Here is a 64,137-nt window from a genome sequence, read left to right on the forward strand (position 1 = left end):
TTAATAGAAGGTCTCACTTTGATATAGAAAAATTAAGAAATAAATTAATTTAACTTAGTGGCAATTATGTATTTTCTGTGCCTTCTAATAAGTGTTTTGGATTTTGTTACAGGGACATTCAAGATACAGCAGTGGGACATAGGTAGACAAGACTTCCTTGAATCTGCTCCTGGCTTAGGAATGTTTGTGACTGTTACAACATACAATGATGAGGTAAAATACCCTTCTACATTGTCTCTATTTCTAGTTGTAAAAGCTCAATCAGAAGTTTCAGTCTTTTAAGTAGAAATGGACAAAATGCAGAAAATGGGCCTATGAGATAGCTCAGTGGGTAAAGCATATTGGCTGCCAAGCCAATTGTCCTCTAACCTTCACACATCTGCCATAAAAAATAGATAGATGTTAATAGATAGATGATAGATAGGTAGATGATAGATAGATAGATAGATAGATAGATGATAGATGATTGGTAGATGGTAGATAGATATCATTTTTGACTGTTTATTGGACAAACATTCCCTTTTAATGGTATATTAAGAGAAATACAGCACATGGCAAGATTCTTTAATGTTTCAATCAAATCAAAACTTGAAGACATTTAAAAACAGAATTGTATACATATGTGTATGGTGAGGTTTGTGTGGTATGTATAATGAACTGAGCAGTCCTACATAAACTAGTGATCAAGAAAATCCCTCATGGGTTATGGACACTACAAGAAAACTCACAGAATCAACTAACCAAGGATTATAGGGTTCAGACACTCAACTGACAATCAGGGAGGCTGTATGGGTCTGACCTAGGCCCTCTGCATGTATGATAAGGTTGAGCAGTTTGGTTTCCTTGTAGGACTCCTAACAATGGTAACAGTGGCTGTCTCTGACTCCTGTGCCTGCTTTCAGAAACTGTTTTCTCCTACTGGGTTGCCTCATCCAGCCTTAGTCTTATTGTGACTTGATCTGCCATGTGTGGTTGCTGTCCCTGAGAAGCCTGCCCCTCTCTGAAGGGAAGAGGAGGAAGAATAGATCTAAGAAAGGTGGTGGGGAAGGCGCTGGAAGGAGAGGAGGAAGGGGAAATTTTGACAGGATGTAATATATGAGAATAGAATAAATGAAGACAAAATATATTTTTGAAAAAAAAAGAAAATCGCTCATAAACATATCCACAGTCCAACCATAAAAACACAATTGCTCAGTTGAGACTCCTTTCTAAGGTGATTCTAGGCTGTGTCAAATTGACAATGCTAAGGAGAACACGAGGCCAGCTGCATTTTAGCTTGACTCTTCTGAGTTCTAAAGCTTCACATTTTACATTTAGATACAGGATTCATTGAGTTACAATCATTATAAAATGTATAACCCTTGTCTTGAAAACCCTTGTCTTTCAGTCCCTCTTCTCTGTTTAGCTCAGACCTCATTTTCCCTACCCCTGTCTCTTCCTTATCCAGGTGTTTCCACCTTCTACTATAACCTCTCCAGCTTACAACCCCTCGCCCCCACCCCCACTCTAGGAAGTAGTTCTTGGATGCACAAAGTGAAGTGACTCCTCAGGCTGCCACACGTGTCAGGCCAGCATAAAACCCCCTTGCTTTCTCTTAGTCTCTCACCTGACTAGGAAACTGCTTTGGAAAGTGCTTGTCTCTAGGGCTGTGCTAGGTTAGAGAACCAGTTTTTCTACTCAGCAGGGGTTTCTTAAAAGTTTTTGTCTCCTCACGGTTCCTGGGGTGAGTCTCCCCTGATTCTACCCTGAATTCAGCTATGTGTTTCCTAATCTCCCCTTTATTCTAGCCTCCTCTCCTTCAGTCCCTCCTGCTTCTTCCTCAATGTCTTCCTCAGCATCTCCCTTGAATCTCTCTTGAGCCCCTATTTCCCAGAAATCTCTCCATCCCTGCTGGAGTTCCTAACTCCTATTTCCTGGTTCAACTCATTGGCCATAAGCTTTTTATTGACAGGAAATAAAAATTATTCTCTCTCTCTCTCTCTCTCTCTCTCTCTCTCTCTCTCTCTCTCTCCTCTCTCTCTCTCTCTCTCTCCCTTCCTCCCTCCCTCCCTCCCTCCCTTTCTCTCCCTCTTCCTCCCTCTTCCTCTCCCTGTCCCTCCCTCTCTCTCCCTGTCTCCCTCTCTTTCCTTCCCTCTCTCTCCCCCTCTCTTTCCCTCTCTCTCCCTCTCCCTTTCTTCCTCTTCCTCCCCTCACCATCTCCCCACCCCCTCCCCCTCTTCCTGCTTTCTTTTATAACCCAGTGAATACAATTTGTGCTACCCACATAACTCATGGGTTTAGGATTATCCACATCAATAAAGAAAACTGACTCACCCCAAAAGTCATTAATAGCCACACTCCATGCTAGAATGTCAATTGGCTTGATATTATGCTGATCTTATGTATGCAATCATAGCTGCTGTGAGTTCATGAATAAACAGTTCTACCATATCAAGACAACATCATTTTCTTATTTTTATCCCTGACTTCTACCTCCTCTTCCATGATGGTCCCTGGGGGCTGGGGGGCTGGTGATGGTGGTGGTGGTGGCATTTACTTTTGTTTGGGGAATTTTGTGAGTGGTAATTTTTTTCTTTTTTCTTTTTACTTATTCCTCTTTCATACAATACACCCCAACTGCAGCCTCCCCTCAGTCCTCACCACCACCTCCCCTCTCCCCCAGATGTGCTGCAACTCTATACCTCTTCAGAAAAGACCATGTCTCTCAGAGATATCAACCAACCATGGCCAAACAAGCAGAAATAAGATTATGCCCTAACCCTCTTATCAAGGCTGCAAAGACAACTCAGTAAGAGGAACCAGTCCTGGAAACAGGCAAAAGAGTCAGAGACACCCCTACTCCCACTGTTAGGAGCCCACAAAAAATTAAATAAGCAAAAATAAAAAAAAAACCAAGCTAAACAACCAGAGTATGAAGAGAACCTAATGTAGATCCAGGCAGGTTCTGTGATTGCCATTTCAGTTTCTGTAAGACCCTATGAACTCTGCTTAGTTGATTCTGTGTGCCTTGTCTCCTGATGTCCTCAACCTTTCTGGCTCCTATAATCCTTCCTCCCACTCTTCTATGGGGTTCCCCAAGCTCCACCTAATGTCTGGGTGTGGATCTCTGAATCTGTTCCCATTGAGATCTGAACTACCATTGCCCCAGCACATCTTGCAGGCAGGATATGTGTGGGTCAAAGATTTTGTGACTATGTTGGGGTCCCAGTCTGACCACTGGGGACCACTTTACATGGTTACAGAAGATGGCCAGTTCAGACTCCTATTTCCCCTTCCCAGGGGGGATCATGTGTCTCCCCCTTGAGCCCTCCTTGATACTTAGCCTCTCTGGGTCTGTGGATTGTAGTATGATTATCCTTTACTTAACAGCTAATATCCACTTGTGAGTATCTACCATGTTTCTCTTTCTAGGTCTGAGTTGCCTGCCTCAGGATGATTTTCTAGTGCCACCATTTGGCTAAAAATTCCATACTGTCATTTTTCCTAACAGCTGACTAGTACTCCACTGTGCAGATGCACCACATTTCCTTTATCCACTCTTTGGTTGAGGATCCCTAAGTCTTGAGGGGAGGGTCACCCCATTTGTGGCTGAGCACTCCACTCACATTTATTCCCTGCTTTCTGACCAATTGTCAGCCCTCTCTTGTTTAATTTTAGCTTACTAATGAGCATGGGTATTTTATCTGCTTGTATGCATCAGGCCTTTGGAGGCAAGAAGAGGGTATCAAATCCCTTGATACTGTAGTTATAGATGGTTGTGAGCTACTTTGTGGGTACTGGGAAAGGAATCTGGATCCTCTGAAACAGCCATTAGTGCTCTTAACAGTGAAGCCAGCTCTAGTCCTTCCTCTCCTTTCTGAAGCTGAGCAATAAGAGAACTTTTTTCATTTTTCCCAAGTTGCCCTAGAATTGGCAATAAGAATAATGAAAGTCTACTTCAAATATTAATTTGTTACTTTACATATCATGTGGAAATGCTTATAAGCTGAGAATTCCTAATTATCCTGATTTAATATAATCTCACTTATACATAAGTATCATTAGGTAAATTGTTGCTAATATTTGGACAAACTATTATGTTAAATAAATTAAGAACAATCTACTTTACTTTTACCTCCACTGGTCCATTCTCTAATACTCACTTTTCTTTATGCAGATTTTATCTTCTGGTCTATGTCACTATCATTTTTATTGGAGAACATCGCTTAACTTTTCAGAGAAGGCAGTTCTGCTGACACATTCTCCCAATTCTCGTTTTTCCAATTCAGTAACTCTGGTCAACTCTCTTTTTTTGTTCTCTATTCTATGTTTACATTCCAAATGATTTTCCCTTTCCCAGTTCCCCCTCCCTATAAGTTCCCTAAGCCCTCTTCCCTCCACCCATTCTCCTATCAACCCCCTCCTATTTCTCTGTCCTGGTACTCCCTACAATGCTGGAACAAGCCTTTTCAGGATCCCTGTCTGGTCAGCTCTTAAGGACAATTTTGAAAGACCTAAATTAGTGGGTTCTTCCCTCCTGACACACTAACTATTACCTCCACTCTCCTCTTGTATAGTTTCCAGTCAGGCATCTTTACTCTTCTATAGGTAAAAGTCCCCTTCTATGTAATATGATATACATAGGTGGAGTTTTGTTGTGACTGTTTTGCTTTGGCATTAACCCTGCATGGTGTATCCTGAATTCTTTTTTTTTTTTTATTAACTTTTTTTTTATTTGATATCCTGAATTCTTTACATCCATATCTGGTATCTATCTGACATTAACTTGAAATTTTTATTTTTATTTAAAATACTCTCCAAAATGTGCTTCAGCTTTTGTCTGTGCTACTTTAAATATTTCTTATTTTCCTTTATCTCTTGCTGATACCACCAGTATGAATGCTAAGTTTTTGTAGTTGCCTCCACAGTTCTTGGATATTCTGTCTAATTTAATTTTCTTTTTGTTTTTTGGTTTTGGAAGTCAGTCTATTCTCAGAGTCAAAGAATCTATTTGCAGCAATAGCCAACCACTAATAAATAACCTAAAAACAGTCTTTATTTCTTTTTATAATGTATTCTGTCTCATCATTTATTTTCTTAGTGTTTCTCTATTCATATGACTCACATTTTCTTGCAGGTTGTCCACTTTTCCCATTATCTTCTTTGGCACAGATTTTACAAAAATTCCTGGCCTGGTAATCCTTTAGCATAAAAATTATTGATCTGGCAATTCTAATATCCTTAATTCTAATATCCTTGCATATACACTGTACTCTCTTCATGCATGATTTCAACCTTTCATTGTGACATAGAGATATAGATGTATACATATAGATATGAAGTACATACTACAAGGAACCTAGTACCAGATTTCATGGATTTTTTTTACATGTACATTTTTGCTCTAGCGAGTTGTAATTCTTTGTACCCATCTGTGTTTCTCTCCAGTTTTGTGGAGAAGTTTATCATGTGAATTCAATTATCTAAGAACTGTGGTTTTTGATTTGCTAAGATTTTGCTTGTTATAATAGATAGCACAAACACACACACACACAAACACACACACACACATACACAGAGAGATATACTTTCAAAAACAATGTTTTTTATGAAAATAATATCTAAGATTGCTTCTATGAATTAGCATAAAGAGTCAGACATGGTGGTACATCTGTCATCCCAATACTCCAGAGATAGAGGTAGGTAGATTAAGAGTTTAAAGACATCCTAGGCTAGTAAGGGACAGCCATACACCCTGCATTAGTGCATGAACATCTTTAGTATAGATATCTGTTGTTTTTTGTTTTTTGTTTTTTTACTTTCCTTTACTGGTAAATACTGTTCCTTAGTTGATTTTCCTTATGTAAAAGTAACAATATTGCTATCACAAGTAGCACAGTAAATATTATCTTCTGAGTAACTTTGTAACTTCTACATGTTAATAAAATGCTTTTCTATAGGTAGGGTTGCTGAGTCAATGATTATATATTTTGTAAGTTTTAACACACATTGCTTAACTGCTACCAAAAACAGATTAGTTGCTCAGTCCTTCCAACACTGTCTGGAGACTATTTATTTCTCCATACCACCCAAGAATTTTAAAATCCTTACAAACCTCAGGATAAACAAGGGAAGTTTTGCTATAATTTGAATTTTTTTACTTGTAAGGCTGAGTATATTTCATGTTTCTTAACCATTTTGTTTTTCCTTAAAAGTCTATAATTTTAATACACCTATTAAAAATAAACATGAAAAATAGAGAATAATAAACTGTTGACACTCTTAACCCTAGGTATTATTATCCAAGTTATATGGTGCACAAGGGACATTCTATTTTACTTCACATTCATCTGGTGAACACATCATTTGCTTAGAATCTAATTCTACACAGTTTGTGTCATTTGGAGGGAGTAAGCTGGTGAGTATATGCCTATGTATCCTGTTGTTGAACACAACATCACTATTCAAGCATGGCATTGGTTTACTGAGTCAATCACCCACAGACTGACTGGGAACTTATCAAAGTTATGTGCACAGATGTTGGTACGACAACCAAAGAGGGAGCTGGAGAAATTGAAGGCATTCAAAAGGAACCATGAAGTTGATTAAATAGTTTGAAAAATAATTGTTGTGGGGAAAGGTTAAAAGAGCTGTGATTACTGAGGCTTGAAAACAAGTGAGAGTTGAAGTGCGAATAAATAATAGAATTCTAATAACGATGACATGGTACGGGGGTGATTCACTATTTTATAAATGTGTTAAGAACAGCTGAAAAGCTTCTGTATGTCAGTATACAAAATTCAGCTCTATGTAAAGAGAAACTTCCATACAAAGGTTTGTTTCTCCCTTTTTACTGTTTGTACAGCGGATCCACTTAGACATTCGAGTTGGAGAACATGATCTTGATGCAGCTATTGTTCAAGCAAAGGACAAAGTTAATGAAGTAACCTTCAAGCTTCAACATCTCATTGAACAAGTAGAGCAAATACTCAAAGAACAAGAGTATCAAAGGGTCAGTCTGTCTTTTCATCTTAGTTTATCTCTTCTTGTCAAAAGTTCATTTCTCAACGCAAAACCTTTGAACCAAGGAAAGAACAAACTGCCTGCCCCTCAGTCTTTCTAAGCTAGAGCTGTGTGGGTGTGAAGGGAGTAGGGAGAGAGTAACCTTTCTTCATTCGCTCTGATGGCCCATGAATTCCTTCAGAAAAGGAAAGTGAGGCTCATTGACCCCTTCATCCTCCAAAGTTACTAGCCAAGTGTTCACCGAGTAACAAAGGATGTGAGCTCATCCAAGGAATGCTTCCAGACATGTTCCAAACACTTGTAGAGACCCAAGTATGTGGGCATTCAGTGTCACAGTTTTAATCTTATGACACCAAAGGTTTTCTGAGTCACTGTGCTCACTGGATGCTGGCCAGACATGGACACAAGTCTACTCACTTAATTTCCCATAACCAAGTCTCAGTTCCTATATCTGAAAAATAAGGATGAGGTGCAGTATTTCAATACAGCAAGTGTGTGGCATAGATCCCATTTTCCTTGATGGTAAAAACTGTATAAAGTAATAGATCAAATTCCTGCAATGGACACCAAAGTAAAATAAATGTATTTTGTTAAATTGCTGTCTGACAGTTGGCTAAATAATAAATCGCATCTTAGAAAATCATATTCTACCTGTTATATCAAATGGATAAAATTAAATACCAAGAACACATTCAGGAAACTTTGCCTCAAAAATAACACACAAAGTACTTTAAGAAACTGAGACTTTTTATTCCTTTTCTGAATAGGACCGTGAGGAAAATTTCCGTATAACCAGCGAAGATACCAATACAAATGTTTTATGGTGGGCTTTTGCACAAATATTAATCTTTATCTCAGTTGGAACGTTTCAAATGAAGCACCTTAAAGATTTCTTCATAGCTAAGAAGCTTGTTTAAAATACTGTAAGTGAAAGCAAATCATTTGTACAATGTTTGAGTTAATAAACCAAAATACATGCATAAATGTGTTATTTTCTTATTTAAAATTATAGATATTGAAGTTAACATAGAATGGCATTCCTGCTTTTAAAAAAATGTTACTTTAATAAATTAGCTTCTAAATGAGTTAAAAATAAACATATCATTTTAATTTAAACTTGGTATAAATAAGCAACTACCAATAAGCTACAGATGCGATTTTATTTGGTCACAACACATATTAAAAAAAGAATTTTACATTCTCTCTCTCTCTCTCTCTCTCTCTCTCTCTCTCTCTCTCTCTCTCTCTCTCTCTGCAAGCATGCCCTTTCTTTTTTTTTTTTCTCTTCCCCTCGCTCCCTTATCCCCATGATGATTTCCCTGGTCTCACTTTTTGGGGCCAGTGAACAGCTTCCCAATAAACCTGCCTTTAATATTAAAAAAAAAAGTACTATTTTAACCCTTGTGTAGCCAGGTGGTGGTGGCAAGACCTTTAATCCCATCACTTGGGAGGCAGATAAAGATGAATCTCTGAGTTCAAAGCCAGTTGAGTCCACAGAGTAAGTTTCAGAACTGCCAGGACTACACAAGGAAGCTCTTTCTCCGAAAAGGGGGAGGGAAACAGGGAACCTTATGGCATATATTTAATGTAACATATTAAAATACTATCAGACAGAGCATGTGGCATGGGCCTCTACTGCTACTTCTAAGAAGGCTGAAGCAGGAGGATCCCTAGAGCCCCCAAGTAGAGAGTAGACTGACAGCAGACTCTCTCAGTCACTGTTCTACTGATGTGAAGAGACACCACAACCAAGGCAACTCTTATAAAAGAACACATTTAATTGGGAGTTTGTGTGCAGTTGCACAGGTTTAATATATTACTACCATGTTGGGGAGCATGGCGGCATGCAGGCAGGTGATGGAGCAGTAGCTGAGAGTTATATCCTGATCCACAGTTGAGGCAAAGGGCAGGAGGGGACTGGATATGACATGGGCTTTTGAAACCTCAAAGCCCTACTGTAATACTTCCTCCAACAAGACCGCACCTCCTAATCCTTATAATCCTTTCAAATAGTGCCACTCTCTACTGCCTAAGCATCCAAATCCCTAGTGACTCAGCAGTCAAATATATGGGCCTATGGGGGCTATTCTTTTTGTTATTATTATATTTTTTTATTTACATTTCAAATGATTTCCCCTTTTCTGGCCCCCCACTCCCCTGAAAGTCACATAAGCCCCCTTCCCTCCCCCTGTTCTCCCATCCACCCCTTCCCACTTCCCTGTTCTGGTTTTGCCCTATACTGCTACACTAAGTCTTTCCAGAACAAGGGGCCACTCCTCCGTTCTTCTTGTACCTCATTTGATGTGTGGATTATGTTTTTGGTATTCCAATTTTCTAGGCTAATATCCACTTATTAGTGAGCACATACCATGATTGATCTTTTGAGACTGGGTTACCTCACTTAGTATGATGTTCTCCAGCTCCATCCATTTGTCTAAGAATTTCATGAATTCATTGTTTCTAATGGCTGAATAGTACTCCATTGTATATATATATATATACCACATTTTTTGCACCCATTCTTCTATTGAGCGATACCTGGGTTCTTTCCAGCTTCTGGCTATTATAAATAGGGCCGCTATGAACATAGTGGAGCACGTATCCTTATTACATGCTGGGGAATCCTCTGGGTATATTCCCAGGAGTGGTATAGCAGGATCCTCAGGAATTGACAAGCCCAGTTTTCTGAGGAACCGCCAAACTGATATCCAGAGTGGTTGTACCAATTTGCAACCCCACCAGCAGGGGAGGAGTGTTCCTCTTTCTCCAAATCCATGCCAACACCTGATGTCTCCTGAATTTTTAATCTTAGCCACTCTGACTGGTCTAAGGTGAAATCTCAGGATTGTTTTGATTTGCATTTCCCTAATGAAATTGAGCATTTTTAAAGATGCTTCTCAGCCATCCCAAGTTCTTCAGGTGAAAATTCTTTGTTTAGCTCTGTACCCCATTTTTAATAGGGTTGTTTGGTTTTCTGGGGTCTAACTTCTTGAGTTCTTTGTATATATTGGATATTAGCCCTCAATCTGATGTAGGGTTGGTGAAGGGTTATTTGGTTTTCTGGGGTCTAACTTCTTGAGTTCTTTGTATATATTGGATATTAGCCCTCAATCTGATGTAGGGTTGGTGAAGATCTTTTCCCAATTTGTTGGTTGCTGATTTGTCCTTTTGATGGTGTCCATTGCCTTACAGAAACTTTGTAATTTTATGAGGTCCCATTTGTCAATTCTTGATCTTAGAGCATACACTATTGGTGTTCTGTTCAGGAACTTTCCCCCCAGTACCGATGTCCTCAAGAGTCTTCCCCAGTTTCTTTTCTATTAGCTTCAGAGTGTCTGGCTTTATGTGGAGGTCCTTGGTCTATTTGGAGTTGAGCTTAGTACAAGGAGATAAGAATGGATCAATTCACATTCTTCTGCATGCTGACCTCCAGTTGAACCAGCACCATTTGTTGAAAAAGCTATCTTTATTCCATTGGATGTTTTCAGCTCCTCTGCTGAGGATCAAGTGGCTATAGGTGTATGGGTTCTTTTCTGAATCTCCAATCCTGTTCTATTGATCTGCCTGCCTGTCTCTGTACCAATACCATGCAGTTTTTAATACTATTGCTCTGTAGTATTGCTTGACGACAGGGATGCTGATTCCCCCAGAATTTCTTTTGTTGTTGAGAATAATTTTAGCTATCCTGGGTTTTTTGTTATTCCAGATGAATTTCAGAGTTGCTCTTTCTAACTCTGTGAAGAACTGAGTTGGGATTTTGATGGGTATTGCATTGAATCTGTATATTGCTTTTAGTAAAATGGCAATTTTAACTATTTTAATCCTGCCGATCCATGAGCATGGGAGGGTTTTCCATTTTTTGAGGTCTTCTTCCATTTCCTTCTTCAGAGTCTTGAAGTTCTTGTCATACAGATCTTTCACATGTTTGGTAAGAGTCACCCCAAGGTACTTTATACTGTTTGTGGCTATTGTGAAGGGTGTCATTTCCCTAATTTCTTTCTCAGCCTGCTTATCCTTTGAGTATAGGAAGGCTACTGATTTGCTTGAGTTGATTTTATAACCTGCCACTTTGCTGAAGCTGTTTATCAACTGTAGGAGTTCTCTAGTGGAGGCTTTTTGGGGGGGTCACTTAGGTAGACTATCATATCATCTGCAAATAGTAATAGTTTGACTTCTTCCTTTCCAATTTGTATCCCTTTGACCTCCTTATGATGTCTAATTGCCCGAGCTAATACCTCAAGTACAATATTGAAAAGATAAAGAGAAAGGGGGCACCCCTGTCTACTCCCTGATTTTAGTGGAATTGCTTCAAGTTTCTCTCCATTTAGTTTGATGCTGGCTACTGGTTTGCTGTATATTGCTTTAACTATGTTTAAGTATGGGCCTTGAATTCCAGTTCATTCCAAGACTTTAAGCATGACAGGATGCTGAATTTTGTTGAATGCTTTTTCAGCATCCAATGAAATGACCATGTGGTTTTTTTCTGAGTTTTTTTATATAATGGATTGCATTGATGGATTTCCGTATATTGAACCAATCCTGCATCCGTGGGATAAAGCCTACTTGATCATGGTAGATGATCGTTTTTATGTGGTTTTGGATTCGGTTCCAAGAATTTTATTGAGTATTATTGCATCGATGTTCATAAGGGAAATTGGTCTGAAGTTCTCTTTCTTTGTTGGATCTTTGTGTGGTTTTGGTTTCAGCATAATTGTGGCTTTGTAGAAGGAATTGGGTAGTGTTCCTTCTGTTTCTATTTTGTGGAATAGTTTGAAGAGTATTGGTTTTAGGTCTTCTTTGAAGGTCTGATAGAATTCTGCACTGAAACCATCTGGTCCTGTGCTTTTTTTGGTTGGAAGACTTTATATGACCCCTTATATTTCTTTAGGGTTTATGGGACTGTTTAAATGATCTATTTGGTCCTGATTTAATTTTGGTATTTGGAATCTGTCTAGGAAATTGTCCATTTCCCCCAGATTCTCCAGTTGTGTTGAGTATAGGCTTTTGTAGTAGGATCTGATGATTTTTTTTTTTAATTTTCTCAGTTTCTCTTGTTATATCCCCCTTTTCATTTCTAATTTTGCTAATTTGGATACTTTCTCTGTGCCCTTTGGTCAGTCTGGCTAAGGGTTTATCTATCTTGTTGATTTTCTCAAAGAACCAGTTCCTGGATTTGTTGATTCTTTGTATGGTTCTCTTTGTTTCCACTTGATTGATTTCAGCCCTGAGTTTGATCATTTCCTGCCTTCTATTCCTCCTGGGTGAATTGGCTTCTTTTTGTTCCAGGGCTTTCAGATGTGTCATTAAGCTGCTAGTGTATGCTCTCTCCATTTTCTTTTTGGAGGCACTCAGTTCTATGAGTTTTCCTCTTAGCACTGCTTTCATTGTGTCCCAAAGATTTGGGTATGTTGTGCCTTCATTTTCATTAAATTCTTAAAAGTCTTTGATTTCTTTCTTTATTTCTTCTTTGGTCAAGGTGTCATTGAGTAGAGGATTGTTCAGCCTCCAAGTGTATGTGGGCTTTGTGCTGTTTTTGTTGCTATTGAAGACCAGTCTTATTCCACAGTGATCTGATAGAAGGCACGGGATTAGTTCTATCTTCTTATATTTGTTGAGGTCTGTCTTGTGACCATTTATATGATCAATTTTGGAGAGGGTACCATGCAGTACTGAGAAAAAGGTATATTCTTTTGCTTTAGGGTGAAATGTTCTACAAATATCAGTCAAATCCATTTGGTCCAAAGCTTCAATTAGTTTTACTGTGTCCCTGCTTAGTTTCTGTTTTCCTGATCAGTCCATTGAGGATAGTGGATTATTGAAGTCACCCACAATTATTGTGTTAGGTGCAATGTGTGCTTTGCGCTTTAGTACTTTTATGAATGAGGGTGCTCTTGCATTTGACGCATAGGTGTTCAGAATTGAAAGTTCTTCTTGGTGGATTTTTCCTTTAATCAGCAAGAGGTATCCTTCTGTGTCTCTTTTGATGACTTTAGGTTGAAAGTCAATTTTATCTGATGTTAGAATGGCTACTCTGACTCATTTCCTGAGACCATTGGCTTGTAAAATTGTCTTCCAGCCTTTTACTCTAAGGTAGTGTTTGTCTTTGACACTGAGGTGTGCTTCCTGTATGCAACAAAATGTAGGGTTCTGTTTCCTTATCCGGTCTGTTAGTCTATGTCTTTTTATTGGGGAATTGAGTCCATTGATATTAAGAGATATTAAGGAATAGTGATTATCACTTCCTGTCATTTTTGATGTTATTTTTATATTTGAGTGGTTATCTTCTTTTGGGTTTGATGAAAGAAGGTTACTATCTTGCTTTTCCCAGGGTGTAATTTCCTTCCTTGTATTGGAGTTTTCCTCCTATTATTCTTTGTAGAGCTGGGCTTGTGGAAAGATATTGTGTAAATTTGGTTTTGTCATGGAATATCTTGGTTTCTCCATCTATGGTGATTGAAAGTTTTGTTGGGTATAGTAGTCTTGGCTGACATTTGTATTTGTTCTCTCAGAGTCTGCATGATATCTGCCCAGGATCTTCTAGCTTTCATGTTCTCAGGTGAGAAATCTGATGTGATTCTGATAGGTCTTCCTTTTTATGTTACTTGGCCTTTTTCTCTTACTGCCTTTAATATTCTTTCTTTGTTTAGGACATTTGGGTTTTTGATTATTAGGTGACAGGAGGTATTTATGCTCGGGTCCAGTCTTTTGGAGTTCTGTAGGCTTCCTGTATATTCATGGGCATCTCTTTCTTTAAGTTATGGAAGTTTTCTTCCATAATTTTGTTGAAGATATTTGCTGGCCCTTTCAGTTGTAAATCTTCACTCTTATCTATACCTATAATCCTTAGGTTTGTTCTTCTCATTGTGTTCTGGATTTCCTGGATGTTCTGGGATACAAGCTTTTTGCATTTTTCATTTTCTTTGACTGTTGAGTCAATGGTTTGTATGGTATCTTCGGCATCTGAGATTCTTTCTTCCATCTCTTGTATTCTTTGCTGATATTTGCATCTATGGCCCCTGATTTCTTCCCAAGGTTTTCTATCTCCAAAGTTGTCTCCCTTTGTGATTTCTTAGTTGTTTCTACCTCTGTTTTTAGATCCTGGATGGTTTTGCTCAGTTCCTTCACTTGTTTGCTTGTGTTTTCCTGTAATTCTTTAAGAGGTTTTTGTTTCCTCTTTCATGACTTTGGCCATTTGACTCACTTTCTCCTGCATTTCTTTAAGTAATTTTTGCGTTTCTTCTTTATTGACTTCTATCTGTTGACCCATATTCTCCCAAATTTCTTTAAGAGATTTTGTGTTTCAATTGTAAGGGCTTCTAACTTATTCATGTTCCCCTGTATTTCTTTAAGAGATTTATTAAAGTCCTTTTTGTGTTCCTCTAAAGCATCATGACCAGTGATTTTAAAACCAAATCTTGTGTTTCTGGTGTGTTGGGGTATCCAGGACTTGCTGTCTTAGAGAATTGGATTCAGATGTTGCCATATTGCATTGATTTCTGTCGACAACAGTCCCACATTTGCTTTTACCATCTGGTTATCTCTGGCGTTAGTTGGTCTTGTTGTCACTGGCTGGTGTTTGAACCTCCTGTGAACTTGTTAAGGCTATTTCCACACCGCTGGACGACTGGGTTTCCCCTGGCACAGATTGCTGATGTGCTGCCCTCCTCTTGGGTGCCCTTGGAGCCCTGGTGTGTCTCGCCCCAAGCAATGCTATACTCGGGTTGTCTTTGTAAACCTGGTGCTGCCTGTCTCCTCTGTCAGGGAGCAAAGATGGCAGATTCTGCGGGGGGATGGGGGGGCCTTTTCCAAGTGCTGATCACTCTCAGGGCAAATGACCCTTCCGACAGGGTTGCCCCACAGACTGCACACAGAGCTGCCCAGGCCCTGGGTGCAGGCAAAGGCCTAACAGGCTGAGACCCAACCAATGTTAGCCTTGGGCTATGTCTGAGTAGCTGGCTCTATTAGAGTCTATTAGATCTCTCTAGCCTTCGGGAGCCCAGATGGCAGAATGCTCCTCCAAATGCCAGGCAGTCTGCAGGGCAAACAACCCCCCCCCCCCAAAAGTGTTGGCACACAGACAGCCCGCAGAGCTTCCCAGGCCTTAGGTGCAGGCAAAAGCCTGACAGGCTGAGACCCAAGCTATGTTAGCCTTGATTTATGGCTGCCTACCTGGTGCTGTCTGTTAGATCTCTCTGGCATCCGGGAGCCAAATCTTTTATTTCTAAGGTTGTAAATATCCTTCAGTTATTATGCCATAAATTATTTCATTCCCTACTGAAAGACATTTATTTTGCCTTTTCTTTTTGCTAATTGTTCATTCAGGTCCTCTCTTTCAGTGTAGTATTTATTTTTAGTTGACTTTTGAGCAGGTATATATTAAATATAAACCATTTTGGTAGTGAACTTGGAAGTTGCCCTCTGACCTTGACATGCTTACATTTGTTCACCCTCAACACCCACTGGTGTGTGTGTGTGTGTGTGTGTGTGTGTGTGAGAGAGAGAGAGAGAGAGAGAGAGAGAGAGAGAGAGAGAGAAGAAGAAGAAGAAGAAGAAGAAGAAGAAGAAGAAGAAGAAGCAGAAGAAGAAGAAGAAGAAGAAGAAGAAGAAGAAGAAGAAGAAGAAGAAGAAGAAGAAGAAGAAGAAGAAGAAGAAGAAGTTTAATTTGTAAGAAATTAATTGTTAAGTTTAATGGTAAGAAATCCTGTGGCGATTCTGCATTTTTGCATAGGGTACTAAGGAGGTCCAGGGCTTGGTAGCAACAGAAATGCTGACAAGGGACCCAAGATGTGGTCCACAAGACTGATGGGATAACAAGGCTGGTGCTGAGAGCCAGCCAATGAGTTCAGAGATTCAAGCTAAGATGGTGGTAAGTTTCATGAGGGGAAAAGGGAGTGAAATATGGACAGACTCCTTCTAGATCATCAGCAAAAAACTAGAGTGCGAGCAGGTAAATTAGTTATACGCTAGCAGGTAGACAGGTTTATAAATATTTCATGCTTTAGCTGAGGTAACAGAAAATCAATGGTGATGTATAAGTAACCTTGAGTGGTACTGTGGAGGCATAAAAGAGTTATTTTCATTTTAAATTGTTAAAAGTTTTAAATTAATATGTCACAAAACCAGATGGTACTGTGTGCTTTGTACTAGTTGAGAGGCAGAAACAAGAGGATTGCAAGTTCAAAGCCCTCCTGAGCAACTAAAGAAGCCCATCTCAGAAAATTTTTTGTTATTCTTACTTTTTGTTTGTTTGGGGTTTTTTTGAGACAAAGTATCTATATAGTCTTGGCTGTTCTAAAGCTCACTGTGTAGACCAGGATCTCAAAGAACTCCTTCTGCTTCTGCCTCTCAAGAGCTGGGTGGGATTAAAAGTATGTGCCACCATTTCCAGCCTCAAAAAGAACTTTTTTAAGGATTGGTGCTAATATTTAATAGGCCACAGTGTATTTTGTACCTGCAAGAAGAAAACACACACACATACTCATACCTGAACACCCTGGATGTGTGGAGAGAAAGAAAGGATTCCATTGTAAAAACTAAGTATTGTTGACACATATTGTTGACATGATGTGTTGAAACACATCAGTTTTGTAGTCTACTGCTTACATACTGTTTGCTAAATGTCATAACTTGTGGTTTACACACCTCTGCAGCACCCTTCCCTGCCATAAGCCAGGGTCAAGCTGGGAAGACAACCACTGAACCTTTCTGGGTTGAATGTGTAGGCCATTTGTATTCTGTTTCTTAGTTGTGCTGGCTAGTTTTATATCAACTTGAGAAGAGGGAACCTCAATTGAGAAAAGACCTTCATGAGATCAGGCTGTGGAAAGACCTGTCTTGTGTTTTCTTGATTACCAATTGTTGGGGAGGGCACAGCTCCTGGGATAGTGGTCCTGGGCTCTAAGAAAGCAGGCTGAGTGAGCCATGATAAGCATTTCAGAAAGCACCATCCTGCCATGGCCTCTACATCAGTTCCTGTCTCCAGAGTCCTGCCTATTTGAGTTACTGCCCTAACTTCCCTCAGTGATGGACTGTTACCTGGAAGTGTAAGAAAAATAACCCCTTTCCTCCCTAAATTGTGTTTTGGTCATGAACATTCACCACAGCAGTAGTAATCCTGACTAGGACATTAGCAAATGTATTTAAGCTGTTTGTTCCTTCTGTGCACTATACTCTTTAATGTCTTGAGGACTGCTGTCCTGGAATCATTGGAAAGTTTATACCAAAGAATAAATTAACCTGAGATATTTTATAAATAGAATTAAAGTGGATCTGCTCAGATGTCACTCATATCAAATATTCGTGATTCTTGAATGTGATGTGCCCTTGTTACATTTGTGTGTTTGGGACAGAATCTCTCTGGGTAGAAAAGTCTGGCCTTGAGCTCACAGATATCTGCCTGCTTCTACCTCCAGAGCATTTAGTCTTTAAATAAAATACTTTAAAAAGCAGTTAATCCCACCTTTCCTGGCCTTTCTTTATTTCTATTTTAACTCAAAAATTGTTGCAAAGAATAGTTTTAGAGTTGGCCATGCTATCAACATCAAGGCTGAGGCAGGAGGATTGCTGTAGGTTCAAACTCAACTTGGGCTACAGTGAAATAAAGGAAGTAACAGGGAGAAGAGTTAAAGGAAATAAAATGGGAATATTTTCAATTTCTGTAATTAGACTTTAGCTCCACCATCACCTTTTATGCTTAAATTTTATGTTATAGCACTGTGGCCAGAGTCTTTGATGTTGGGATATTTTCTTAAGTTAATCAGGATTTTCACTGTGGTTTATTTTTTATTGACCTTTTATTTTATGTTTATAGTTGTTAGACTTATATATGCCTGTATACCACATATGTGACTGGTGCCCACAGAGACCAGATGATGGTATCAGATCTCTTAAAACTGGAATTATAGAGAGTTGTAAGCCACAATGGAAGTACCAGGAATTGAACCTAGATCCTCTGGAAGACCACCCAGTAGTCTTAACTACCAAGCCATCTCTTCAGCCCCTTTCATTATCTTTTAATACATTGTAATTAGGACTGTTCTATGGGTGTTTCTAGAAAAAAAATATCTTCTTTGTTCAGTGAAGGAGAGAACAAGCAAATGAACTAGTGAAGCTGCTAAAACCACTGAGGGATTCCTTCTGCTCTTTCTTCCACATCCATCCTCTGGCACAGCGCACCATACCCAAGTGGCACAGGGAGGCAGCTTAACCTCCCAGGAGTGCAGAGAGGCCAGGCAGCACAGGTAAAACCACCCCTGCTGTTCAGAGGAAACAGCCAGAAACCCTGAGGACATAAGAGCCTAGGAACAGCCTGGGACAAGAGTCTTCTGATTATCACTCAGAATTGATCAAGGCAAAAGAGCTACATACCCAAATATAACCACAAGAGAGTCGGTATTGCAGAAGTACCTATATACCAGTGTGCACAGAGAGAACAGGTTTCCCAGGAGCACAGATACAGAGGCTTACATGACAGATAAGCCACAGTCAGAGACAGCAACACCAACTAACACCAGAGATACCCAGATGGCAAAAGGCAAACTCAAGAACATCACCAACAGAAACCAAGGCAATATGGCACCATCTGAACCAAGTTCTCCAAAAACCGCAAGTCTTGGATACCCTAACACCAGAAAAGCAAAACATGGATTTAAAATCACGCTTCATGATACTGATAGAGGATTTCAAGAAGGACATAAATAACTCTCTTAAAGGAGTACATGAGAACATGAGTCAACAGTTTGAAGCCCTTAAAAAGGAAACACAAAAAAAAATTGCTTAAATAAATAAAAGAGAACATGGGTCAAGAGGTAGAAACACATAAAGTGGAAACACAAATATCACTTAAAGAAACACAGAAGAACATGGGTCAACAGGCAGAAGCCCTGAAAGAGGAGACACAAAAGTCCCTTAAAGAATTACAGTAAAACACAAACAAGTGAAGGAACTGAACAAAACCATCCAGTATGTAAAAACAGAAGTAGAAACAACTAAGAAATCGCACAGGGAGACAATTCTGGAGATAGAAAACCTTGGAAATAAATCAGGAGTCAGATGCGAACATCAGCAACAGAATACAAGAGATAGAAGAAAGAACCTCAGGTGCTGAAGATGCCATAGAAACCATTGACTAAACAGGCAAAGAAAATGCAAAATGCAAAAAGTTTGTAACCCAAAACATCCAGAAAATCCAGGACACAATGAGAAGACCAAACCTAAGGATTATAGGTATAGAAGAGAGTGAAGATTTACAACTTAAAGGGCCAGCAAATATCTTCAACAAAATTATGGAAGAAAACTTCCCTAACCTAAAGAGAGGGATGGACATAAAAGAAGCCTACAGAACTCCAAACAGACTGGACCAGAACAGAAATACCTCCTGTCACATAATAATCAAAAACCCAAATGTACTAAACAAAGAAAGAATATTAAGAGCAGTAAAAGAAAAAGGCCGAGTAACATATAAAGGAAGACCTATCAGAATTACACCAGACTTCTCACCAGAGACCATGAAAGCTAGAAGATCCTGGGAAGATATAATACAGACTCTTAAGAAAACACAAATGTGTGGAGTCAGACTCCATGCACATTCCCAATTCATCTGACATGGTATTACCACCAAGTATACAAAAAGTATAGAATATCACAAGACACTGTTTACCCAATCCATAAGTCTGCAAAAGTATTGAAAAATATTTAAACTGACAAAGTTATAATTCAACCAAACTATGAAACTGATTCTTATTCATAGAAACTAAAAAAGTACAATAAACTCCATAGCAAAATTTTATTATAAGTCAGTGACATACCAACCATTCCAAAATGGAGTTAAAGACTCCACTTAATTCAGTGTTGATAATACGGGCAAAAATTTAAGGTAGTTGAAAAAGTAGAAATCAAATTTAATGCTCCATCAGTGTCACTAATTGTAATCTAACCAACTTACATAAATTAGCATAACAGACATAGATCTGTGTTGTTACAATGGAATCCAAGACATAACTATTTCAAAACAAATACCAACTAGACATGAATGAAAAATATAAGATATATACTAATATTAGCAATAAAATTTTTTCTCATGAATGACACCTAAATTCTTTCATTCCTTTGATTAAAGTGTATGAAATTGTTCTCAATCATATTAATGAACATCAACTTAAAGAAATGTTTCATCAAATGGCGCTGATTGCTAGGGACTGATTATCAGGCAAGATATCAGCATAATAATTCAGTGAATGTCTGCACAGGTACTGATATTGGACAGGATGAATGTTGAATCTCTATACTTTCAGGCATATTTGGATTTAGCATAATGACATGTTCTCCAGTTGACAAGAATCACAGAAAGTTTAAGGAGATTTTGTAAACATGACTAGCATACAATAGTGTATGGACAACAGAGAGAATGCTAAACTACTGGCTCAACAATGCATGTGAGACTACCCTCTGTACACTAGACAATGGAAGACATAATCTCCCATGATTCAACTCAAAGTCTGAATGATATGGAACATTTATGACATTCTCAACTCTTGTCTTACTATGGAGGTTCTGACAAAATCCATTGTGATTATACATATGGCTACTGACACCTGGTCTAGTCCAAGCTGTCCAGGAGAAGATTGTCCCTGGAAAAAAATTATAAAATGGATATTAATGAAATCATGGCACCTGAGGATGGAAAACATGATCTTCACAACATGTTTTCAAATACATTTTGATCAAAAGTTTTCAGACCTCAGATGTAGAGCTTGAGGCCAGAAGTTTCTCGATGTATCCAGGGAGTATGACATAGGATGAATGGAAAGGAACTATTAAATATAATATGTAGATCTCCAGAGAGCAGTAGCCTTAAAACAGACACTTAGGCGTAAATGTGTGTGTGTGATGTTTGCCTGCATAAGAAACAGATTTTGCAACTGCTCCATCTTATATCCTAGCAGACATGAAGTGCTACACTATTTCCTTTTTGCTCCTGATGTTTTCTCTCATCTTGTGCTGTTTGACTGAACCCATTTGCTTTTGGAGGATAAAGAATAATGGAGATAATTATGGAGACTTAAGAAGTGACTGCGGTTTTCTCCTTTGGACAATGGAGGGACCTATTGAAGACAAATTTTATAATATTTCTGATTTTAGGTAAGTCATTAACTTTATTTCCTGCTTCAGTGTTATGTATTAGAAATACTTAGCTGTATACACAATCTGTGGGATTCTGTCCTGTTCTTCCTCCTGTAACTTTAGGAACCACTGAAAATTAATTGTTACACCAATCACTAATTTAATACAGTTAAATGTGTCAAAGTTTAGTTTAGCTTTTCTACATTAGACTCTAGTTCACAATGCTGGACAATGAGAAAGACTGGATTCTATCTGTTGAGTCCTTGTGGGTATCATATGTTGAAAGAAGTCTCTATCTGCCTTGAATTCACACTCATCTTTGGCAAGAGCTCATTATGAACAGACTGCATCACTGCCTGTATTCAATTGTCTGCCAGCAATTGCTGTATGAGCATTCATCTAAACGCCTTCATATAGTTTATCTAATTTTGGTCTCCAAACCAGTTGGATATAAACTCATACATTGAAATATTTGTGTATGTGCAGATCAACTATACCTGATTACATGTATTAAATTATATACATATACATCATATACATATACATATATACTTGTGAATATACATATACTTTGCTTTTTAAAATAGTCTTTAAATGAGCCACTACTGCCATTCTGGAGTTGACACAGAATGTAGAAAAAGACTCCCAGGCCTCATATTCTGTTACCAGAATAATATTTTCATCCAATTATGCAAATGTCCAGTCACATGTTGGGCTTATTTTCAGTATCAGATAGATGGTCAATATTTCTATTAGTTATTGAATAAATATAACATTATAGCAAATCTAGAACAAACATTCTTCTTATGGATTAGAAGCTGTTCTCTTTTTTTTATTCGATATATTCTTTATTTACATTTCAAATGATTATCCCTTTCCAGGATCCCCTCTCCCCGAAAGTCCCATAAGCACTCTTCCCTCCCCCTGTTCCCCCACCCACCACTTCCCACTTCCCTGTTCTGGTATTCCCCTACACTGCTGCATTGAGCCTTTCCAGAACAAGGGGCCACTCCTTCCTTCTTCTTGCACATCATTTGATATGTGGATTGTGTCTTGGGTATTCCAAGCTTCTAGGCTAACATCCACTTATCAGTGAGTACATACCATGAGTGTTCTTTTGAGACTGGGTTACCCCACTTAGGATGATGTTCTCTAACTCCATACATTTGTCTACGAACTTCATGAATTCATTGTTTCTAATGGCTGAACAGTACTCCATTGTGTATATATACCAATTTTTTTAAATCCATTCCTACATTGAGAGACATCTGGGTTCTTTCCAGCTTCTGGCTATTACAAATAGGGCTGCTATGAACATAGTGGAGCATGTATCCTTATTGCATGCTGGGGAAACCTCTGGGTATATGCCCAGGAGTGGTATAGCAAGGGTCCTCCAGAAGTGTCTTGCCCAGTTTTCTAAGGAACGACCAGACTGATTTTCAGAGTGATTGTACCAGCTTGCTATCCCACCAGCAGTGGAGGAGTATTCCTCTTTCTTCACATCTTCGCCAACACCTGCTGTCTCCTGAGATTTTCATCTTAACCATTGTGACTGGGGTGAGGTGAAATCTCAGGGTTGTTTTGATTTGCATTTCCCTAAAGACTAATCACATTGAACATTTCTTAAGGTGCTTCTCATCCATCCGCAGTTCTTCAGGTGAAAATTCTTTCTTTAGCTCTGTACCCCATTTTTAATAGGCTTATTTGGTTTTCTGGAGTAGTCTAACTTCTTGAGTTCTTTATATATATTGGATATTAGCCCTCTGTCAGATGTAAAGTTGGTGAAGATCTTTTCCCAATTTTTGGTTGCTGATTTGTCCTTTTGTCCATGTCTTTTGCTTTACAGAAACTTTGTAATTTTATGAGGTCCCATTTGTCAATTCTTGATCTTAGAGCATAAGCTATTTGTGTTCTATTCAGGAACTTTCCCCCTGTGCCCATGTCCTCAAAGGTCTTCCCCAGTTTCTTTTCTATTAGTTTCAGTGTATCTGGCTTTATGTGGAGGTCCTTGATCCATTGGGACTTGAGCTTAGTACAAGAAAATAAGAATAGATCAATTCGCATTCTTCTGCATGCTGACCTCCAATTGAACCAACACCATTTCTTGAAAAGGCTACCTTTTTTCCACCAGATGTTTTCAGCTCCTTTGTCAAAGATCAAGTGACCATAGGTGTGTGGGTTCATTTCTGGGTCTTCAATCCTATTCCATTGATCCACCTGCCTGTCACTGTACCAATACCATGCAGTTTTTAACACTATTGCTCTGTAGTATTGCTTGAGATCAGGGATACTGATTCCCCAAGAAGTTCTTTTACTGAGAATAGTTTTAGCTATCCTGGGTTTTTTGTTATTCCAGAAGAATTTCAGAATTGCTCTTTCTAACTCTATAAAGAATCAAGTCAGAATTTTGATGCATAAAAGCATTGAATCTGTAGATTGCTTTTGGCAAGATGGACATTTTTACTATATTAATCTTGCCAATCCACGTGCATGGGAGATCTTCTGAGGTCTTCTTCGTTTTTTTTCTTCAGAGGCTTGAAGTTCTTGTCTTACAGATCATTCACTTGATTGGTTAGAGTCACCCCAAGATACTTTATGCTGTTTGTTGCTATTGTGAAGGGTGTCATTTCCCTAACTTCTTTCTCAGCCTGCTTATCCTATTTGCTTGAATTGATTTTACAACCAGCCACTTTGCTAAAGCTGTTTATCAGCTGTAGGAGTTCTCTGGTGGAGTTTTTTGAGTCACTTAAGTATACTATCATATCATCTGCAAATAGTGATAGTTTGACTTCTTTCTTTCCAGTTTGTATCCCTTTGACCTCCTTATGTTGTCTAATTGCTCTAGCTAGGGCATCAAGAACTATATTGAAAAGATATGGAAAGAGGGGGCAGCCTTGTCTAGTCCCTGATTTTAGTGGGATTGCTTCAAGTTTCTCTCCATTTAGTTTGATGTTGGCTACCTGTATACTGTATATCCCATCCTGCGGGACCTAGTTATTCGGGGAGTCAAGGAGGACTGGCCTGAAAGAGAAATGGGCGGAAAGAAAAGCAAAGCTAAGCAAAAAGGGTGTCTTGTCAAGGCCTCTTTAATGAAAAGCTGAACCCCTGGTTTTGAATACACCGTGAGAGGAAGTAGGGAGGGGCTGAGGGGAAATGCTAAAGGCACAGAAAGAGGAAAGGTCATCTAGGGCAGATGCTAACTGCGGGCCTAAGCATCTAGCTATTTTTCTGGAATGCTGGTTCCGCCTAGACAACCCCAGGTGTTCAGCCAAGATAACGATCAGCCTTGTGTGAAGGAGAGGATGGCTTAGCTGTAAACAGAAAGATCAGTGAACTCTCAAGGTGAGAGCTGTTGAAAGTCTGGTTTCCCACAGTTTGGTCTCCAACCAAAAGCTGTATATTGCTTTTACTATGTTTAGGTATGGGCCTTGAATTCCTGTTCTATCCAAGACTTTTAGTATGAAAGGATGCTAAATTTTGTCAAATGCTTTTTCATCATCTAATGAAATGACCATGTGGGTTTTTTTTCTTTGAGTTTGTTTATGTAGTGCATTGTATTGGTGGATTTCCATATATTGAACCATCCCTGCATCCCTGGGATAAAGCCTACTTGATCATGGTGAATGATCGTTTTGATGTGTTCTTGGATTCAGTTTGCAAGAATTTTATTGAATATTTTTGCATCGATGTTCATAAGGGAAATTGGTCTGAAGTTCTATTTCTTTGTTGGATCTTTGTGTTGTTTTGGTATCAGCGAAATTATGGCTTTGTAGAGTTGAGTAGTATTCCTTCTGTTTCTATTTTTTGGAATAGGTGTTAGATCTTCTTTGAAGGTCTGATAGAATTCTCCACTAAAACCATCTGGCCCTGTGCTTTTTTTTGTTGTTGTTGCAAGACTTTCTATGACCCCTTCTATTTCTTTAGGGTTATGGGACTGTTTAGATAATCTATTTGATCTTGATATACTTTTGATATTTGGTATCTGTCTAGGAAATTGTCCATTTCCTCCAGATTCTCCAGTTGTGTTGAGTATAGGCTTTTGTAGTAGGAACTGATGATTTTTTTTAATTTCTTCAGTTTCTGTTGTTATTTCTCCCTTTTCATTTCTAAGTTTGTTAATTTGGATACTGTCTCTGTGCCCTTTGGTTAGTCTGGCTAAGGGTTTATCTATCTTGTTGATTTTCTCAAAGAACCAGCTCCTGGTTTTGTTAATTCTTTGTATGGTTCTCTTTATTTCCACTTGATTGATTTCAGCCCTGAGTTTGATGATTTCCTGTCTTCTACTCTTTCTGGGTGAATTAGCTTCTTTTTGTTCCAGCGCTTTCAGGTGTGCCAATAAGCTATTAGTGTATGCTCTCTCCTGTTTCTTTTTGGAGGCACTCAGGGCTATGATTTTTCCTTTTAGCACTGCTTTCATTGTGCCCATAGATTTGGGTATGTTGTGCCTTCATTTTAATTAAATTCTAAAAAGTCTTTGATTTCTTCCTTTATTTCTTCTTTGGCCAAGGTATCATTGAGTAGAGTATTGTTCAGGATCCACCTGTATGTGGGCTTTCTGTTGTTTTTGTTGCTATTGAAGACCACTCTTACTCCATAATTATCTGATAGGAGGCATGGGATTAGTTCAATCTTCTTATATTTGTTGAGGTCTGTCTTGTGCCCAATTATATGGTCAATGTTGGAGAAGGTAACATGAGGTGCTTAGAAAAAGGTATATTATTTTGCTTTAGGATGAAATGTTCTATATATATCTGTTAGATCCAATTGGTCCAAAGCTTCACATAGTTTCACTGTGTCCCTATTTAGTTTCTGTTTTCCTGATCAGTCCATTGAGGACAGTGGAGTGTTGAAGTCCCCCACAATTATTGTGTTAAGTGCAATGTGAGCTTTGAGCTTTAGTAAAGTTTCTTTTACGAATGAGGGTGCCCTTGCACTTGAAGCATAGATGTTCAGAATTGAGAGTTCTTCTTGGTGGATTTTTCCTTTGACCAGCAAGAAATGTCCTTCCCTGTCTCTTTTGATGACTTTAGGTTGAAAGCCAACTTTATCTGATATTAGAATGGCTACTCCGGCTCATTTCCTGAGACCATTGGCTTATAAAATTGGCTTCCAGCCTTTTACTCTAAGGTAGTGTTTGTCTTTGAAACTGAGGTATGTTTTCTGTATGCAGCAAAATGTAGGGTCCTGTTTAGGTATCCAGTCTGTTAGTCTATGTCTTTTTATTGGGGAACTGAGTTCATTGATGTTAAGAGATATTAAGGAATAGTGATTAATTCCTGTCATTTTTTTATGTTATTTTTATATTTGAGTGGTTATCTTCTTTTGGGTTTGATGAAAGAAGGTTACTATCGTGGTTTTCCAAGGTGTAGTTTCCCTCCTTGTATTGGTCTTTGGCACCTATTATCCTTTGTAGGGCTGGGTTTGTGGAAATATATTATATAAATTTGGTTTTGTCATGGAATATCTTGGTTTCTCCATCTATGGTGATTGAGAGTTTTGCTGGGTATAGTAGTTTTGGTTGACATTTCTGTTCTCTTAGAGTCTGCATGAGATCTGTCCAGGATCTGCTAGTTTTCATGGTCTCTGGTGAGAAGTCTGGTGTAATTCTGATAAGTCTTCCTTTATATGTTATTTGTCCTTTTTCTCTTACTGCCTTTAATATTCTTTCTTTGTTTAGTACATTTTGGGGTTTTGATTATTATGTAACAGGAGGTATTTCTGTTCTGGGCCAGTCTGTTTGGAGTTTGGTATGATTCTTGCATATTCATGGGCATCGCTCTCTTTAGGTTAGGGAAGTTCTCTATCATAATTGTATTGAAGATATTTGCTGGCCCTTTCAGTTATAAATCTTCACTCTCATCTATACCTATAGTCCTTAGGTTTGGCCTTCTCATTGTGTCCTGGATTTCCTGGATGTTTTGGGTTACAAGCTTTTTGCATTTTGCATTTTCTTTGACTGTTGAGTCAATGGTTTCTATGGAATCTTTTGCATCTGAGATTCTTTCTTCTATTTCTTGTATTCTGTTGCTGATATTTGCATCTATGGCCCCTGATTTCTTCTCAAGGTTTTCTATCTCCAAAATTGTCTCCCTTTGTGATTTCTTAGTTATTTCTACTTCTGTTTTTAGATCCTGGATGATTTTTCTCAGTTCCTTCATTTGATTGTTTGTGTTTTCCTGTAATTCCTTAAGAGATTTTTGTGTTTCCTCTTTCATGACTTCTGCCTGTTGACTCAATTTCTCCTGCATTTCTTTAGGTGATTTTTGTGTTTCTTCTTTATTGGCTTCTATCTGTTGACACATATTCTCCTGAATTTCTTTAAGTGATTTTGTGTTTCCATTGTAAGGGCTTCTAACTTATTCATGTTTCCCTGTATTTCTTTAAGAGATTTATTTATGTCCTTTTTGTGTTCCTCTACCAGCATCATGACCAGTGATTTTAAACATAAATCTTGTTTTTCTGGTGTGTTAGGGTATCCAGGACTTGCTGTTGTTGGAGCATTGGGCTCAGATGCTGCCATATTACCTTGATTTCTGTTAGCAACATTCCTGCATTTGCCTTTTACCATCTGGTTATCTCTGGCGTTAGTTGGTCCTGTCACTGTCTGGTGTTTGAACCTCCTGTGAGCCTGTAAGGCTATTTCCGCACTACTGGATGACTGGGTTTCCCCTGGCACAAATTGCTGATGTGCTGCCCTCCTTTTGGGTGCCCTTGAACCCTGGTGTGTCTTGCCCCAAGCAATGCTATACTCGGGTTGTCTCTGTGAACCTGGTGCTGCCTGTCTGCTCTGTCAGGGAGCGAAGATGGCAGATGCTGCGGAGACCTTTTCCAAGTGCTGATCACTCTGCAGTGCCAACGACCCCCACAACAGGATTGGGCACAAACAGCTCGCAGAACTTCCCAGGCCCTCGGTACAGGCAAAAGCCTGACAGGCTGAGACCCAAGCAATATTAGCCTAGGGCTATGTCTGAGTAGCTGGCACTGTCTGTTAGATCTCTCAGGCATCCTGGAGCCAAGATGGCAGAGTGCCCCTCCAAGTGCCATTCGAGAAGCTGTTCTCAATGTGGATACATAGTTCTGAGATCCCAAGTATGAGGTGTTATCATTGGTGGCTGCAGATTATGAGGGAAGGAGTGTTGAAATCACTTACCTTTTACTTAATGAATGTAACTGGAACTTCCTTTTTCATGAATCAAGGGTTTCTGTGCTTTTCTGTCTCTGACTCTCATGTCATCTTTTATTCAACTTTTGTGTCTTTAAGATTTAAAGAATATGTTTTCCAATTGTTAGACATAGAACACTGTGTATACTTGGTAGTGATTGTGGCTTCACAGTATTATACTTCTGTGTTAGCTCAGTAGGAATTTCATTTCTCATGTATTATCCCACACCTCATTGGGAAAATAGTGGAAATTCTTTTTGGTGACCCTTTTGTAAGCAATAATAAGTTTTAAAATTACAAAAATATGAACTGTGTCAACACACTTTTCAGGTCTAGGAAAAAATACTTAGCTCCAAACTCTCAATTGAAAAATGCAAATGAGCATGTATAGTGGTTTTACTCCTAATGAAAGGTAATCGCTAATAATAACAGATGAAGTGCCAACTATGCTAGGGCAGATGAACACATTTCATACAGACAGAAGATCTCTGTACTCAGACATCACTTAACAGATCTCAAAGAATTAGGAAGACTGAGGTGTTAAGAGAAATCTGATAACCTTTTTTATGAAATTGAAATAGTAGCAATACACTAAAAGGTAACATTGAATTATGTTTAAAAGAGCCTAAAGGATAATATTCTGGTTATGTGGTATGTTATATCATTTTGTATATTTTGAAATGAATAAATAAGTTTTAACAAGATATATCAAAAAATGATTATTCTGTTTGTTGAATATTAACAGTTGAAAATATTAAAATCATGTTCTAAAAACATCATGGAAATATTATTGATAATTTTTCTCACTGTGATTATAATTAGAATTTTCTTAATGTTTAACTTCAAAGAGTTTTTGCTATTTTGAAATTTGTAAAATACTTACTGATAAAATAACTTCTAGAAACACTGATAATCTTTTTTAAGTAAAATGATTGCTAGACAATGTATACAGATATATAATGCATTTTGAATACTCTCACACAATATCAGGTAGAATTGTATAAGGGCTTTTGAATATATCTTTAATGTTAATTTTTTAGTATTTTATGCTCTTTGATTATGCTTAATTTCCAAAGAATAATTGTATGTTTTGAAACCATTTAGCACTTAACATTAGATATAGGATCCTCAGTTATGGATATTATTAAATATTATTAATGATATTTTTAGGGTATAAAAGGATAGGAATATAAAAGTTGAATAAATTTGATATGTTATTTGATTCTCAAAATACTCAATATTATTAAGATGTTTGATGTATAATGTAACTGTCCAATGGCTTACAGTCAAGCAGGGCTCACCTGAAAGGAGGGCTGTAAATAAAAAGAGGTGGGGACAAGAGAAGCAGGGAGCTAAGACAGTATTCAGATCAAGCCTCAAAGTTTATTTCTGTAGCTCCAGCTTTTAAGCCCTTTAACAAACAAAGCTCTTCTTGAGAAAGTTCCTCTACAGACTAAACAGACAAAAGTTCCTCTTGGCTACACACACTACTCTCATGGCAGTACTCTGGCTCTCCATTGTACCCCCTTTTTTATTTTTATTTAATAAAAGATGCTCCAGTTGAATATAGCTGTCTTAGACTGGTGTCTATATTGTTCCTTCTTACCCTTTCTTGCCCTTTCATCCAAGCTAGACTTGATCTTTCAGGCTGAGCACTCACATGATCTAAGGTCACACCCATCTTCCATATACATCCTTGCTGATAACCTGTATGAGTCCAACAGAGTCTATCAAACAAAGCTGTTAAGGGGAGGATAGGTGGAGATGGAGAGTCAGTAGCATAATTAGTCATACTAGCCACTCCCCTATATTCCAACCAGTCCAAAATCTTGAGGTCAGTCCCATGGGACTGATAAAGCACAGGCATATTCCCTACACAACTTTTACAGGGAATTGTGATACTTTTGCATTCCCTCATTACATATGAAATAATAGAAAATACAGCCTAACTCCAGCCTTCTTTTTTTTATTTATTATTTTTTCATTTTTATTAGATATTTTTTATTTACATTTCAAATGTTAGCCCCTTTCCTGTTTCTCCTCTGAAAATCCCCTATCCTATCCACCCCCCCATGTTCACTATCCAATCCATTCCTGTTTGCTTGTCCTGACATTCCCCTACACTGGGATGTAGAGCCAAGGGCCTCTCTTCTCATTGATGTCCCACAAGTCCATCCTCTGCTACATATGTGACTGGAGTCATGGGTCTCTCCATATGTACTCTTTGGTTGGAGTTTTGATCCATTCTTTTTTTTTTTATTCTTTTTTTAATATATTTTTTATTCGATATAATTTATTTACATTTCAAATGATTTCCCCTTTTCTAGCCCCCCCACTCCCCGAAAGTCCCGTAAGCCCCCTTCTCTTTCCCTGTCCTCCCACCCACCCCTTCCCACTTCCCCGTTCTGGTTTTGCTGAATACTGTTTCACTGAGTCTTTCCAGAACCAGGGGCCACTCCTCCTTTCTTCTTGTACCTCATTTGATGTGTGGATTATGTTTTGGGTATTTCAGTTTAAGGAGCTCCAAACACTTCATATTCCAGAGCCTGCTCTTTGTTAGAAACTAGGTAAAAGGTCACATTCCAGAGCCTGCCCTTTGTTCAGAGCTAGACAAAAAGGCCTTGAATAGGTGATGCTGGCCCCACAAGGTAACTGGAAATGAGCTAAGCTTATCTTGCTTTTGTAAACTGCATACGCCTTTACTCCTATCCAGGAGTTCATGCAGCTATAGACTCCAATAGGAAACTGGTCCACTGAGTGCGGGCTTTGATAATTTAAACTGATTGGCCTAAAAACTATGGAGTGGTACAAATCGATTGGCTCACACTTCTCGGGCTATCCATGCTAAGGAATTATTGGTTAGTGATTCTCGGGCTTTGTTGTAAACTTATAAAAGCTGTTGCAATTCGGCACTCAGGGTCCACAGTCCTCTACCCCTGCCCTGTGTACGGCTGTGGAACCCAGAATTCTGGAATAAAGAAATCCTCATGTTATTGCATTGAGACCGTTTCTCGTGAGTGATTTGGGTGTCACCTTCTCAGGCATGGGGTGCTGGGGCACCCTCAGTTTTTGGGGGTCTTACACATAATGCAGAAAATATTGCAGTGCCTGGTAACCCTCAGCCTGAAAGCCAGTGGGTAAAATTACTCACATGCCATTTAAACCATCTTTTCATGAGTCAAGATCTTTTCCCTGAAATGTATAGAAGATACTCTCAGACATCCAGTAGCATTCCACTTTGAAAAGCATAGGGAGATACCAATTCCCAATCCTTGGTAATTAATTTCTCTGTTGATTATAGCCACCTGCAGCCACGGAGAACCAAGTTCACCTGGAAGGAGGGCTGGGGATGAAATAGAAAGAACAGGTAGGAGAGAGAAATAACAAGCCAAGACAAGGATTTTCTGATCAAGGCCCAAAATTTAATTTTCAGTTCTGAGTTTCTATAGGCAAAGACCCATCCTTTGTTTCAGCTGAGTTCTGTTGCTTTGTTCCTGCTGGATTCTTTTGCAAAGTAAGCTCAGTAGGAGATCAACTCCTCAGAACTCTAGCAGGGGAATGCAAATGTGGCCAGAAGCTGGCTCCAACAAAGTGTAAAACCATCAGGGTTTTGCCAACTCAAGGCTGGGGGGGAAGGCACAATTCCTCCCTTTTTACTTATTAAAAATTAGCTGGACTGGGGCAAAAGATCTACTTATGCTCTGTGATTCTGTCTGGGATTTATGGTGGCTGGTGGCCAAGAGTTTTGGGTTGGTTTTTTTTTTTTTTTTTGGGGGGGGGGGGGTTGGTTTCTTGAGACAGGGTTTCTCAGTATAGCCCTGGCTATCCTGGAACTCATTCTGTAGACCATGCTCCCTCAAACTCAGAAATCCACCTGCCTCTGACTCTGCCTCCCACGTTCTGGGAGTAAAGGCGTGCGGCACCACTGCCCAGCTAAAGCCAAGACTTTCTTAGGTCTGAATCTAGACTCTCTCTTATCCGTCCTGGAGGACACTTGCAGCTTGCTTGTGTTTATTTACACAAACATGCACTTAATGTATTTCTTCACAGCGATAAAAAACTGCCATGGTGAGTCACTGAGCTTTGCTGAGAGCCATCCTGTGTGGAGGCAATCAACCTGCTTAAAATACAAAGTCAAAAGTTAAGAGCAAACAGGATTAAAATTGTCTGTGGGGATGTCCCAGGTATCCAATTCATTTGCAAATTAGCAACTATCAGACACAACCTTGGCCTCCAGTGTGTGGGAGTGGCTTTGAGAATTAACAGAAAAATGCTATTTCTTGGGTAAAAGGGGAGGCTATGCTCCAAATTACCTCAGTTGACTGATAAAGATTTTTAGCCATCTTCATAATTGGTATCTTCAGTATTGGATTTATTTCTAGACCAGTCCATGATTGAGTCAGAATAACTGGTCAGATTAAAGGAAAGAGAAGAGTCAGTATAACTCCTCCTTTAGATTAATTTTTCTAAGTCAGTTTTAACAGTCTCCATGTTCTCTGTCCCACAAGGTCTAAAAGCTTGAAGCAAGGCAGCTTGTCTAATCTGGGACATAGGCAAGTAAAGGAGGGTCAAGAACATACACCCAATGCAGCTTTTCTGTCTCCATTGTCAGGGCACTCAGCAAGCCCACAGTTGGCATTATCTTCAGCATGCCACACCAATCACTCTAGCAGCTAGCATGCTTCTGCAGCATTCTGTGGAAAAAAACACAAACATGCCCTCTTCCCCAGATTAAATACCTGATCAGGATCATACCACATGCCAGTAAGTGGATCCTTCCATTTCACCTAGATATAAGTATGCCTAGTTGTAGGATGCTACAGACCCTCAGCAAAGAGTTCCTTGGCATCCAAATTTTACAATTTTAAAAATAAAAAACATGAATTAAGTAATGTGCATGGGGATATAATTCCTCCTTTTGTTTTTTAAGAAGATATTGTTTTAAAGTTCCACAATATCTTGACTTTTAGAATTATAAAAATCCCAGTAATACGGTTAACATTAAATTATCAAAACATCTGAAATGCTTGACTGTAATAAATAGCCAGTTCCATTATCTGTTTTAATCTGAGTTGGAGCACTAAGCATAGAAAATAATATAGGCAATGACTATTTTTAGTTGCTTCTCCTGTTGAAGCAGTTGCAACCAAAAACCGTGAAAAGCTGTCATTAGTCATCCGTACAAATTTTACTTTTCTAAAATCAAAAATATGAGTACCATTCATTTGTAATAATTAATTAAGAATTGTTACACTAGAATCACTCTAGAATTAACACCATTATGTGGCAGGAGCAGAAATTGAGGACATTGAGAATAAGTCTTTACAATTTGATGTGCATATTCTCCAGAATATTTGTCTCAAGCCAAATTATTGTCTCAAGCCAGAATATGATTTCATGGCCACTCATTCCTATGTAAAGCCTACAGTCTGTTGGGATACAAAGTTCTTGCCTTAAGGGGAATTGTCCAGATAATCTAGGATGAGTTCTTTTTAAAGATTTATTAATTTATGATATATAAGTATACTGCAGCTGTCTTCAGACACATCAGAAGAGGACATCAGATCTCATCATAGATGGTTGTGAGCCTCCATGTGGTCCCTGAGATTTGAACTCAGGACCTCTAGAAGAGCAAACAGCCAGTGCTATTAACTACTGAGCCAGCTCTCCAGGATAGGATAAACTCATAAATGTACAAAAGAAGGCCCTTTAAAAGAACAGCACCTTTTCTTAACTTGAGTTGTATTTGCATAAATAATTGCAAAATTTAAGAATAATCAGTATCTAAAAAAGGAACAATTCCAAGCAATTGTAAACCCTGCATACATACATACATACATGTATATGGTATCAATATACTTATTAAAAGCTTGATTTTTTAACATTTTAAAAACAACAGCTACAGCAAGCAATTTAATTATCTGTGCTGAAGCAGGAGAAAACTCAAGAGAATGAACATGTGATCCAATTACATAAGCTTCTCTCATAGAAAAGCTGTTTGTAAATACAGTAGCTGCATTCTCTATGGGATGCATGCATAAATCTACAGGAAATAGAAAAGCATGTATGGAAGCAAATTTTAAAAACTTGTCTTTTGGATAACGATTATCAATTTGGACCCAATAATCACAATTATAGAGAGTTTTCTAGGAGAAATGACTGTCAGCTTACTTGCCTTAGAACTTGAGAAGTCACTGGCCCCTTTTAAAAGCAACTTTTTCCCCAGCTGTGCTTGACACCTAGCTAAGAATGCAATGCAGCTTAAATCAGCTTCAGCTGTGTAAACTGAGATTGGATCAAGGGATGGACTGCCAGTAGATAAGGTTTTTACCATTTTTTCTTTTCAACATGAAACATAGAGCAACAGTTATTCAAACAATGAAACAAGGACAGACACAAATTGGCACGTGGACATACTGGTGCACCAAAGACAAACAATACATAGAGAGGAAAGAGAACTTGATGTAGCCAGTACTAAGAATATTTCCAGTAGGGTCCACAGAGGAAACAGGACATCTCCTGATTTCTTCCTGTCCCTAGGAGAGTTCTGAAATCCATTTTCCTTCTCTCTTTCTCTTTTTTTCTCATGTTTCTAAGATCTGTTTTTTGTTGTTTACTCTTTTTATTTTATATTATTTTATTCCCTATTCCTCTCACCTGATGCAGTTCTATACTGCAGACAATTGCCTAATAAAATTTGCCATGCCAATTCACTATCACACCCTAGCTGATCTTAGCATTGGGCCTACTTTGATTCAGTCTAGCCTGTATCCTTTTTGTACCACTGAAACAACAGCCTTCAAAAGATAACATTCATAGCATTAACATTAATGCTGTATGTTGCTTTACCATGCCAGATACATAACTTCTTCCATTTTCTGTGGAACAAAGACAACATCCCTCAGTTGGTCCCCCTGTCTCCAAGTGCCAAGTTCGGGCACTACCTGTAGCCAACTGTGGCCACAGAGAATCAAGTTCACCTGGAAAGAGGGCTGCAGATGGAATAAAAGGACAGGCAGGAGAGAGAAATAACAAGCCAAGACAAGGGTTTTCTGATCAAGGCCCAAAATTTAATTTTCAGTTCTGAGTTTATATAGACAAAAACCCATCCTTTGTTTCAACTGAGTTCTGTTGCTTTGTTCCTGCTGGATTCTTTTGCAAAGTAAACTCAGTAGGCAGTCAACTCCTGAAGACTCTGGGAGGGAAATGCAAATGTGGTGAGGCCAGAATCTGACACCAACAAGGTATAAAAACCATCAGGGTTTTGCCAACTCAAGGCTGGGGGTGGAGAGAGCAGGGCACAACACAACCGATAGTAAAATTTTCTCCAGCAGGCATAGCCATCAACCCTAACCCTAACCCTAACCCTAACCCTAACCCTAACCCTAACCCTAACCCTAACCCTAACACTAACATTAAGCCTAACCCTAACCTTATGCTAAATGCAAACCTTTACAACCATCAAGATGCAAAGGAATAGTATAAAAACAAACTTTTAAATCTATAAAAATTTTACACCTATATATTGGAATGGCTGCTAGAGTAGATAAGCCAGGCTGTAATGCCCTCATAAACCCCTAGTTTCATTAACCTTTCCTAAATATTACAATAATCCTCACTTGCTTGATTTTTTACCAATATAAATGAGTTAAAAATCTTGAGCTTGTGATCAAATTATAAACTGCAGCTAATGGAACATTATCGGTTTAACTATTTTTTTAATTGTTTTTATTCGGTATATTTTTTATTCACATTTCAAATGATTTCCCCTTTCCTACCCCCCCACTCCCAAAAAGTCCTGTAAGCCCCCTTCTCTCCCCCTGTCCTCCCACCCACCCCTTCCCACTTCCCCATTCTGGTTTTGCTGAATACTGCTTCATTGAGTCTTTCCAGAACAAGGGGCCACTCTTCCTTTCTTCTTGTACCTCATTTGACGTGTAGATTATGTTTTGGGTAATCCAGGATTCTAGGTTAATATCCACTTATTAGTGAGTGCATACCATGATTCATCTTTTGAGTCTGGGTTACCTCACTTAGTATGATGTTCTCTAGGTCCATCCATTTGCCTAAGAATTTCATGAATTCATTGTTTCTAATGGCTAAATAGTACTCCATTGTGTAGATATACCACATTTTTTGCATCCACTCTTCTGTTGAGGGATACCTGGGTTCTTTCCAGCATCTGGCAATTATGAATAGGGCTGCTATGAACATAGTAGAGCATGTATCCTTATTACATGGTGGGGAATCCTCTGGGTATATGCCCAGGAGTGGTATAGCAAGATCTTCTGGGAGTGAGGTGCCCAGTTTTCGGAGGAACCGCCAGACTGATTTCCAGAGTGGTTGTACCAATTTGCAACCCCACCAGCAGTGGAGGAGTGTTCCTCTTTCTCCTCACCCTCTCCAACACCTGCTATCTCCGGAATTTTTAATCTTAGCCATTCTGACTGGTGTAAGGTAAAATCTCAGGGTTGTTTTGATTTGCATTTCCCTAGTGACCAATGAAGTTGAGCATTTTTTAAGATGCTTCTCCGCCATCCGATGTTCTTCAGGTAAGAATTCTTTGTTTAACTCTGTACCCCATTTTTTAATAGGGTTGTTTGGTTTTCTGGAGTCTAACTTTTTGAGTTCTTTATATATATTGGATATTAGCCCTCTATCTGATGTAGGATTGGTGAAGATCTTTTCCCAATTTGTTGGTCGCCGATTTGTCCTCTTGATGGTGTCCTTTGCCTTACAGAAACTTTGTAATTTTATGAGGTCCCATTTGTCAATTCTTGCTCTTAGAGCATACGCTATTGGTGTTCTGTTCAGAAACTTTCTCCCTGTACCGATGTCCTCAAGGGTCTTCCCCAGTTTCTTTTCTATTAACTTCAGAGTGTCTGGCTTTATGTGGAGGTCCTTGATCCATTTGGATTTGAGTTTAGTACAAGGAGACAAGGATGGATCAATTCGCATTCTTCTGCATGCTGACCTCCAGTTGAACCAGCACCATTTGTTGAAAAGGCTATCTTTTTTCCATTGGATGTTTTCAGCCTCTTTGTTGAGGATCAAGTGGCCATAGGTGTGTGGGTTCATTTCTGGATCTTCAATCCTGTTCCATTGATCCTCCTGCCTGTCACTGTACCAATACCATGCAGTTTTTAACACTATTGCTCTGTAGTATTGCTTGAGGTCAGGGATACTGATTCCCCCAGAATTTCTTTTGTTGTTGAGAATAGTTTTGGCTATCCTGGGTTTTTTGTTATTCCAGATGAATTTGATAATTGCTCTTTCTAACTCTGTGAAGAATTGAGTTGGGATTTTGATGGGTATTGCATTGAATCTGTAGATTACTTTTGGCAAAATGGCCATTTTAACTATATTGATTCTACCGATCCATGAGCATGGAAGGTTTTCCCATTTTTTGAGGTCTTCTTCCATTTCTTTCTTCAGAGTCTTGAAGTTCTTGTCATACAGATCTTTCACATGTTTGGTAAGAGTCACCCCAAGATACTTTATACTATTTGTGGCTATTGTGAAGGGGGTCATTTCCCTAATTTCTTTCTCAGCCTGCTTATCCTTTAAGTATAGGAAGGCCACTGATTTGCTTGAGTTGATTTTATAACCTGCCACTTTGCTGAAGTTGTTTGTCAGCTGTAGGAGTTCTCTAGTGGAGTTTTTTGGGTCACTTAGGTAGACTATCATGTCATCTGCAAATAATGATAGTTTGACTTCTTCGTTTCCAATTTGTATCCCTTTGACCTCCTTATGTTGTCGAATTGCCTGAGCTAGTACCTCAAGTACAATATTGAAAAGATAAGGAGAAAGGGGGCAGCCCTGTCTACTCCCTGATTTTAGTGGGATTGCTTCAAGTTTCTCTCCATTTAGTTTGATGCTGGCTACCGGTTTGCTGTATATTGCTTTTACTATGTTTAGGTATGGGCCTTGAATTCCTGTTCTTTCCAAGACTTTAAGCATGAAAGGATGCTGAATTTTGTCAAATGCTTTTTCAGCATCCAATGAAATGACCATGTGGTTTTTTTCTTTGAGTTTGTTTATGTAGTGGATTGCATTGATGGATTTCCGTATATTGAACCAACCCTGCATTCCCAGGATAAAGCCTACTTGATCATCGTGGATGATCGTTTTTATGTGTTCTTGGATTCGGTTGGCAAGAATTTTATTGAGTATTTTTGCATCGATGTTCATAAGGGAAATTGGTCTGAAGTTCTCTTTCTTTGTTGGAACTTTGTGTGGTTTTGGTATCAGCGTAATTGTGGCTTCATAGAAGGAATTGGGTAGTGTTCCTTCTGTTTCTATTTTGTGGAATAATTTGAAGAGTATTGGTGTTAACTCTTCTTTGAAGTCTGATAGAATTCTGCACTGAAACCATCTGGTCCTGTGCTTTTTTTGGTTGGAAGACTTTCTATGACTCCTTCAATTTCTTTAGGCATTATGGGACTGTTTAGATGATCTATTTGGTCCTGATTTAATTTTGGTATTTGGTATCTGTCAAGGAAATTGTCCATTTCCTCCAGGTTCTCCAGTTGTGTTGAGTATAGGCTCTTGTAGTAGGATCTGATGATTTTTTGGATTTCCTCAGTTTCTGTTGTTATATCTCCCTTTTCATTTCTAAGTTTGTTAATTTGGATACTTTCTCTGTGCCCTTTGGTCAGTCTGGCTAAGGGTTTATCTATCTTGTTGATTTTCTTGAAGAACCAGCTCCTGGTTTTGTTGATTCTTTGTATGGTTCTCTTTGTTTCTACTTGATTGATTTCAGCCCTGAGTTTGATGATTTCCTGCCTTCTATTCCTCCTGGGTGAAATAGCTTCTTTTTGTTCCAGGGCTTTCAGGTGTGTCATTAAGCTGGTAATGTATGCTCTCTCCATTTTCCTTTTGGAGGCACTCAGTGCTATGAGTTTTCCTCTTAGCACTGCTTTCATTGTGTCCCATAGATCTGGGTATGTTGTGTCTTCATTTTCATTGTGTTCTAAAAAGTCTTTAATTTCTTTCTTTATTTCTTCCTTGACCAAGGTATCATTGAGTAGAATATTGTTCAATTTCCACGTGTATGTGGGTTTTCTGATGTTTTTGTTGCTATTGAAGACCACTTTTACTCTATAGTGATCTGATAGGAGGCATGGGATTAGTTCAATCTTCTTATATTTGTTGAGGTCTGTCTTGTGACCAATTATATGGTCGATTTTGGAGAAGGTACCATGAGGTGCTGAGAAAAAGGTATATTCTTTTGCTTTAGGATAGAATGTTCTATATATGTCTGTTAAATCTAATTGGTCCAAAACTTCAATTAATTTCATTATGTCCCTGTTTAGTTTCTGTTTTCCTGATCGATCCATTGAGGAAAGTGCAGTGTTGAAGTCACCCACAATTATTGTGTTAGGTGCAATGTGTGCTTTGAGCTTTAATAAAGTTTCTTTTACGAATGAGGGTGCCCTTGCATTTGGAGCATAGATGTTCAGGATTGAGAGTTCTTCTTGTATTTTTCCTTTGACCAGCAAGAAGTGTCCCTCAGGGTCTCTTTTGATGACTTTGGGTTGAAAGTCAATTTTATCTGATATTAAAATGGCTACTCCAGCTTGTTTCCTGAGACCATTTGCTTGTAAAATTGTCTTCCAGCCTTTTACTCTAAGGTAGTGTTTGTCTTTGACCCTTAAGTGTGTTTCCTGTAAGCAGCAAAATGTAGGGTCCTGTTTACATAACCAGTCAGTTAGTCTATGTCTTTTTATTGGGGCACTGAGTCCATTGATGTTAAGAGATATTAAGGAATAGTGATTGTTACTTCCTGTCATTTTTGACGTTATTTTTTAAATTTGATTGGTTAACTTCTTTTGGGTTTGATGAAAGGTTACTATCTTACTTTTTCCAGGGTGAAGTTTCCCTCCCTGTATTGGTGTTTTCCTCCTATTATCTTTTGTAGGGCTGGGTTTGTGGATAGATATTGGGTAAACTTGGTTTTGTCATGGAATATCTTAGTTTCTCCATCTACGGTGATTGAGAGTTTTGCTGGATATAGTAGTTTTGGCTGGCATTTGTGTTCTCTTAGAATCTGCATGAGATTAGCCCAGGATCTTCTAGCCTTCATAGTCTCAGGTGAAAAGTCTGCTGTGATTCTGATAGGTCTTCCTTTGTATGTTACTTGGCCCTTTTCTTACTGCCTTTAATATTCTTTCTTTGTTCAGTACATTTGGTATTTTGATTATTATGTGATGGGAAGTATTTCTGTTCTGGTCCAGTCTGTTTGGAGTTCTGTAGGCTTCTTGTATATTCATGGGCATCTCTCGCTTTAGGTTAGGGAAGTTTTCTTCCATAATTTTATTGAAGATATTTGCTGGCCCTTTAAGCTGTAAATCTTCACTCTCATCTATGCCTATAATCCTTAGGTTTGGTCTTCTCATTGTGTCCTGGATTTCCTGGATATTTTGGGTTACAAGCTTTTTGCTTTTTGCATTTTCTTTAACTGTTGAGTCCATGGTTTCTATGGTATCTTCAGCGTCTGAGATTCTTTCTTCTCTCTCTTGTATTCTGTTGTTGATATTTGCATCTATGTCCACTGATTTCTTCCCAAGGCTTTCTATCTCCAAAGTTGTCTCCCTTTGAGTTTTCTTAGTTGTTTCTACTTCTGATTTTAGATCCTGGATTGTTTTGCTTAGCTCCTTCACTTGCTTGTTTGTGCTTTCCTGTAATTCTTTAAGAGATTTTTGTGTTTCCTCTTTCATGACCGCAGCCTGTTGACCAAAGTTCTCCTGTATTTCTTTAAGTGTTTTTTGTGTTTCCTCGTTATTGGCTTTTGTATTCTCCTGGATTTCTTTCAATGATTTTTGTGTTTCCCTTGCAAGGGCTTCTAACTTTTGATCCATTTTCTCCTGAATTTCTTTAAGTATGTCCTTCATGTGTTCCTGTACCAGCATCATGACCAGTGATTTTAAATCCAAATCTTGTTTTACTGGTGTGATGGGGTATCCAGGACATGCTGGTAAAGGAGAATTGGGTTCAGATGTTGCCATATTGCCTTGATTTCTGTTAGTGACGTTCCAATGTCTGCCTTTTGCCATCTAGTTCTCACTGGTGTTAGTTGGTGTTTTCAATGCTGGACTCACCAGTGCAAGCTGCCCCTTCCCAGGTGGCCTCTGGTGCACAGCTTACCTCCTGCACTGCCTGGAGTCAGGGTGTTGTTGTCCAGGCTGTTCAGACCCCGAAGTAGACACCTGAAGGCTCCTGCTGGGGCCCGCTGGATTCACTGGAGCACACCGACTTCTCCCCGCTGGCCGCCTGGAAGTCCCACTTGCCTCTTTCGGGACTTGGAGATGTGTTTTGCAGCTCAGGCTTATCTGGATCCGGAAGTGGAGAGGTCTGATGGCTACCGCCAGAGGCCTCAGGACTGAAGCCTAAGCTCTGTGCCACAGGGAACGAGCTGTGCTGTGAGCTCCCAGACTGCCTCTGGGTGCACACCAGGTCTCCCGCACTTCCTGGAGACTGAGTGCTGTGGCCCAGGCTGTTCAGATCCTAAAGCAGGCACCTGAAGGCTCCTGCTGGGGCCCGCTGGATTCACTGGAGCACACCAACCTCTCCCACTGGGAGAGCCTGGAAGCCCCACCTGCCTCTTTCAGGACCTGGAGATGTGGCGCTGCTGCTCAGGCTGATCTGGATCCGGAAGCGGAGAGGTCTGAGGGCTACTGCCAGAGGCCTCAGGACTGAAGCCTAAGTTGGAATGAGCTGTGCTGTGAGCTCCCAGACTGCCTCAGTTTAACTATATTTTTAAGTTTCTTTTCTGATATTAGAGCATAACCATAATTTTGGAAAGCAAAACCCAGATTTTTATTAGGTTTTAGGGGGTGTCTTTGTTTTGTTTTGTTTGTTTGTTTGTTTGTTTGTTTGTTTACACATGATAGAACCCCATTTATTACCTACATGTAAGTTGCACATCAGCCACAGCGCAAATGCAGGGCATTATATGAAAACATTTCCATCATGCCTTTATACTGAAGTCAACACTGAATAGAATCTGTTTCAAGGGTTGTCTTCACAGTGGAAAATGCTCACACAGCAGTGAATGCAGTGGCTGCATTTCCTCCCCAACAAAAACCCCTTAGGAAAAACACTTGGATTTATGGCCATCACAATATCCTGGAGGATGCACCTCATTTTCTCAAGATAATGTCACTGTGTGTTTGTTTGCTCATCTTTGTAAGTCAAAGACTACATGTCCTGTGACTTGAGACTGCTCCTTGTTGGAACTGTGATGTTGTTCTCTCTGGTGGAGAGAATGGTGATCCCCTGAACTTAATATATTTTCCAAGAAGTCTGATAAAATGGATATTGCTACATTGGGAACATAAGAAGAGGAGAAGAATAAGAATGTCCTTTTGGGTTGTATATGACACCACTGTGGCATCCTGGGAGGTCACAGTACATCCTACATGGGGGAGCACATGGCCTGCTGGGGAAATGCATAAGACTCCCCGGAGGAATACACATGACTTCCTGAAGGTTACATGACATCCTGAAAGGGCATATCACATCATGATATCCTGAGGGACACCTGGCATCCTGGGGAGTGCACATGACATTCTAAGGGGACATATGACATCTTCGGGTACACATTGGTGTGCAAAACCCAGTTTTTAACACTGTAAATAATCCATTCTCTCTAAAATCAATACCAAGTACATTACTTTCATGGTACAAAGTTTGGCTGCCAGTTCTTATGTAGAAATACGTGACAGTGAAGGTTTTATTAACTCATTAAAGAGACATTGTTTTAAATCATATCTTTTATAAGTCTATTTTCCAGGATAAGAATGACATAAAATATTATCCCAGTTTAGAAGTATCTTTAGAGACCTATTTCCCTGGGTTGGCTCATTCCATGTGGTGTTGTTTACAATGCCTCCAACCCTGAGTTACAGTTTTAAGCCAACTTTCTGTTACCAATGTTACAAACTTTAAATCATACCCAATAACTTATAAGCCAATACTATATAACCAAGATATGCAAAAACATATTTATACTTTTAAAACCAGTCAGAAAAAAGAAATGAAATGGCTACACACGTCTTATATATTTAGACCAGACAAAATTTTACTTTTTCTACCTGTAATTTCAAGAGAGAATTACCTTGTCACCTGCTGAAGCTAAAAAAAACAATCATAGAGATTTTTTTAGGAAAAATAGCCATCAACTCCATTACCATAGAAGCTGAGAACTTTCTGACCCCTTTAAGAGTGGCTAGTGCAGAAAATCAAGCCCTAGTAGGGCTTCTCTAGCAGTGCTAGACTCTGAGCTACAGGAGCAGGGTAACTTTTGTTGTGCAAATTGAGATTACTTTAAAAAAAAAAAGTTAAAACTAAATCAAGGGGTGGATAGCCAGCAGCAAGGGGTGGATAGCCAGCAGCAAGGGGTGGATAAACCATTTTTTTCTTTTCTACACGGAAACACAGAGCAATAATCAAGCAACGAAATGAAAGCACAGACATAAAATGAAAGACATGGACATGTTGTCACACCAAGAACAAACAATAGAGAAAGAGGGAAGAGAACTAAATATTGCCACAAAAGGGATACCCTACCTAAGAGACCCAGAACCATAACTAAGGATTTCTCCAGTAAGAGACAGATAAGAAGCAGGATACCTCCCAACTTCTACCTGTCTGAGGAGAGCTCTGAAATAGCTTATGTTCATTTTCCTTCTCTTTTGCTAAAGTGCCCCAGACAGGGGGGACAACTGCTTTTCTGCCACCCATTCTCTCTCTCTCATGTTCAAGGTCTAACTCTTCATCTCCTTCTTCTGGGAATTCTGCCAGAGAAGGGAGAGGAGAGACAGTGGCAGCTACTGATAGTTGCTCCCCAGAGCCCTGCTTTTTCAACTTCCCCAATTCCTCTTCAGCTTGTCTAATTAATTTTTTCATTAAGTTCCACCAGCTGGTCTTGTGTAATGGACAATGTCTCTGAAGTTTCCCTGTCTTTGTTGTTATCAAAGGAATCTTTTATAAGTGCCCAGAGGCAAAATGCAATAGGATTTGCCTGAGTGGTACTTAGGACTACTCCAATTTTCTCCCAGGTATCCTTATCTAAATTCCCTTCTTCTGGGAATTATGGACCGCAAGAGTCCACCTGAGCTAAAAATTTTTCCAGTGTCTGTTTTTTAAACCCTGATCCTCTTGCTTGAAGCAGGTCTTTCAGGCTGCAAATGAACCCTTTCTTTGTACTGCTCTGCCACGTTTCACTGTTACTATCCGAGGTGAGTCAGCATTGGGTAAGCACCATCCCAGCCTAATCGTCCCCTTCCCCCCTCTTCGCCCCACAGTACAGCCCTTAATAGCCCATAGATATGAGGATATAATTACTTACCTGTACTCAGAATTTCCTTTTATTTTCACTTTGTTCTATAGAGTATTCCAACCAAAGTAGTGTTTCTCTGTGAGTCCTCCATTTTCAGGTCCCTGTTTGGGTGCTGCCTGTACCCAGCACCTTACAGTAGAGCAGGGCTCACCTGAAGGGAGGGCTGGAAATGAAAGAGTGGGGAGGGGGAGAGAAGCATGGAGCTAAGACTGATCAAGGCTCAAAGTTTATTTCTGCAGATCTAGCTTATAAGCACTTCAGCAAACAAAGCTCTTCTGAGAAAGTTCCTCTACAAACTAAACATAGATAAGAGTTCCTCTTAGCTGCACATATTACGCTCTGACCTTGGCATCACAGATTGCTCTCAAGTCAATATCTATACACACTGCTCTCCTGGCAATACTCTGGCTCTCCACAGCATAAAATCCATGTTAGTAATAAATAATTTAAGGAGAATGCGTTATATATTTCATATGTGATTTAAGTCATGCTTTTTTATGCATCTGTGTGAGAGATCCCCAACTCAATGTTTTTAGACCTCTAAACAACCAGTCCAGCACAGAGTAACTTGTTTTTCTGCTTTCAGCTTGAGAAAGATAGCCCACCCTGTTCTAGTTCCAATGTTTAACTATACAAAGCCCCAAGGACATTTGCTCCAGATAATCTCTAACCTTCCTTACTTCCTCATTCTGTACTTCCCCATTCCATGCATGTTTTGTCTTCCACCCGTTGCCTTGTGATTTTTTCCCCTTTAAATACCCCTGACCTCAGTTGCATGGGGTCCTCAGTCCTCTACCCCTGTGCAGTGTATGGCTGTAGAACCCAGAATTCTGGAATAAAAAAATCCTCATGCTATTGCATCGAGACCGTTTCTCGCGAGTGATTTGGGTGTCACCTTCCGAGGTGTGGGGTGCTGGGGCACCCTCGGTTTTGGGGGTCTTACATTTTCTTGGTGCATGGGCTGGGAAGTGTGACTTTCCTTCACACGTGAGAACCAACTAGGAGGTAAAAGGGATCCCCTCTGGAATATGTGTGTGCCAGCTGGTGTCTGTGTCCTGAGTGTTCTGCTGTTTTCTGAATCTGAATCTTAGGAGACGTGAGTCTTTTGTTTTCGGTGGGCAGCTGTCCTCTCGGGTTTGTGAGAACCAGAGGACCATGGTGAGCAGACGTGCTCTGTACCACAGGCTGCGGCCCGGGTAGATGTTCCCAGGTATTTTGGGGGAACTCCAGAGACCCTGGAAGATTCCCATCTGAATGTCGGAGAGCACACGGTAGTTCTACTGAATTGGAGAACTTATACACCATCCCGGCTGTCTGGTTTTCTGATCTGGTTCTGTTCGGTTTTGTTTGCAAGCTTCTGGGACTCGAGAGCCTGTCTGGTGCGGGGCTTGACTGGCAGCTGCTAGAGTTGAGACCATGGGGGGGGGGGGTGTCTGGAGGAAACTGGACCCTGGGGAGAGCTAAATAAGGCTCTCTTCCATCTGTAAATCTGGTTTGTCTGGTTCCTGTAGTGTGTGCAGGTACACCTGGTGTCTAAAACTGCGCCCTTCTGGGGGGCAAAAAGTGTGATTTTCCTTGCTCTGTGTTCTTGAATCTAGAGGCCTGACAGTGGCAGGGTCAGGCTGTCTATGTGGTGTTGTTTTGTATCGTGTTTTGTGTTCTTGGACTTAGACAGACGATATTATTTTTTTGACTTTAGACTGAAAAGCAACTGTCTGTGGTGCCAAAATCAGGTCATGTGACTCAAGAACGCCAACTTAGAATAAAAGGAGAGACAAAATACTTGGACTCTCACACCCCCTGGTGGGGAAAATAAGTCTTAACAAGACGCTCAATGTGGCAGGTACATTAAGTTGGTACAAATGGTTTATTTCTTTTATTTTAACTTGTTTAAATTGTTATGATCGATGTGATGTTAAACTTTGTGGTTATATTGTTCTTCTGGGAGAGAGGTCAAAATAAGGGAGACCTCCAGAAGACTAAATTCTAAAATATTAAATGAAAAAATCTGTCTTTATGATACTAAAATCTTTATAATTGGTATTAAGTTCAAGGCATAAGATCTTATTTGATACAGGGTTTATTTTGATACAAAATCAAGGTTTTCATTGGTATAAATACTAAAAATTTAAAAGTACAGGATTTACACCCCGTTCTTTGTTAATATTACCAATCTGAGATGTTTAAGCATATAAATTTAGGGCTAAATAGAAATATAAGGCTCTAAGTTTATTGTTAGGATGCTTTCTAGGTTTTAATCAGAAAAAGCTGAAGGTAGTTTAACAGACAACAGTCCACATTACTTTACATAGTTGGTTTTCAAAAACGTCAAAAATCCATGGTATATAATGGTTAAGTCTTAAAAGCTATGTTAAACTTTCTATATATTTTCAGTTAAAATTGGTCACTCTTAGATTTCTGATGGTATTGAAGACTGTTAGTCTCATAAACAGCCCAAACTGTTTAATCCTGAGAAAGCTGATATAGATTTAAATAAATGATTTTCAGGTGACATAAAATTTAAAGCCAGGACATGAGTCAATCCTTACAATGTTAATTCTTAAGTTGTATTGCCATATTCTTAAGCCATATTGGAGAGTCATGCCACATGGTAGGAACTTGACTTTGGCCAAGGACAATCCCTGGCTTCGGGCAGGAATCTGACCTTAGGGCATAATAGGGAAATAGGTTACAGCAGGAATTTTTTATCCTAGGGTGGAGCACACCGAGTGTACTTGACATTGTCAAGGTGAACTTCTCCCAGCCTTTGTTGAGCATGTATTCCTTTGCTAGTCAGGATCCTGCCCCACCTAGGGTGGAGAAACTCAGAGTGAAGGTTAAACTCATTGTTCCTCCAGGTCTACAAATTCCTGAATTAAGCAGGTGACCCACCCAGCTGCCTGAGCAGTAGAGTCAAGGACCACCAGACGACTTCACCTGAACTCAGCCTGGGGTCTGGGGGAAGGGCTTGCCCAAACTGTTAAAAGATCTGACTGACATTGAAGTTCCAGCAACCCAGTTTGTAGTAGGTGCAGGCAGCTACGGAATACAACATTAAGTGTTAATTCTGACAGTCTTTTAAGATAATACAGATGAAAGGGTTCTGTTTAATTGACAGGGATGATAAACTAGGTGTTATGTCTATCTTATAGTTTATAATTTATAATTATGCTCAATTGATATTTAGAGAGGACCTGAGACCACCTATCCTGATACCATGGTAGCTCTCTCACTAAGGGTATATTTCCCAAAAGACTAATTAATCTCTTTGAGACTGTTTTATTTGTAATACAGGAAGCCAAAAAGATTACCCCTCAGACAAAAGGTAAGAGGCATCTGACAGACCAACACCAGACTCCATTGGCAGGTCTCGAGGGCATGGCAGCCCACAAATTGAAACAAGGTATGTAAGGTTAAGCAGGGACCAGATGAGTCACCTGCAGCTTTTCTAGAGCAGCTCATAGAGACATTCTGCCAATATACATGCTATGACTCCAGGGGCACGGAATATAAAGCTGCTATGACAATGGCTCTTATAGACAGGGCTGATAGAGATATCAGAAAAAAGCTTGAGGGACGGATTTGGTGCAGGTTGCTGAGAAGGTCTGTAGAAGGATTTAATGTAGGTTGTTGGGAAAGCCTATAGAGAGATTTAGTACAATTTGCTGAGACAGAGAGACAGAGGAGGAGAAGAAATGGAGAAAAAGAAAGAAAGAAAATGACAGAGAAGGAAGGAAGCTACAGAGAATCCTGGCTATAATAGTTAGAAAAAGCAGAAAAGGGAGACAGAAAATGACCAGTGTGCATACTATAAGGAGAGGGGCCACTGAGCCAGAGTGTACCCTAACAAATAGAACCCAGGAGCAGTGACTAGGGGAGATGGGGTTTCTGACCACCTCCCCCAACCCAGGATAACTATGGGAGTAAAAGGGAAACCCACTCAGTTCTTGGTGGACACAGGGGCTCAACACTCGGTCTTCCAAGCCAATGGCGCTGTTTCCAAGAAAAGATCTTGGGTCCAAAAAGCCACTGGCACCAAAATGTATTCATGGACTACCAAAGAACAGTGGACCTAGGGATAGGTAGCCCATTCATTTAGGGTCACCCCAGACTGTTCCTACTCTCTGTTGGAGTAAGACATACTCTCCAAAATTGGGAGGGGGAAGATATGCTTCCTGCCCATCGGGCTGCAGCTAACTGGCTGAAAAAGAGAGACTGACCCCTGCTGAAAGTTGCTACAGACCAGAGCAGTTTTCTCCATGATGGAAGCAGGTGCTGCTATGGTGGACGGCACAAATGTCATCTGGGTAGAAGAATCTTTACCCCCTGGCATGTCAACACAGAAAGTAGAGCTCGTTGCCCTCACCAAGACCTTGGAACTTGGAACCAGCAAGAAAATAAACAGCCACATGGGCAACAGGTACACCTTTGCTACAGCCCACACCCACAGGGATATATGCCAAGAGGACTGTTCATATCAGAGGAAACCAACAGGAAATCTTGGACTTCTTAGATGTCCTAATGAAGCCAGCCACTGTGAGTATTCACTGCCCAGGACGTCCAAAGGGAAAAGACTAAATGGGCAATAACCAGGCAGAGCAAATGGCTCCAGGAATGGATATGCAGGAGCCTATACTGATTATGGGTCTATAAGAGACACCCATTGGGAAATGGGACAAAATTAAGGAACAGCCTCACTTTAAAAAGGACTGAGATTGCTGGCCACCCTACCAACTATTACCAAGAGAAGGTGCACACAAGAAGGGAGAACTATACTCCCCAGAATGTAAGCCAAAGACTCACTAGGCCAAATGCACAGAGACTCATTTAGGGGATTAAAAACCTTGTCCTGGCAGTTAAGAGACCAAATGTATATATTTATGACTCAGGTTTTAGGTTAGAGAGATAATAGAGCAGTGTAAGGTATGCCAGCAAGTAAATGCTTATGCAGTAAAGAGTAAACAGGGCAAAAAGATCTAGAAGAGAACAGCCTAGAGTACATTAAGAGATTTTTATAATAGCTAAGGCAGGAGAATATGGTTATAAAATATCTTCTAGCATTTATAGATACTTTTCTCTAGATGGGTTGAAGCAGGAAACAGCTGCCAAGGTTAGAAGAAATTTTCCCGAGTTTCAGAGTGCCCAAGGTAATTGGATCAGACAATGGTTCTGTTTTTGTTTCTAAGGTAAGTCAGAAATTGACAGAGATATTGGGGACTAATTGGAAACATTATTGGACATACTGTCCCCAGGGCTCAAGGCAGGTAGAGAAAATAAACAAAACCCTATGAGAGACCTTAACTAAATTGACCTTGGAGACTGGTTCAGGCTGGGTGGTGCCTCTCCCCTTGTTTCTGAAGAGCCCCTACCATTTTAACCTGATACCCCTAGAAATCCTCTTTGATACCCCAACCCTTTGGTGTCCACTGGGCCCTCCCAGGAGGTGTCCCACAATGTGAGATTTGCCTTAAATGCTCCAGGCATGCCAGAGACTCCTTACTGCTTCCAGATAGGTGACTGGATCTGTATAAGAAGGCTTCAGGAACTGTTGCTGAAACCCTGATGAAAGAAACCTTCACCAAATTGACCACAGAGACTGGTGTTAATGATTAGATAGCTCTCCTCCCCTTTGTGCTTTTCAGGCTTTTGTTCTCTAGGCTCAAGGTGCTCCAGTGAGTGAGGCAGCCAGCATGAAAGCAGCTGCTGGAGGCCTACTCTGCTGAAGGAGACTTGCAAGTCCCACATCGCTTTCAATTTGGAGATTGGGTCTATGTTAGACGCCACTGCGCAGAATACCTTGAGACTTGGTGGAAAGGCCTTTATCTTGTACTCTTGACCACCCTGCTTTCTGCTTTGATGAGACCCTTTGTGATTTTACTTCTTTTGCTTACAATTGGAACCTGTGTGACTAACCGGTTAATAGTTTTTAGTAGAGAAACGTATAAGTGCTGTGCAGATTATTATGCTATGCCAACAATATCAGAGATGAGGGCAGGACAATCCAGAATATATAGAGTCAGAGACTTAGTTCTATAGTTATAGAACTATATAACTATAGTTATAGTTAATAGTTCTAAGATTAGAACTATTAACAAGAGAAGGAGTGGGAAATGAGAGACACCCCCCCCCCAACTCAATGTTTTTAGACCTCTAAACAACTAGCCCAGCACAGAGTAACTTGTTTTTCTACTTTCAGCTTGAGAAAAATAGCCCACCCTGTTCTAGTTACAATGTTTAACTATACAATGCCCCAAGGATGTTTGCTCCAGATAATCTCTAACCTTCCTTACTTCCTCATTCTGTACTTCCCCATTCTGTGCATGTTTTGTCCTCCACCCCTTGCCTTGTGAATTGTGCCCTCCAACCCTTGTCTTGTGATTTTTTTTCCCCTTTAAATACCCCTGACCTCAGTTGCACGAGGTCCTCAGTCCTCTACCCCTGCTCGGTGTACAGCTGAGGAACCCAGAATTCTGGAATAAAGAAATCCTCATGCTATTGCATCGAGACCTTTTCTCGCGAGTGATTTGGGTGTTGCTTTCCGAGGCGTGGGCTGCTGGGGCACCCTTGGTTTTGGGGGGTCTTACATGTGGAATTACAACTCCAGTATTATTTTATAGTAGTTTTATACAATAGGACTGTACTCTAGTTCAAGGCTGACATTCAGAGATAAAGCAATACCAATTTCCACAAATACAAAAACTTATCATAGTGCCCTATGTCTATGGATTATTAAATTGTATTCAGCTCTAAAGACCTCTAATTTATGAGGCTTATTTCAAAACATTTAGCCAGAAATTTAGCATGTCTTATATTACAAAATAAAATGCAATTAAAATTGTATGTTTCAAACATCTCCCTTAATCATCATTATGCCTTGTTTTAGAGTACCAGCAAGAAAATATGAGTTTTTTCTGGTAATATTTTTTGCTACTGATGAAATCAACAAGAATCCTTATCTTTTACCCAACATGTCTTTGATTGTCTGGCTTTTTGATTATCGGTGTAAAGATATATTGGAATTTCTGGATAAAAATTATTCACAAAAAAACAATAGTTTGGAATTTGCTAATTATAACTGTTTATTAAAAGAAGACTGTTACATAGACCTTACAGGACCATCATGGAAAACATCCTTAAAACTGTCAATTAATTCTAGGACGCCAAAGGTAAGAATGTGTGACACTGGATGAGTTAATAACTTTTTAAAAAAACTATATATTTCAAGTATGTGAGTACTTTGTTGCTACCTTTGGACAGATTAAAAGAAGGCATCAGATCCCATTAGATGGTTGTGAGCCACCACATGGTTACTGGAAGTTGAACTCAGGACTTCTGGAAGAGTAGTCAGTGCTGTTAATCACTGAGCCATCTCTCAAAACAACTTTTGAATTCCATTTACATATGCCTACAAGAAAACTTTGACAGCATACATTAATTTTTTTATTTTTATTTTATTTTTTACTTTTTGCTGATCAAGATCCCAAGGTTTAATGGAGGGCTCAGAATTTATAGTTTCAGGCAAGACTCTTCCCCAAAATTGCAGGGTGTGTTCAGGGGAACTGGTCTAACTGTTCACTGGGCTTGGTTCCATAGTTCAGGCGACTGGGTGGGTCACCTGCTTAATTCAGGAATTTCTAGATCTGTAAGAGGAACTTCACCTTGGTCTGAGCACTCCACCCTAGGTGGAGGGGATTATGGTTAACATAGGAATTCCCACTCAAAGGCTGGGAGAGAAAGGAACAATTCCTCCCTTTTGATTTATGAAAAATTTGACTGGACTAGGGCAAAAGATTTTCTTATGCTCCATAATCCTGTCTGGGAATTATGGTGGATGGTGGCCCTGCCTGTCTTAGGTCAGAATTCTAGACTCTTTCTCTTACCCATCTTTGGAAAAGCATGTGCAGCTTGTTTGTGTTTAGTGACAGCATACAGTTATGAGTGCACTACTACACAAACACACACAGACACAGACACACACACAGATACACAGAAATAGACACAAACACACACACACACACATATATGATAAAGAATTGAATAATCAGATCATAGATGTACTGGGCAAACAGGAAGAACTTTTTTTTTTTTTTTGGTTTTTTTTGATTTTCGGATTTTGGTATTTTTCGAGACAGGGTTTCTCTGTATAGCCCTGGCTGTCCTGGAACTCACTCTGTAGACCAGGCCGGCCTTGAACTCAGAAATCTGCCTGCCTCTGCCTCCCAGAGTAGTGGGATTATAGGCATGTGGGACAGCCGCCTGGGGAAAAACTATTATCTAGGACATTCAGTCTTACCAGGAATACTCTAGAATCTAATAGGAATAATGCATGATATTTATAGTATAATCTTAATATCTTTAATAGGAGTTCTGAAAAGTAAATTGCATTACCTGTATATAAGTCCAGACATCCTAACAATCGTATTCCTCATGTGGATGTTTCATCCTCTCTTCTACATCCTTTAGGTTTACTTTGGACCATTTCATCCTAACCTAAGTGACCATGACCAGTTGCCCTATATCCATCAGGTAGCCACCAAGGACACATGTTTGTCCAATGGTATGGTCTCCTTGATGCTTCATTTTAGATGGACGTGGGTAGGACTGGTCATCTCAGATGATGACCAGGGTATTCAATTTCTCTCTGAATTGAGAGAAGAAATACAAAATCATGGAATATGTTTAGCTTTTGTGAATATGATCCCAGAAAATATGCAGATATACATGACAAGGGCTAAGATGTATGATCAACAAATTATGACATCTTCAGCAAAGGTTGTTATCATTTATGGAGAAATGAACTCTACTCTAGAAGTCAGCTTTAGAAGATGGGAATATTTAGATACAAGGAGAATCTGGATCACAACCTCACAATGGGATGTTATCACAAATAAAAATGATTTCAGCCTTGATTTCTTTCATGGGACTGTCACTTTTGAACACCACCACAGTAAGATTGTTAAATTTAGGGATTTTATACAAACAACAATGAAAACTCATAAATACACAATAGATATTTCTCAGTCTATACTGGGGTGGAATTATTTTAATTGTTCAACCTCAAAGAGCATCTATAGCAAAATGGATTATTTTACATTCAACAACACATTGGAATGGACAGCACAGCACAAATTTGACATGGCCCTGAGTGAAGAAGGTTACAATTTGTATAATGCTGTGTATGCTGTAGCTCACACCTACCATGAACTCATTCTTCAACAAGTAGAATCTCAGCTAATGGCAGAACCCAAGGGATTATTCGCTGACTGTCAGAAGGTTAAGTTTCTTACATTTCTTTATGCTTAGATTTATCAATGTGATCTTTTAAATGGACCCAGAGAAACAACTGTATAATTGTTAGAGATTATTCTCTTGGTGAAAAGATTTCTACATTGAAAAACTCCCTAATGAATCTTTTACATGGATAAATATCATGCACAAGGATAATATTTGACAGGAGATGATACTTTTTTTATGATATCAGTGAGTTTTGTGAAAATGTGTCTCAACATTTCACCAAATGAGATCAAAATTTAAAATAGGAGCCAAGAGTTTTATCATAAAATCCTTAAGTGATGACTAGACTAGAATATTTTCTAAAGAATAGCTTCTCAAGAATCAGTACATGTGCTATGATTAATAGTTATTCATTAAATTAACAATTATTTACAAAACCATAATTGATTAAGACTACACATTTCAAGTTTATATTTATCTTATATATGTATACTGTATGTACATGAAATGCCTACAACCATTCATTATTTTCACAACTTGCAGACATTCATACCTCCCATCATTTGCATATACATGGCTTCATGTTTTAAAAACTATTTTTGAAGAACATGTGTAAACATACACACCATATTTTTTGCTATCTGGTAATCATTTTCTATCACATTTTACCACTGAACATTAATACAAAGTATATTAATTTGGGAAATTCTAAATTTGGTATTCCCTTTATTGATATGCATATGTAAGTATCTAATGATGTACCTCAATTAGGTGTCTTCCATGCTGAAAACCAGGGTATTTACTAACCCTGTTGGAGAACTGGTGAACATGAACCATAGGGAAAATCAGTGTGCAGATTATGACATTTTCATCATTTGGAATTTTCCACAAGGCCTTGGATTAAAAGTAAAAATAGGAAGATACTTTCCTTGTTTCCCACAGAGCCAACAACTTCATGTATCTGAAGACTTAGAGTGGGCCACAGGAGGAACAACGGTAAGTATACAAAAATTTAATTGTTTTCAAGAAAATTAAATTCATATAAATCTATATGATTATAGGGATCAAATGCCTCTGGATGTCATGTTCAATTGCTCCCACATGCCTATTCACCCACAATTCAGGAATATATTTATTAAATCTATAGTAATATATATAAAAATTTGTAACTGTATATAAACCATGGAATTTTCTGATTCTGCATGAACATATTTATAGCCTAATTAAGTATGGCACATATTCATTAACAGATAACTTTCTCTAGATTCAAGGTTTTCTCTTTTTTAATTTATATATTTCTTATTGGCTATTTCATTTATTTACATTTCAAATGTTATCCCCCTTCCAGGTTTCCCTCTTCTGTGGAGGATTGCCTCCTCTGGCATCAGTGGGAGGGAAGGCCTTTGGTCCTGCAGAGGCTTGAAGCCCCAGCATAGAGGAATGCTAGGGTGCTGAGGCTAGAGTGGGCTGGTGGGGAGGGAACTCCCTCATAGAAGCAGGGGGGTTGGATAGGGGGTTCCAGGTGTTGCAGGAAATATTGAAAAGATGAGCCAGCACATTCCTGTGCCTGTGCCTCTGTCCCAGCGGCCTGGTTGGCCATGCACTGGCAGGCTATGACCGACCTGTTCTTATCTCATTGTGCTTCTGACTCTGAACTCCACAATCTCTCCACCCAGCTCACTAGGTTCCAACTGGCGAGTCACTACCACACCAACCCAGTGTTTCAAATCCCCCACAGCCTTTGTGGAGCACCTCAGGCAAACCCATGCTTGGCCCCATACCTTTCTCTCTTGAAACCAGACAAGCCACTGCATGAAGGAAAACACAGCATAAACTTAGTTCAGAAACAATAGAAACTCAATCTCTGGGTGCAGCAACTAAAACCTAATCTTGTAAGCCTTATTAAAATCTGATCCCTCTGATGGCAGATCTTTGCAGATCCGCTATGTATGATACTAGGAAATTCTAGCAGCTACATCTTACCCCTCTGCTGTCCCAGTTCCAAAGAGGACTAACTCTCTCCTGCTTCCTCTCTTCTTCTGTCCAACCTGGAAGTCCCGCCTACTCGCCCAGTAATTGGTTCCTTTATTCATTAGGGGACTGGTTCACAAGAACAGCACTGTGCCCATACACAACATCCAGGTTTTCTTTTAAACTTAAGAAAACTTCATTAATTTTATGAGAGTCTTATATAACATGTTTTGATCATATTCACTAAACAACTCTTTCTTTATTTGCCCTACCTTCTCTCTCCATACAACTTACTGTTCTTATATTTTTATATTTATACATAATGAGAAAGAAACTCATACCACATAAACATTCCTTTTGGATTAATTAGTTTATGAGGAGAGATTTTAAACTGCTACAACCTGAATGTTACATATAAAATATCACATTATGTAGTAAATATTGTATGACATCCAGTGCATTGCAGGGTAATGCAAAAATAATAATGTACCTGAAATTGTTAAGTAATGCTGGTTATCAGAGGAGTATTTATAGCCATATCTGTTAATGTCCCATATATCAATCTATGGGTCATTATATATATGATGTATACATGAACTTCACACACACATATTATATAATATTTATGTATCGTCTCAGGTTCCCTCTTCCATGTGTAGTGTGACATGTGCTCCTGGATTCAGGAAAATTCATCAGGAACAAACAGCAGACTGCTGCTTTGATTGTGATCAGTGCCCAGAAAATGAGGTTTCCAATGAAACAGGTACATGCTTGCATGCAGAAGAAAATATTGCTGAATTCAAATGCCTTCTCTTTCCCAACTCTGATATGAGCTAGATGGAAACTGAAGACCTAAAATTTCCGTGTTCCAAACTTAATCAGTTGAATAATGCTTACTTCTTTTAGACCCAGCAAATAACTTGAAATATCTTCTACAACAATGCATTACTTTCATAATACAATGGTTGCTGATTTTACATTATATAGAAAAGGTTTAGGGACACATACATGTGTAACTATTCTTTAAACAAACATTTTACGCATAATCTATGCATACGCTTATTTTTCTTTGATTCTTTGTACAAAGAAACTTGACTACATGATCAGTCCACAATCTTTTCCTCCATTACCCAGCTTAGTCCCTGACAAAGACCAGATGCTCAGCGTAACAGCTGATGTCTAATGAAATATATTTTAAGAGCTTACATGGCCTAAAGAATTAAGCATTTCCTGTCAAAGAATTAGAACAAGAGTGAAGATTTCAAGAATGCAACAAGAGATGGGAGAGTGATTGTCATCAATCACAGCCTAGCTAAGGAAAGAGGGATGAATGTGAAAATCTATAATCTGCAGGCCATTTAGCTTGGAATGTATAGTTGAGAAGAAAGAGATCTTACCACAATGAGAGTGACATGCATATGTCTAGGAAGCATACAGCTTCAAGGATGAAAATATTCCTTTATGTAAATATTTGCATGAGGAATTGTATGTTCTGGTGCCTATGTGTAGATACAGAAAAAGGACACAACTCTCAAAGAAAACAAAGCACATAAGATATTTCATCAACTGGCATCAATAACTATGTCTGCACACTACCCTTGTCTGTAAGCAGTGAATTTGTTGTTTAAGGAATTAAATAATCTGAGATTGTGCATATTACTGTTCAACATATTTTTCTTTCTTTTTGGCTTAATAAATAATTTTTGCTGTTCCACTCCCTATGATGGTGTTTTTTCCATCAGAAAGCATAGGTTAATAGAGAGCAATCTTAAGTTAGTGGTCCTTACAGCAATAAGGAATGGAATAGATGCTCAACACCAAATTATTTATTGATATATCCTCTAAATAATACAAGTACACAATTAACTACATAATTATGATATCTTATAAGAGTTTATTTGCCATTTCCCAGCAGATATGGAACCGTGTGTGAAGTGTCCAGATGATAAGTATGCCAACTTAGAGCAAACCCACTGCCTCCAAAGATCTGTGTCATTTCTGGCTTATGAAGATCCACTGGGGTTTACCCTAGGCTGTATGGCCCTTTCCTTCTCTGCCCTAACAATTCTAGTACTAATCATTTTTGTGAAGTACAAGGATACTCCCATTGTGAAGGCCAATAACCGCATTCTCAGCTACATCTTGCTCATCTCTCTAGTCTTCTGTTTTCTATGCTCATTGCTCTTCATTGGACATCCCCACCAGGCCACCTGCATCCTGCAGCAAACTACATTTGCAGTATTTTTCACAGTGGCTATTTCTACAGTGTTGGCCAAAACGATAACTGTGGTCATGGCTTTCAAGCTCACTACTCCAGGGAGAAGGATGAGAGGGATGTTGATAACAGGGGCACCTAAGATGGTCATTCCCATTTGTACCCTAATCCAACTTGTTCTCTGTGGAATCTGGTTGATAACATCTCCTCCCTTTATCGAAAGAGATATACACTCTGAACATGGGAAGACCATCATTATTTGCAACAAAGGCTCAGTCATTGCCTTCCACTTAGTTCTGGGATACTTGGGCTCCCTGGCTCTGGGGAGCTTCACTGTAGCTTTCTTGGCTAGGAACCTTCCTGACAGATTCAATGAAGCCAAGTTCCTAACTTTCAGCATGCTGGTATTCTGCAGTGTCTGGATAACCTTTCTCCCTGTCTACCATAGCACCAAGGGGAAGGTCATGGTGGTTGTGGAGGTCTTCTCCATCTTGGCTTCTAGTGCAGGCTTGTTAGGGTGCATCTTTGTCCCAAAGTGTTGTGTTATTTTAGTTAGACCAGATTCAAATTTCCTGCAGAAGTACAAAGATAAATTGCTTTATTAAATCTTTAGTAGTTTTAAAATGTTAGATGGTACTCAACATATCTTTTGGCTTAGTCTTAATAAAAGAACTGCTAAATCATACAAAAAAATTTAAGTAATATACATAGTTAGTACTTAGAATGTAGGGCAGCACAGCACCACCAAACATAATGTTAATTATTAAGTTTTAGTGGAAAATGGTTTAATTAATGTGTACACAAACCTAAGCATTGAGAATAGGGAATCTCAGTTGATGAATGACTGCCATCACTTTGACCTGTAGGTTTGTGTGTAAACCATGTTTCTAATTAATGTTTAATATAAGATGACCCTACTGCTTGTGACAGTGCCACCTCTAGGCTAATTGTTCTGGGAGTTATAAGAAATAGGACTGTAGACAATATGGACATGAAGTCAGTAATCAGCATTATTCCATGTTCTTTCATTGAGTGTCAGCATCAAAGTTCTTGTCCAACACAAGAGCCTTCACTTTAATCACCACTACATTTATGGATATTCCAGATAATGTACTAATATAATTCTTAACATTTATTTTTTAAAATCTCCTTAAGGGCCAGGCGTGGTGACACACACCTGTAATCCTAGCACTTGGGAGGCAAAGGCAGGCAGATTTCTGAGTTCAAGGCCAGCCTGGTGTACCAAGTGAGTTCCAGGACAGCCAGGACTACACAGAGAAACCCTGTCTCCAAAAACAAAAATAAAATAAAAAAAAAAAATATCCCCTTAAGGATAAGATTTTATTGTATGTTTATTTTTCATTATGAACTGTTCTGAGCTCCTTTAAATTCTGTTCAAAGCCAAATCTGGCTTGAGTTCCATTTGCTGTGTGAACACACCAGGGACAGTTCACTGGGCTTAGTCAGATATGCCTATGTTGCTTGGCTGTTGTCAACAAGAACTCTGTGTTCTCACATCCTTGTTCCAATGAACTGAAAATCCTACAGAGCCAGTGATAATCCTCAGCTTTCCATAGTGTATAAATGATCACAAAGGCAGTATCAAACACACCACAGAAAGAAGTGATAATCAAAAATATACTCCCGTATTAATATTAAAGATTATAGCAAAATGCAATTGAACGTCTAAAATGACCTGGAATCTGTGAAACCTTGGACTATGTCCCAAGGTCCCATAGCTACAGCAAGAGCACATATGAGCTGCAAGCTGTGTCTCCTTCCATATCTTAACACTGGTAGTCTCATGGAAATGCACCCATACAGAAAGTTCAGGTGATGACCTCAGAGCCAGTTATCAAAGGATGTTTTTTCTCATTCAAGCTAAACACGGACCACAAAGGAACTACAAAATCTACCACTTTACAGATAGAGAAAATACTTTAAAGTCACTGTGACTGTCTAATAGCTGGTGACCCTGAGCCATTTCAGTTATCAGGGGACAAAGAGTCCCTGGGCAGATAAGCACCTGGTATGTCCCTGACTTGCTGCAGGTGTTTTGTCAAGGTCGGCTCCCACTTCCTGAACTTTGTCTCTAATGTTACAAACATGGCTTCTGAGCTGCTGCTCTAAATGTGATGGAGAAGCAGGAATGCCTTCAGCTCTGATCCTTTAAGGAATGGAAAGACATTTGAGGAGCACAAGCCTGTGCTGGAAGTAGAGAGAGGGACAATACGGAACTTGACAACTAAAGGAACTCCAGGAAGCCCAGCATAAGAAAGCCTTGCCTGGAAACTCCTATGATACATTCTGTGTATTCAAAGTTGTTTCCCATAGTTTTACCTAACAGTGTTCCTTAACAATAAACTAGAGATAGTTCTGTGTGGAAAGAAACTGAAGACATCTTCAATGATACATATGGAGGCCAGGGTATTCCTCTAGCCAAGGTGAGCCTTGGATAACTTTTCTCATTTCTTTTTCTTTTTTAAAATAAAAAGTGTTTTTTTCTTTTTCATTTTTGATGCTCTGGAGGGAGCAGTGTATGTGCATAGCTATGTTTCCCTGCTGTGGCCAGAAGAAGGTATCAGATCATGAGGAGCTGCAGTTACAGGCAGTTGTAAGCCACCTGATCTAGATGCTGGGAAGTGAACTCCAGTGCTCTGGAAAACCAAGCAAGAGCTCTTAACCACTGAGCCTTCTCTCTAGCCTCTCTTTTCTTTCCATGCTTCCTTTCATTAAGGCAGCTAGTCCCTTGTAATGAGGAAAGAGTGGAAGACAAGAAGATTTGTTGGGAAATCTAGTGATCATTCATTAAAAAACATATTACTAAAGAAAAAATACTTCTGGACATGGAGAACACATGAATATTCCCTTCCTTTAAAAGGAGTCCTGAGAGTATCCTATCCCTCTTCATAAGTACAACATGGCTGTTAAGTACAGATCATGAAACAAGAGAAAAGTGGCATATTAAAGGAATATTGCTCAAACCGCAGTAGGACAGACCTCATTCCTGACTCTGTTGGGGCTCTTACTACTCCCAGCAGTGCCCTGGATTTGCAGCTCCCTGAAACAGAACCTGATTTCAGAATTCAAATATCAGTGATTTGCTGAGGAAAGGCTCCCAGAGAGAAGGGGAGATACTGAGAAGCAAATTCAGATCTACTAACACCCATCCTGAATTCTTGGGGGAGCATAAGAACATGGGATGCTGCTGACATATGACCCAGAAATTCCACCCCTAAGTTTATAACCCAGAGAACTGAAAGAGGGTGCTCCCTACACAGAACTTTAGGTGCCATTGTTCACAACAACATTCGTTAATCATAAAAGAAGATAGGTAAATGCATGGACAAAATTAAGAATTTGAACTACTGGAATCTTAAATAAACAAAAATGCATTAAAAATGGGAAATACAATATCTGAAACTAGTAACTCATAGAATGGATTCCATAGAAATCAGCAAGAAGAGATTAGTAAAGGAGACTGTATAACAAAGTAGAATAGGTCTCAAGCACAAAAGGAATATGAGATCAGAAAAAAGTGTGAGAGCTATTAGAAAAGTGTTTCTTTTACTCCACGTGTTTTGAAGCTCTTGGCAAGCTGTGAGCACGGTGGCAAAGCCACTTATTCCGCAGGTAAAAGTGTGTGGAGACCTCTGTCCCAGGAGTTGTTCCCTCAGTCTGCACTGACCCCTTTCCCAAGTTCACTCCTCCCATGTAACTAATGCTTCTGACATCTGCTGGCCACACCTCCCTTCATATTTTTTCCTGCTTTCCTGAGGAGTGGAGTGGCTTGTACTTAGGAATCTGGACAAAGGCAAGCAGGAATTACCCTCCACCTCTGGTAATGCAACATCACTGGAATACTGAGATTTTAAAATGAGATCACACTGGAGTTCATCAATTCAAAATCCCACATTTAGCATACACTTTAGTGAACCTCAACCATGTAGTTAAACACTATTCTAGGTTTATGTTATCTATAGACCTAAAATTTATTTTTAAAAAGAGGACTAACATGTCACTTCCTCTCTAGAACCTCAAATGATGTAGATGAATGCAAATTTTGTTACCAAAAGCAAATATACTGACAAGAACCGTTCCATGTGAGCTGTTTTTGGAATGAAAATTTAAAAGTTCTACAAAAATAAGTTGTGGCCACTGACAGAACAGTGGCACTCTAACCATCCCAGCAAGTCTCAAGGGGGCAGGATTTGGTGATAGAAAAATTGGAAACGCTGACTCCTTGCACAGCAAGGCACTAGGAGAACCTCAGCAGGAAAGATGCAGCAAGAACCAGATGTTTCTGAAAATGACAAACGCACAGCAGATTTCTAGTGGTCATTTATTTGGAAAGTTAATGTCCTCATTCAATAAATGAGTTTGCTTTTTCCAGGAGCCTTCAACTGCCTCAGCAGAAGTGCTTTGTCACTTTTTGTCCTTACTACCTAAATTGTCCAATGTTCCAATGTACTTGAAAAATAATGTGTTCTGCTGTTGTACCACACAGTGGTCCACACATGTAGGAGGGTCTGTTGGTGCTGCAGTTCTTCTGTGCTCCTGTTGATTTTATGTCCGGTTACAGGAGCTGTTTAGAGAGCTGTGGAAACATCAATAACACAGATTTGCTTAGTTCATATTTAGGTTCTATTTTCTTTATCCCATGTGTTTAGAAGCACTATCATTTGGTGAACTTATGAAGGTTATGGCCTTTACTGTCTCTTATCCCACTACGTTTTTTTGCTCTAACATCCACTTTATCTGAGCTATTCAAGCCTTTGTTAAATCATGCCAGAATGACCTATCTTTCACTTCTTAACTTACCAAGAACACTTATTTTCTCATAGACTGCATTATAGTTGGGTTTTTAATAGTCATTCGTACAATCTTTGTCTAATCCTTGTTTAGACTATATTATATACCATGTAATTATTAATAGCAGAAGTTATACCTAGCACTTAATTACTTTCACCATCTTTTTTGTCTTTTGGTTTTCACTTCCTATCTACCTGTGGGTGACTTGGATGTTTTATATTTTATTCCACTTTATCTATAGTGCTTTTCACTATATAGTTTTTATTACTTATTAATATCTCCTAGCATGATTTACTTTACCATCTTAAGAGAACATAAAAACCTTAGCTCTACCATGTGTAATTGTCTTAAATATTATCTCCACACACACTGAGAGGCACAAAAGTGTTAAAATTTTTACTTCCAAACATTAGCCACTTTAAAATGTCATTTTAAAAACTGCATAACTGGACTGGAGAGATGGCTCAGCGGTTAAGAGCACTGACTGCTCTTCCAAAGGTCCTGAGTTCAAATCCCAGCTACCACATGGTAGCTCACAATCATCTGTAATGAGATCTGATGCCCTCTTCTGATGTGTCTAAAGACAGCTACACTGTACTTACACATAACAATAAATAAATCTTTTATTAAAAATGTGGAGAATGGATCTTCCCTGCCTGCTGGGGCAGAAAAGCAGCCCCAGGTACTGAGATATCCTGAGTTTAAGATCTCTGGGGGTACAAATTGCCAGGGGTCTGCCTGTGCCCAGGACCTGAGCACAATGGTGGTTCATCTGCCAGCAGGCCTGTAGTGGGGCTTGTGTCCTAAATGGAGATCAGCAGAGGGGGTGACTCCCTGCTGTCATCTTCCCTGCCTGGGGCAGAAAAGCAGCACCAGGTACTGAGATATCCTGAGTTTAAGATATCTGGCGGCACAAACCGCCAGGGGTCTGCCTGTACCCAGGACCTGAGCACATAGACGGTTTGTCTACCAGCCAGCCTGTCATGGGGCCTGTGTCTTATGTGGGGATCAGCAGAGGGAGTGACTCTCCGCTGCTATCTTCGCTACATGACATAGCAGTCCTGGAGCACCTGGTTCACTGAGACAACCCAAGTATAACATTGCTTTAGGCAAGACTCAGCAGGGCTCCAAAGGCACAAAAGAGGAAAGCGGCATATCAGCAATCTGTGCCAGAGGAAACCCAAGCATCCAGGGTCACAGAAATAGCCTTAAAGGTCCACAGGAGGTTGAAGCACCAGTCAGTGACATTAAGACCATCTAACACCAGTGAGAACGAGA

The 64,137-nt window shown here is 39.3% G+C and overlaps 2 protein-coding genes across 3 annotated transcripts in view; both read left to right on the top strand.

The window, feature by feature from the left end:
- LOC127696508 (transmembrane emp24 domain-containing protein 11) overlaps positions 1-7,986 on the top strand; it is a 21,077-nt gene extending 13,091 nt beyond the window's left edge. The window contains exons 2-5 of one of the 2 annotated variants that reach the window (XM_052199310.1): positions 113-213; positions 6,272-6,397; positions 6,845-6,991; positions 7,770-7,986. In XM_052199310.1, coding sequence (XP_052055270.1) covers positions 113-213; positions 6,272-6,397; positions 6,845-6,991; positions 7,770-7,919 — 524 coding nt within the window. In that variant the 3' untranslated portion in view covers positions 7,920-7,986. The remainder of the gene's footprint in view (positions 1-112; positions 214-6,271; positions 6,398-6,844; positions 6,992-7,769) is intronic. The other variant, XM_052199311.1, reaches the window with a different exon arrangement.
- A 7,914-nt stretch (positions 7,987-15,900) lies between these two features.
- Positions 15,901-58,652, top strand: LOC127696233 (vomeronasal type-2 receptor 116-like). Its single transcript, XM_052198799.1, has 7 exons — positions 15,901-15,949; positions 20,943-21,141; positions 51,511-51,793; positions 53,091-53,900; positions 54,633-54,857; positions 56,472-56,595; positions 57,745-58,652. The coding sequence occupies exons 1-7, from the start codon at positions 15,901-15,903 to the stop codon at positions 58,650-58,652; spliced, it is 2,598 nt and encodes an 865-aa protein (XP_052054759.1).
- The last annotated feature ends 5,485 nt before the right edge of the window (positions 58,653-64,137 follow it).

The sequence above is a fragment of the Apodemus sylvaticus genome, chromosome 11 (genome assembly GCF_947179515.1).
Source record: "Apodemus sylvaticus chromosome 11, mApoSyl1.1, whole genome shotgun sequence".
Taxonomy (NCBI): Eukaryota; Metazoa; Chordata; class Mammalia; order Rodentia; family Muridae; genus Apodemus; species Apodemus sylvaticus.

Coding starts and splice junctions, on each gene's coding strand:
- LOC127696233 (XM_052198799.1), top strand. CDS start 15,901: ATGGACAGACTCCTTCTAGATCATCAGCAAAAAACTAGAGTGCGAGCA. Junction 51,794..53,090: donor TTAATTCTAGGACGCCAAAG/GTAAGAATGTGT, acceptor TACATCCTTTAG/GTTTACTTTGGACCATTTCA. Junction 53,901..54,632: donor TATTCGCTGACTGTCAGAAG/GTTAAGTTTCTT, acceptor TACCTCAATTAG/GTGTCTTCCATGCTGAAAAC.